This window comes from Metopolophium dirhodum, chromosome 1 (genome assembly GCF_019925205.1).
Source record: "Metopolophium dirhodum isolate CAU chromosome 1, ASM1992520v1, whole genome shotgun sequence".
NCBI classification, from domain to species: Eukaryota; Metazoa; Arthropoda; class Insecta; order Hemiptera; family Aphididae; genus Metopolophium; species Metopolophium dirhodum.
The window spans coordinates 123204806-123265753 of record NC_083560.1 but is presented as its reverse complement, the minus strand read 5'-3'; the positions used below and the strand labels follow the sequence as shown (position 1 = coordinate 123265753).

The 60948-nt window shown below is 29.7% G+C and overlaps 1 protein-coding gene across 5 annotated transcripts; it reads right to left on the bottom strand.

Annotated features, from left to right (window-relative positions):
- Positions 1-2384: 2384 nt before the first annotated feature.
- Positions 2385-47675, bottom strand: LOC132934336 (chromodomain-helicase-DNA-binding protein 7). 5 transcript variants are annotated; one of them, XM_061000641.1, is made up of 41 exons: positions 45807-46199; positions 35284-36867; positions 34763-35175; positions 33912-34043; positions 32725-33848; positions 32506-32652; positions 31961-32299; positions 31645-31735; positions 31287-31490; positions 30619-31116; positions 30331-30558; positions 29912-30039; positions 29646-29834; positions 29265-29496; positions 28932-29174; positions 28722-28878; positions 28433-28640; positions 28183-28378; positions 27877-28090; positions 27571-27812; positions 27356-27503; positions 26923-27061; positions 26773-26860; positions 25524-25632; positions 18299-18461; positions 18148-18237; positions 15459-15629; positions 15074-15350; positions 12672-12791; positions 10051-10193; positions 9832-9974; positions 9546-9753; positions 8405-9473; positions 8029-8323; positions 7844-7952; positions 7604-7783; positions 7252-7462; positions 6850-7176; positions 6641-6787; positions 6396-6569; positions 2385-6285 (listed from the first exon to the last, which is right to left on the bottom strand). In XM_061000641.1, the coding sequence occupies exons 2-41, from the start codon at positions 36761-36763 to the stop codon at positions 4585-4587; spliced, it is 12477 nt and encodes a 4158-aa protein (XP_060856624.1). In that variant the 5' UTR covers positions 36764-36867; positions 45807-46199; the 3' UTR covers positions 2385-4584. The 5 variants fall into 5 exon arrangements, with proteins under 5 accessions (XP_060856624.1, XP_060856622.1, XP_060856623.1 ...); XM_061000639.1 differs by lacking the exon at positions 45807-46199 and adding an exon at positions 46858-47675 and having other exon boundaries at positions 34763-36867; XM_061000640.1 differs by lacking the exon at positions 12672-12791 and adding an exon at positions 14688-14765 and having other exon boundaries at positions 34763-36867.
- Positions 47676-60948: the final 13273 nt, after the last annotated feature.

Below are 60948 nucleotides of genomic sequence, written 5' to 3'. Positions count from 1 at the left end.
GGAAAATTGATATGCAAGAACAAAGATTTTAAAAATGAATTCATTCTGGTAAGACGTATATGACATCTTGCTTACTATAGTAAATGTTGACAGTTGAAACTTGATAAATATTTATTTTTTTAAAGTAATAATAATACAGGCAAGGGGGGGTCAGCCCTTTAGCCCCCCCCCTGCGTACGCCATTGAGTACACATACATACATAATACCTATGTGTGTGTGAGGGGGAGGGAGGTTCTCCTTTCTCTTCTCGTCAATATAATATATTATAATTATTTTTATAATTTTATAAAGTAATATGAGGTGACACGTACATGCGTGTAAGTAAAATTACAGACGGACATATCCCGATATCCGGTCACTATGATGCCCCTATACAACTTAATCGGTACTACGAATTACACTCACTAATGTTCATTTACTTTCAATACATTCACAAGACCCAAATAACTTGAAATATAAAATGCCTAGTTTTAACTCCTTAGAATGGATTACGCTCCAGCCCCTTTAAGAGGATATCAGCGAACTATTTGTTTTCTCCGACAAAACGCATTTGCGCAGAATAGTTTTTTCTATGTTTATAAGTAATTTCAGAGTAAAATCACCCATTATAAAAAAGATAGAGAATAATATTTTTGAGGGAATGACATATCGATTTTATATTTTATTGTCATTCGACTTTGTATTCAACTTTCAAAATAAACAAAAACATTTTGTAGATTTAAATTTTGTTTAAATTGTTTTGAAACAATATTTAGAGAAATCGATATGTCATTCCCTCAAAAATATTATTCTCTATCTTTTTTTTTAAATTTAGGCATTAACTAGTTACTTTTGGCTTTCCATTAACTTAACTGTTAACTTACTAAATTTCTTTCTTAATTAACGTGAAATTAACGAGTTAATTTTTCATTTTAAGAAGTAAGTTAAGTTAATTTATTTTGTTTTTAATTTTATAATATTTCACTATTTCAGTCTATTTCATTTTCATGTCTAAAAATATGTATCGTAAATTGTTTAAAGTTAAAAATGTTTATCATTCAAATCTAACTTATATGGAAATACTGTATGAAATATTAACACTATATCCTATAATTTAGTTTTGGGTTGGAAAAAAATCAAGTACGCTAGCGTTGTATAAACAAATTAACTTTTTTTTAACTTAACAAAAAGTGTGTATTAACTTTAACTTAACTGAGTTAACCTATAGTTAAATTAACTTTTAACTTTTTGTTATTGGTGCATATTAACTTAACTTAACTGAGTTAAAAAAAATCATTAACTTGTACAGCCTTGGTTTGTAGTGTTCAAAACATCATCAAACAGTGCTAATTTTCTAATACATAAACAATTAAGGTTGTGGGCTAAAATTATAAGTTTTCCACATACATATAACGTGTTTAACTACTAACATATTGTAGCAATTGGTAAATTCAGTTTATTATAATTCACCGGACTTAAATCAGATCGAGAATACTGAATACTAGACAGACTAAGATTTTTTGTTCATTTGGACTCTTAATAATTTTGAACAAAGACAACATACATAATTTAGTACAGCTTAAATGATGACAAATTCATTCAAAAGAACCATTTTTAATTTGCAAGACAAAATTAATTTGAAATGCTGTAGAATTCAACTTTATTATTCAACCAATCTTAGGTCATTACTTACTGTATTAAATTGAATACCTCAACTGAGTTTAGTATAAGTGCATGCATTTCTTAATTATGAAGCATAACTTATATGATTATATTTTCCGTTCCTGTAACTGATAATTAATAAATCAATCAAACTACCTTTTGGAAATCAAGAATCTTCTTTTTACCTTTCTATATAGAACTCTCATTAGTCTCTCAAAAGTTACTTTAGTCTATACTAATATGATACATTTTAATAAATAAATATTAGATCATTGTACACCACACACCCCTCTCTTAGGGCCATCCAGCATAACCAAATATATTATATAAATTGAAACAAATTTCAAGTTAAATGGACAATTATAGATAACATAACTTCAAAATATCATAAAAAATAGAATCATTATTTTGATTTGAAATTATTCGATAGTATTTATTTGTGAACAATTATGTATACCAAGATTTTGGAAGGGATAAATCTCTAAATGTTTTAGATATTAAGAAGATACTTAAGAAGCCGCCTTCTTTTTATTTATACCAGTGTGCAATGCATTTAGTACAGCATAATTGTACAAGTATATTATCTTCTATGTTCACTTTGAAAAAAATACATTCAATTTTATAACAATAAACTTGCTTTTCATATATAAATAACTTGCTAATTTTTATGTTTGTATCATGGAAAATAAAACCAAAATCAATTATTCTGTCTTTAAACACATTTAAATAAATAGAAATAAAATAGAAAAACAATTTTTATTTTGTACAAGTAAAAAAAATGTTACAGAAACATCGACTGTAAACAGTGCACAATATATAGGTACTTATATCAGCCTTCATATGGGCAAATTATTAATATCCAGTACAATTTAAACAGTAAAAGGTTACCATCAACATGTGTTTCTAAATGACATTGACAATTTTAGGTTCCTAGTAGGAACAATTATTTTAATTTTATCGAAGGTTGGCGTTTTTTAAAAGTCTATATAAATATATCAATAAATAAATAAATAAATAAATAAATAAAAAATGACGTGGAAATATGAATACAGTTATACAATTTTCCTAATAATTTCCATCAGTAGTTTAACTAACTTAAAAAAAAAAGATCGATTTACTTATTATTAAACCATTACATTTTAGTTCTGTAACTCACATTTAAAGTTGTTATAATTGAGAGCAGATATGTGTATTTAATTTTAAAAAAAATAATTGAAATTAATAGTAATTTGTATTAGAATTATATTAGCGTTAAAATCGTAGGATAGACAACTAGGAATGTTTTTAATAATTGTTTGTTTCGATGAAAACTAACAATTAATAATAAAGTACTAGTTATCTACCCACAGTGATTGTAACACTTTTCAAGACAGTTAAACATAAACAACGTCTAACATATAAAAACTATCTCAACCTATATCATTTGATTAAAAATGATAAAGCGTTTTAGGTTCGAGTAAGTTAGAATATGGTACATATTTTTTTAATTTTTTTTTTTTTTTTTTAAGGCCACCACATGATGAAAACACTGTCAAACAAACAAAATAAAAGAACCCCATTAATTTATATATAATAAAATATTATAAATATAAGTACCTCTGCGGTCAATTTAAAAATGTTGTAAAACGTTTGTGATGTTTTTTATTTTCCACGTTACCTTTTATTACATAATCATACAACATACATAATTCAAGGTATATTATGTATATAAATATAAGTGTAAATATGCATCTAAATAAATACACATATACTTATACACACATAACATTATATTATAATGTAGATAAGAACCTTAAGAACCTGTCATTAAACCTACAAAGTAATATTACTGAAGTACATATTCGTTCACCTAATTTGTATTTTATATAAACTGATTTTGTTCAGGTCATGTATGTAATACTCATCACACTCATCCTAAAAAGGATCTTCGATCCAGAATATGGTTAATGTACATTAAAAAAATTGTTATTTTAATTTTAATAATAATAAAAAAAAAACAATAGTACTAAAAACTAGATAAGTTTTTTTACCTATAATATTATTTGTTTATGTATACACATATTTATATAGAATTATATAACATATATACAAAAATAGGTTACACATAAAATACATCGGACATGTCTGGGGGTTATACATAAACAATGGTGACTGAGGAAATGTGGTCACATGACTAAAAAAATGTTATTAACAAATAAATACCAGTATAATTATATAAACATTTATAAATTGTGTGTGCGTAAGTGACACATTAGCTGCTTGAGAAAAGGGTAAAAATTACCTAGCAACAGAATACTGGTTAAATAATAAAATTAATAACTGTCGGAAAAAAAAATACGTATTAATATGAATGTTTATTTGCCAGGAAGAAAACATATAATTTATACTTGTAGTAAAAGTATAAGTTTTCTTTACAAATGCACAAATACATCTACTAAGTGTAAGTTCTCCAAAATGAAAATACACTATCACAGTTGTATAAAAAAATCACTAAACAAATTTTAAAAAAAAAAAACCAATAAAAATCAGGGAATCGACATTTTTAAAAATAGATTTGTTTACTTATTCTTTTTATATTTTAGAGAGCAATAAAATATATTTACATCACGGACACCTCAAAATGATCTATTATAATAAAACGGCACTTATCATATTTTAGATAATAAATTCAATTGAACAAAAATAATAAAAATCAAATATCAAATTTGAGCTTTAGGTTTGAAGTAATCAAGAATTAAACAAATATATTTTTAAAAAACTTAAACGTCAAACCAAATAAGAAAAAATGATCTTAAAAATACTATTTAAAAAAAAAAAAAAAATAATACTTTTAAGAAAAAAAATATTGTAGTAAAACAATCAGAAATGCTTATCTGAGCCTCAAATACTAGGAATGGTTTTATACCTCATCAAGTTGTAGCAGGAAAAATACAATATACTCATTATTCTGGCGATGGAGATGGTGAATGGGACTTCGTTCTTGCAGCTGCAGCTGCAGCAGCTCTACCAGCATTACTTCGTAAGTTCTTACGCTCGACATTCTCATCAACAGAAGTTTTTTTTGTTCGACATCTTTTACGGTTTTTGCCACCATTTTTCTCATCATTTTCATCAACCATGTCAGATTTTTGTTTTGTCATATCAATGCTTTCTGTGTCACATTTATCCAATAATTGTGAATCACATTCCACGTCTACGTTAGTGGGTTGAGGAATATCCATTTTTTTTAGTTTTTCTCTTTGTTTTTCAGGAGATTTAGCTTTGACAGTACCGGATAAATCAATACCAGATTCTGATAAATTTTCCCTATTAGTAGTAGATGGTAATTTAGTCATAGTTGGAGGTATAGGTATTGTAATTGGTGATATCATGTCTTTAGCTCGCTTGTTTGGTCTTTCGTTTGATGTATTTTGCTCCGCTGGTCTCTTTAAAGTTTTCTCAATCATTTCCATAGATGGGAAACTAAATTTTTTGTCATCAGGCAATGATCGAGCAAATAGTTCAGGTGAAGCTTTACTTAAATTCTCTAGGGCTTCTCTCATCTCTTGCTCTCTAGTTTTCTTTGAGTCATTACCACTTGCTAGGGCTCCTGCTGCCAATACGTTAAATGATGGAATACTTGACATAAGGGAACGTAGATTGTCAACATCTCTTGAACTACGGTTTTTTGATAAATCTGGAGGAGGTAAATTACGCCCAGCTCGTGTTAAATTCTCAAGAAGATCTGTTGAACTTTGAGTTGGTGATGGAAGATGATGTGTACTAGTTCTTGGTTGTCTTTGGCTAGACGATGTAACAGTGCTAACATTAGAATTTTGACCTCGGCTACTTGAAGTTTTATGACGTGAAAGCGAGTTTTGGGATGTGTTTGGCGATGACACATTTAAACTACCATTCAACAATGAAAGGCTATCATACGCAGATGATATAGCTCCTGGTTGTAATGAAAATGGATTTAATCCACCCAAACCCAAAGGCGTATATAACAAGCTAGGATTTGGGAAGAAAAATGGCAATGAACCAGGCATACTCGAAGGTACATTAGCTGATGAGGATGGAATATTTTTGGTATTAGATTCAGATTTCCTCGATTTGGAAGACTTAGGGTTCGACTGTGGACTTTGTGTTGAATGAGAACTGTCATTCATACTCGATGGATCCATACCAGCCAGGCCAGGAAGGCCTAGACCAGCAAGGTTGGCAAATAAGGAATTAGTTAAATTCATATTACTCAATCCTCCCATACCTCCTAAGGCACCAATATTTGGCAATCCACTAAATGGCATAAGCAAAGGATTATTTTTAGGGTCAAAATTTCCCATCGATAAACTTGATAACAAAGTAGACGGATTTAATCCACCAAGCCCTGCTGATGCCAATGACGGGAATGAAAGATTTGGTGCCATTGACGTCGAAGGTTGATTAGCTGATAAAGATTGACTAGACGAGCTTTCTCCAGATTGCATTGGTGGTCGACCAGGGCCTTTCTTGCGTTCTGTTTGAGGTAAACGTTTTTGTAAATCATGAGTGAGGTTCCCACGTTCTTTAACTAAGTCTGCCCATTTAGGATCTACATCATAGGCTGGATTTTCAAGCAGCCATTGTCCAATTCTTTTCAACTGTGGAGCTTTTGTACCAGTTAACTGTAAAAATAATATTAAATATTATTTATTTAATTAGTATTTAAAGACACAATTTAATTTTAATGGAAAAACATAAAAAAAAAAAATATATTAACTTCATTAAACTATACCTTTTTTCCTGTTGTTCTATTTATGACAGATACATTTTCTTCACCAGTCAATTTTTTCCAATCCAATAATGTTGGATCTACCCTTGGCCGTCTTCTTCTTGGAGCTGACAAGAAGTCTGCAGACATTTGTTGGTCAGTCATCAGTGCGTTTTGTTCAGCTAACCATTTATTAACCTATAATATTAATTAATTAAAGATAAAATATTTTTTTAAATAAATTAATTGTTAAATGAAATAACTAATACTTTAGATTCTTGAGAAAACGATGAAGCATTTAGTTTCCCCGAGTACTCGGCAGTACTCTTTGCCATACTATCCATCATTGCTTCATACATTTTACGTTGTGTTTGAGATACAGATGACACACTTGAAGCTTGAGACATTTTTAATACCTGGGAGTGAAAAATAAAAATTAAGCATTAAGATTTAGAAGAAATGTATTAAATTGTATCACTTGTTGCTGTTGAGCAAGTTGTTGTTGTAAAGTTGTATGTTGTTTGAGTAAATTGGATTGCTGTTCGTGAACTTGAGAAGATAAATACGCTGCAAGTGGATCTATTTTAGTAGATTGTCTATGAGCTGCTCCTATTTGTTGTGTCATATTTTGTTGTGATTTATTTGAAGGCGTTGGGTAATTGTGACCAGTTGAAGTTGATGCCAAGTGTTTTTTCTGCTCCGATGAAGGTAACGATTGTTGTTCTTTGGCAGCAGAGAGGCCAAAAACAATTTCATCTAGTTTACGTCGTTTCATTTCCTTTCCGACTACAGGTTCATCAGCAGGCTAAAAAGAAAAATTAAATAATATTGTTTATAATTATAAATTAAAATTTATTATTTCATTATTTAGTAAACTCACGCGTGGTGTGCGCACACAATTTTTTTTTTGCATAAGTTTGTTCAACATGTCATCTAATTTGCTTTTTGGAGGTGTAGATGAAGGTGTTTGAGTTATATTTTGAACTGGTTTATTTTTGAATGGCATTGAAAAATCTTGAGCCTCATTAATAGACACAGATGATGTTCTTGGTCCTGAACTTAAATCCATGCATCCAGCTTGCGTGCCACCACTAATTTTAAAAGAAAATGTTAAAAATGAACTTAGTATTTTTTGTTACCATCAAATTATCTTAGTTATATTGATTAAATAAGGATATTTTTTTTAACAGTATAAAAAATGGAAGTATATCCATTTTATATATAGTACTAACCCAGAAGATAAATCCATAGGTCCAGTAGATTGTGTTGTAGCAACAACAGTAGTAGGAGGTTTTGGATTGTTTAAGACTTTAAGATCATACCCCATGTTCATTAATCGTGAAGGTGTATTATGGGATTGTTGGTGAGCTGGTGGCGGCTGAATGAGTTGTGGTGTGACTGGAGTTGAACGCCTATATATAAATGTTTAATTTATTAAATTTGCGAATATACTGTAAAAACTAAGATCTAACCTTGAATCTTCGGAAAGTGATTCATCCGTTTGTTCCCACATAGGAGCTGGAGAATGTTTGATTGGATGAGCTGGGATAGAATTAGTATTTAATAGTGCATGCAGTTTAGCTGTAAAAATTTAAATATGTATATGTATAAACTAAAAAGGTATAATTATGAAAGATAAATAAACAAATGTAGGTACCTCTTTCTGTCTCAACATCAATAGCAATGTGACGTTTACGTTTCAAATTAGGGTTTGAATGAGCCATAACATTATTGGCTTTCAGACTTGAATGTTCATTATGGATATCGGATAAATTTAAATGATCATGAGATACTCCAACATCTCTTTTAGAAACAGTTATATCAGTTTCTTCTATTCCCATTCCACACATACTTGGATTTTGAGCATAAGCAGAAAATTTCTTGCTAACAGGCCATTCTCCTGTTTCAACACACTCTACTATATGCTGCAAACGGACAACTAGTGCATGTTCCTATTAATTCGAAAAAAACAAGCAAATTAAACATCAACAAATTTAAATCAGATCATCATTTAAAATCATTAGTAAACTTACTTTAGGCCATTTAATTGGGTTTTGATAGCTTGTAGCTAAGAGATGAGCAATGGTTTGGTCGATCTGTTGCAGAGGCTTATGCATTGGTAATTTATCAATGGTTGGACTAGATACATCTTTGTGCACTACTTCCAGTTCTGGAAACATGGCTTTTAATCTATCTACACTCTCTACAGATGATGAACATTCCTTAGATTTAACAGTGGGTTCAGTAACTTTAGTATCAGTTTTACTTATTGTGTCTAAAGGAACCTCATCAATGACATTTTTAATAGATTCAATTTTAGATTCGACGTCATCACTTTTTACAGTATTTTCTACTTCATTATTTTGTGATTCATCTGTCTCTTTTACATCAGTCTGTTTGTTCTCTACACTTGTAGTGTTTTCTGATTTTTCATCTTCATTTTGTTGGTCAACTATTTCATCAGAAGATTTATCATTGAATTGCTCTGTAGGAGTATCAGATACTTCTTCTTCTACTTTACAACTATCATCAGAAATGTTTGGTTTTTTACTGTCGTCGCTGTCTACATCCATCTGTTCTTTAGGTTCTTCATTTGATGGTATTTCTACTTTTTCATTAGTATTTTCAACATCTCCATTTATATTAGCGACAATAGCTTCAGTTCTTGTTGACTCAGTTTTATCAGGAGTTGAATCATCATTGATTTCAATTTTTTCTACTTCCATTTCTTGTGGTTCCACTGATTCTATTTTTATTTCCGAATCAGCTTTTTCAGTTTTAGCAGTTTCAGATTTCGGTACTTCAGAGTTAATAGTTTCAGAATTGGTTGATTCTATTTTGATGGCTTCTGTTTTAACAATGTCTAGTTTAATTATATCTGTTTTAGCAGTTTCCGTTTTGGCAGTATCCAATTTAACTGCTTCCATTTTGGTTGCATCTAATTTAGCCGCTTCCGTTTTGGTTGTTTCCAATTTAGCGGCTTCGAGCATTTCTGTGGTAAATGATCCCGATACAGCTGATAACAGATTTTTTTGAACAATTTCTCGGAATGATAATTCTGGGTCATTAAGAATATAAAAATCTGTTCTTCCTAAACCATGCCTAAAATAATAAGAATATATTATAGAAATATAATATACAAAAAGGCTTTTTAGTTATGCGTGAAAAAATTACTTTGAAACTCCGATAAGTAAATCTTTATCGTGTTTTCCCGGTTGCCACCAATCAGGCACATCAGCAGATACTTGACAACCTTTTAAACGTTCATCTAGACGTGGATGATTCAATGTTTCTTCTCGTATTTTAACAATTAAATTAATACGATCAAGTGCTCGCCGAGCTCTTTCTTCATTTATCATTTCCATTGGGAAATCACATAGTTCTAAAGATATTTGTTATGATAAGGAACAATAAATATTTAACACAAAAAGACAACATTTTACATAAATATTCTTATTACCTTCTTCTTCTGTTAAAGTTTGACCACATAAACGTTTACACATTGCATAAAATGATCGGAAATATTCTGTTAATGTATCGTCATATTTCTTTTCTAATCTAGCAACACTCTTAAATTTAGTCCAATTATAAGTCTTCGAAACCCTGAAATACATAAATTGTTAACATTTTACATATAAAAAAATTTTCTAATTAATTTGTAAACCAGTATTATAAATACCTGTCATAATCAACACCATAAGCAGTTACAGCTCTATAAAACTCTTGCTCTTCTTTACGCGTCCATTTTTTCTGACTTATTTCGAGTCTTTGACGTTCGCGTTCTCTAACAAATTGTTCATATTTCTCTCGTCTTTCCACCTTCTATGTAAAACAAAATAATAATAAAAATCATAAGATTAGTTAATATTCAGATAAATATTTTACAATAGAAATACCAAAAAATGTAAGTTGAATATTATATTTTGTGAATAAATTCAAGTATATTTAATATTCATTTAATCATGATTATTAATTTATTGATATTAAAAATTATAATACTAAACAATGTTCATGCTCTGTTGACCAAGCGCTCAAATTAATTAATATAGCCAAGAAAAGCAAACTAAGATAATACACACACACAGGCATCAAGCGTTAAAGTCCAGCTGAAATTTGATAAATAAATATAATATATATATAATAACATAAAAAAAAAATGTGTGAAAATACACTTAAGATTTATTAAGATTTTCCATTCATCAATATGCATGAAATTTATAGTTTATAAACTTATGAGTCATGACCAATTTAAAAAATATTTAAATAAAACTAAACATAGAATGTTTGTATGTATAATATAATTACACAAATTTTTTTTCCACATGCATTGTTATCCCAAACACTACATTTAGTACTCACTTCATTTATTTTTAAATAGTAACATACAATTAGTAAATAAATGTAATAAATAGAATATCATAAATACGACTTAAGCACCCGGGGTTTCACAAAAGTAACTAATATTAGATTTAGTTCAACATTTTGAATGTATATTTATTTTAATTAAATTGTGCTAGATACTAACTAAAAAAATTATATGTATAAATATAAAAATGTATTTTGTGATTGGTATTTTTCAGTGTTATTAAAACTTATATTTTGTACAAATAACAAAACATATTAATCAAGAACTCGTATAATTATTAAATTATAATAAAAATTAAATATTAATAATAAATGATTGCTTCATTATTATAAGACTGTGACTATCAAATTAATTTATGTTGAACTGTACAGTGTACATACACACGATAAGTTAATACATTGTATCACTTAGTTCATGATTACAGCTCTATTTATTCTCAGCTTACAAAAATTAAAAATTTTAACAACATACAATGTCTAAAATATTTAGTAATTATACTTAAAATTAAAATTATAAAATATCACCTATCAAATGTATTGTATATTATACATTTCATAAATAGTATATAGATTTAAAAATCAAAAAATTAAAAATTAAAAATGTTTTACAAGCATTAATTAATGCTGAGAAGTATTCATTCAATAATAGACGAATCAACCATATTTTTTATAATAAAATATGATCTAAAATATGATTGAGGTATAATAAAATTTTTATGATATATGATGATATATATCTACCCTAATTGTTATTCTTGCCAATAAAATTGCATTATTAACTAACTATACACTGATTATATTTTTAATATATTTTTTATTGTTGAGCCTTAATATTAGACAGTTATAGAATGTGGGTTTTGAATTTTGACTGCAGAGGATATCAAATTAATAGATAATATTATATTTATGCGAAATACAATAGAATATTTTTTTTACTCTTATCATTTATTTTTTAACACAATCATTATCCAACATGTAATATATAGACTTAATGTAAAATTAGTTTTCTCTTATTAATTCTTTTCACACTAACTATGGAATTAAGGACTCCTGGTTTTATTTCATCTTACAAATTTTTTTGTAAACTGCTATTATTATGTAATAAAATGTAAATTTTTTGCTCATAATGTAATTGTATTCTTTATGCATTAAGAGGATTTCACTTCTAAATCTGTTGTCTCCATCTTACAAATGCATAATATGACAAACTTATGTTTAGCTGCTCAATTTGTGTTAGTATTAATATAATCAACTATCAGACTTTATCTACAACATTATCTGGGTTCTGCGATAAATATTTTTTACACTCATAACTCGCTTATAATTAAAATATATCAGGAAAAGATTTCCACTAGACAATAATACTTTTAAATTTTAGAATTGGGCAATTCATTATAGTATTTAAATTAACAATCTAATATGTAAAGTTAATATAAATTTGCTATTTTAAGAGTTTATAAAATGGAAACAACCAATTTGGATGTGAAGTATTCTATTTCATCTGGTCAGTTTAAAATAACTATATAATATGTATATTACATAATAATCATAGATATGACTATAACAAACAAATATATACATAAGTTTTGTTCGGAAATTTAACAATATACTATTAAAAAGGTGAATATAATATTAAATACATTGGTTTGATAGAAAAAATCAATAATTTGTATTGATATATTTGTTTTGAGTAAAATATTACAATTTATTCACCAACAAAATTGTAAGGAATAGTTAAATTTGAAATTAGTTTTCCTTTTTATTATGTAAATCATGTTAAAAGTAAATTATTTTTAAAAGTAAATCCCATGATCAAATTTACCGCTTTTTAATATTAATTATTAAAAAGCAAGTCCATTCCATAACTATTAGTATTAGTGCAAATCCATTTTATTTGTTGACCAGCAAGTAAATTTGATGAACTCAGATACGAACCCAAAGATACATGGCCAGTTGTTGCCAGTCCCATCCGGGCTGTCCCGTACCAAGGAGGCTGGCAACGTCTCCTGATAATTGGGCTGTACCTGACGTCGCTGCGCACGTTGATTCTCCTAGCTACGAACACACAAACATCCATGCAACTAGACATAATCTACGTCAACAGGTCTACTTTACTATAATATTATATTTAACGAAATTTCACATAAAAACCATAACATTATATTATTTTAGCTTATGAAATCAAATCATCTACAGAAATCTACCAAACAACTAGATATATCTAGTTATATAATCGTTCAATAAATATTAAATAAAAAAATTTAAAAAAGGTGTTAGCCGCCCAACTACACGTGTAAAGTAAAAGCTTTCTAAATACATTAAATGTCTATGTAAATAAAAAAAAATTAAAATAAAACAAAAATCCATCAAGTAGGAAGGTAGTAATTAATCTCATTATAAAAATTTAAAAAATATATTGAGTTGTGTAGATTATATTTATTGAATTTTTAAAAGTTTAATTATATTTAAGACAAGCTACATGTAGTATTAAAGTGAATACAAAATATTATGTTGAATCATTCAAGTTATTTGTATTTAGCAATTAATAAATGTTATGATGCAAATATATAAACTGCTGTGTACCTACATATTTAGTTTTCAAAAACATATGTAATAAAACAAATTTTTTTTAACATAAAAATAAAAAGAATAAATTTCATCAGTCAAGTCAACTACCAATAACACACAACTTTTGTGGTAGATAAATATGATATAATTTTAATTAACAAATAAAGAAAAAGTATTCAATAGGTATTTATTGGATGTAGAAAAAATAAATGTCTACCTAACAAAGTAATAACTAGTATTTCATTTTAAAACAATAAGGAGGAACAAATTTAATTCATGAAATATTCCAAGGAGTAAAATTAAACATATCTATATTTCTCAAAAAATGATTTTTCTTTTTCAATACTAAAATACAATAATAATAAATGTTTTTTTTTTTAATTTTAAATTTATTAGTTTATTACTTATGTAGTTTATTTTAATATCATAATATTTTAACTAAAATTGTTAAAATTCATTATAAAAATGCTTGAATTTTATAATTATTAACATGAAATTTCAAGTTTACTATATTGTATATAAAATAGTCAAAATATATTGTGTGTGGGTATGTGTGTGAGTGCGCGCGTGTATATATACAAAAAATAAAAATGTAATTCAACGACACACAAGGCCATATCAATAATACTACCACATCATTCACACACACGAAACCAACGCAAAGAAAACATAATATTTATACAGACATTTATGCCTTTATATAACCCAAATCATACATATTTTCAGATTTAAAATTACGTGTTATTTTAAGTAAATTAATTCAAAGTTAATTTTGGTTCCTTGGAATATGGGAATATAATTAACATTTTTTATATGAATAAATAAAAATGTATAAAATATAGCGTGACCACATACTAGTATAATAAAACATATTTTAAGGTGTGTCCTGAACAATTATTTTTCAATTTTTGTATTACATTTTGAACAATATATACTTTAAATAGATATACCACAAATGTGCATGACAGTTGACCAACAAATTTGTACTGATGAAGATAAAGTATGATAAATTCAAAGATTAATTTTCCATCTTCTTACTTCATGAAAAAATAACCTGCACCAAAACCACCAATTACCATAAAGATTCTATTAAATAAATAGTAAATTAAATACGTCCAAGGACCAAACTATGATGTAATATTTTAATCATATTTTAAAATTGTCCTCCCTATTTAAATGTACTTACAAAAATAATAGTTTTATAAATTAAACTTATTAATTGGTGACTGATCAATAAATCATAATGAAACACAAAACAAATATTTCAAAATATTTTAATCTATGTGTCATGCTGAATGAAAGGTTCAAATGAAAATCAAATAAAAACGAAAACAAAAAAAAAATAATACAGAATATTCACAAGACACACACAAAAAGATTTACCGGCAATGCCTGTGATGAACTGATGGAATCCATCAAAGATCTCGGCGATCCGAGATCATATTTATACATGGTCACATCCTGCATAGAAACAAATACCAATTTTGGAGTTCCAGAATTCACAGTAGTAATAAAAACAGTATACCTATTCTAACCTATCAATTTTGAATATTTACTTAATATAAATATAAATGAATTGAAAACTTTCTTAGCCAGCATATCTAGGGTTATTAGCTAAATATTTAAGGCATAAATGCTTGATTAACACTTAAGACAATTTTTTAAATTTAAAATAGGATAGAATAGTTCCCTATATAGAATATTTTTTTAATTGGTAAGTCTTGACTATGTTGTCTAAATACTATTCCATACTTAAAAATATTACTAACCTTAGCTTTTTGCACCAGCTTTTGTTCTTCTTTTTTGAAGTTTCTTTGACAGGTACTTATTAGTCGTCTCACCCTGTTGTTAAGATCACCAATTGATGGCCATATGAATTCATCTGTAGTAGATGTTGGTGTTGGTGGTGCTATAGCAATACTTATAGCATTCTCTTCAGTTGCTAAAGGAGTTGGTGGCTCTGATGATACTTCCTCAGAGTTTAAAGGTATTTCAGCACCTTCTTCAACATCATTGAATTTTGTTATCGATGTTTCTTTTTCCTCACTGATAAATAAATTTAAATTATTTTAACACAAGTTAAATAAAGAAATATTTTACTTCATTATTTATTTAAATATATTATACTAGATAAAAGAATAAATAAATACATACAGTGTTGGTGGACCACATTTGGCAAGGAAAGACAAAGCCGGATCACTTCTCATTTGATTGTAAGACTCAAAACCATGTTTATACGTGCCAACCAAAAGTGAACGATCCGCGTCTCTGTCCCACCAAGGTGCAGGAGTTAAATCACAAATTGGCGTATTAATCGGTAAAGCACTAAAAAGAGGTAATTAAAATAATATGTATACTGAGAAATCATCACATATATATATAAAGTAATATTTTTAAAAATAAATAATAATAATTGTTCAATTAATTTTATGTTTTTCTCAGCTTTTGTTTGAATAAAATAATTTGTCCGTTATATAAAGTATCATTAGAATGTTATTATATGATTAAATAAATGTATATGAGACTATATTCTGTTCGCCGAGAGAACATGCCCCGGTACAACGAAAATCGGTTTGTTCTGCGCATACCCATGCTTCACCCACCCATAGCTGCCGGCAGCAGGACATGACTGCCGACTGACATAGCTAGCATCGGCGTCAATGACCTATTGTTGTTGTGAAACTTACAAATAGAGCCTCGGGGAGCGAGCAGCCGTCTGTCTGCATGCACAGAACCGGCGTGTTCTCTTGGCAAACAGAGTATAAACATAACATTTCAAAATTAAACTTATTATTTGACTAAAATTAAAATAAGACCCTTATGTTGACAAATTGAACTGTTTGTACATGATAAACATCAATATATATGACGCATTATTTATTTTGTATTATATTTAGTAAATAAATTGAGTAAAACATTTGAATGTGCCACAGTATAATAAAATAAACATTACTTAACATAATATACCTCCCGTTCACACACTTATATAGTCAATAACTAAAAAAAATTATTTAGCAAATAATATAGAGTAGTTATAAAAACAATAACTACTAATCTATTTTCTATTTCATGTTTTTATTTTTATATTTAAAATTTTAACTATGCATAAAATAATAATTCATATAGCACGGTTAATTTTTGTTTAACAAAATTTTATCTATTGACATTATAAGTTTTTGTGATGAAAAATTATGTAGTTCATAAAGAAATTTAGTAAAAACGTGATTTCCAAATTTAATTGAAACTTGAGATACAAGTGATCTATGCCATTTACAACTAATCGATTATAATTTCTTATTATAACTTTTAGATTCTGAGCGAAGCGATGAATTTATTGATTCTACAATGATGTGTTTATTTTTTTTTTTTATTTTTTTATTTTTTTTTTTATTTTTGTGTCTGTCATCACCTTTTAGGACAGTAAAAGTGCTTGGATTTTCTTCAATAGTAACTTTTCTGATAGGAAAGTGAATCTAGTTGGTACTTTGGGGCACACACAAGCGACGTGAAAAACAAAAGAAAAATTAAGGAAAAACGGGAATTTTTACGCAAAATCTGTTTTCGAGAAAATCGATTTTGGTTTTTGGTGTAACTCTAAAACGAATGACCGTAGGAACATGAAATTTTGACTGAATGTTTATATTAGCATTTTCTATGCACCATAAAATTTACAAAATATTTTGACTCTTTTTGAGCTGTTTACGGCCATTGTCAGTTTTCAATTTTTTTAGTTTTTTTTTCTATAAATATCAATAAAATTTTATCTGTTGAGTAAAAAAGCTTGAAAATTTAATAGAAGGCTCCCAGGTTATTGTTTCAAAGGCAGATGAAAAAAATTAAAAATCCTTAGTCACAGTTTTTAATTATAAGCATTTAAAGTTCAAATTTTGACAAAATACGGAAAAATCACGAAAAATAGCAAATTATTTTGATGAGAATTCATAAAAATTTTTCTATTTAAATCTAAGATTTGAAAATGTAATATAAGATTACTCATAAGTTTGTCTACCTTTATCAAAAAAAAAATGTGTACAAGAAACTTAAATTAATATTTTATGAGCGTCTGAAATTTATATTTTTACAACATTTGATATTCACTCGATTTCTCATGTAATAATTTTCTTATTTTGTTGTAATTAAAAAACGAACGACTGTAGATACTTGAAAATTTCACTGAATGTTTATATTATCATTTTCTATACACCATAAAATTTTGAAAATATTTTGACTCTTTTTGAGCGGTTTACGGACATTGTCAGTTTTCAAATTTTTTAGTTTTTTTTTCTATAAATATCAATAAAAAAATTTTTGTTGGGTAAAAAAGCGTGAAAATTTAATATAAGGCTCCTGATATATCGTTCTAATAGCAGTTGAAAAATATTAAAAATACATAGGCACAATTTTTTTTTATAAGCATTTAAAGTTCAAATGTTGACAACATTTATTAATTATTTTGTAGTTAAAAATGTATAAAATGTTTAACTTTTATGGCTAAGGATTGAAAATTTAAAACAAGGCTCCACGTAAATAGGTTATATATAAATTACTTTATTCACAATAATATCATCAAATATACTTGGTAATATCATAGGCTGACTGACTGTTTTAGCTCAGAATCGTTTTTCTTATACACTGATATTATATCATTGAATTCAAATTTAACACCATCCATTACAGTGACCCACTTGTAACCTACCGTACAGCAGAGCGACATCCACTTATCCACCTTTTTTTTTTATTTAAGACATTTTATTTTTTCAATCAGAAAATGTTCAATTAAAATGATAAAATTTCATTAATTTTTATAATAATTTCTAATTAAATATAATTATAATTAACTGACCTGACATGAACACCTTCTGCGACTTGTAAGGCAAACTCACCAACTATATCACTTTTAATGTAATACAACATACGGATTCGCAATAAAACTCTGTGATATAAAATACAATTAATATATGAGAATTAAAAAATATATATTAACAAAAACTTACTTGTTTGCATGTCGGCTTAAATGTTTACGGTAATTGCTTTCTAAAAACAAATCTCCATCATATTTATTGTTTCTACTCCAATGCTCTTCATCAATTAATTGAGTAGAGTTAAAATCTTTTTGTTTAGGCTTTCGATATTTTTTGGATCCACGTGAACTTTGGCCTTTAAAAATAATGTTATAATATTATACTTCACCATAATCTTAATTCTTAATTTTTTTTTTTAATTTAAAATATTTTCAGTTAAATTTTTTTTTTTTGTTAATAATGTACTTATTTTATTTTTCATTGTAATAGGTATATTTGTTTTGGAAAAAAAATGGGTAAATAATGAGTAAAACAAATCATAATAGGCAATACACAGTTTATGCTCATTTTGCTGAATACTAATTTACCGACAAATACTGGTTTTGAAAAAGGGTAAGTATTGATTGTAATAATCAAGTCAAAATATTATAGATACCTACTACTAAGATTACGACTAAGAACAATAGAGGAATGCAGTGGTGACAAACCTTAAATTCAAATAAGACAGCTGCCAAAAATAATTTTTTTCACACGGGTGGTACTAATTATTACTGAACAAAAATAGTAAATAATCAGGGCTTGGTAGTTGTAGGAGTTGTATACTATTCTATATGTTTTTGATTTATAGCAGACTAAACTAGAAATCGTAACTTTACAATGGTATTTAAAAAATCAAACATTTTAAATGTATATTTTGCATATTTTTTCAATTTAAAGGAAAAACTGCATATTTCGTGATTTTCCTACATCAAATAAATAAATTATCCATATTTTAAAATTTTTTTTGTGCAAATTAGTAACAATATATTATGGTTTTTTTTTAAATTTTAAGTTTTGAATTTTTATGAATATTAATAAAAACATTTTTTTATATTTGACATTTTTTCATGCATATTTACATGTATACTTTACCTTTTAAACTCCTATAACTTCAGAGCCCTATTAATAATTAACTGGTTAGAAATTAGGTATATTCATTTATGTGTCTTATTTATATAACCTAAAGCAAACAACCCTGATAATTATAGTCTATAGATCTCAGTGTTATATTTAATATAACGATTTGTAAATTGTATAATATAATGATGTTTTTGTTAATGGTAATTTATTAATAAAAATCTGTGTGTTATTTTAAAGGTAAATCATGAATATTATACGATATTATATACATCTGTACTGCAACGACCATTGTTAACCGTAAAGTATTAAACATTTCTTACCTTATAGCCAATGTGAATTGTTAACACTGAATATTAATTCAATTTAATAAATGGCATTTTAAGTTTTATTTTTTTTTTTGTCATAGAAATATGTTTGTGGTAAAAAAAATAATCTGAATTCAACGAATTGGGCAAGGCAAAGCATGATATATATAGCCATAAGATATTTTTGATTATTATTTATTTTTAATTTATACTATTAAGTTTAATGCTATTTTTACTAGTATACTAGGATAAGATAACTCCGCTCTGAATCGTTTTTGTAAGCAATGATTTATCAGAGTTCAAATATAAAACTATTACAACAACATGCTCGACAACTACTGTACAGAAGAGCAATACCTACCTACTTGACCCGTATTTTTAAATTTATTTAAATTCATATGATATTCAATTTCTTATGAGTTCAATGTCAGATTACCAAGATAACAACCGAATTATTTATAAATATACAAAAGAATCACTTTATAAAATAATGTAAAATAATTTGATCATAGATTTGATAATATAATAATACATAATATTACATTTAATAATGAATGATATCTAGAACACGGAAAAACAGTGACAATTAGGAATATTTACTATTAGTCACGGACTAATACTCTGTGCCTTTGATGATATGTGTATCATTAATGATCATAATAATTATTGGTAGCCCGTGATGATATACGGCTTATCATGTACCGTCCCAGTTTTATTTTATCCAGTTATACAGTTATCATTTTAGTTTATTGTTTATAACAGAGCTACCTACAGATATCATACTTTTACGTGGTGAAATTTCAACTTTATTGTATATCATCCCAAAATCGACTTTTTGCAACAGCTTTTGCCACAATCTTACAGAATTATTTTGATTATTTAAATTATTTTACATATAAGTTAGGGAACTCTGCCATGTACAAACACCCTTGGGCTTGACCTCTAAGGATTGCTCTCACCTCTTACTCTGCATTTTACATTTAATATTATAATATAAAATCTGTGGAAGATAAGCTATACAAAACTTTTAACATAGATAATAAACAGATATTTTATCACTAAGTTATTATATTGATAACCTTTAAGAGACTTAGTATTTAGTACAGTAGTATATAATATTATTTTGATAATTATAATTTTATTAGTATATAATATAATACATAATATTTAATTTTTAGTGGTACCATAGGCAATATTCATAATATCTAGATTAATAATATAATATAAGAGTCTGCTGCACAAAATAGTATGGGTTGGACTTTTTCTCACAACAATTTGACTGATAATGTTTTTTCATTTTAACACTAAGTGCGTGTGCACGAGTCAGCAGTGCAGCCAATTGTGTTTTTAATTATTAACATTTTATCTCCTAAAGGAAGATCGGGCTGCTAAAATAAGAACAATATTCATATATGTGCATCATTCGTAGATACATAACATGAAGTACGTTTCTATATAGAAGTTAAAAAAAATTAATCTTTGGCACGGGCAACACCGGAAGGGACAGCTAGTAAATATATAAATAATATAATAAATATATAAAAATTTTTAATTCCAGCTTCCAATTAATTTTTTAAACATAATTGCTTAGTGATTTATTTTACTTTGGATTTTTCTCAATGAATTGTAAATTTATATTTCCTAGTCCTCTAACTATAACCAGGGCTCAGAACTTTATGCATTTGCATATTTCTCAGAAAGCTGCTTATTAAAAATCTAATTTGATACAAATTAATTTCATAGTAAATACAATCTTAATTCAAAAATGTGAGTTGGATATTTTTGCATATTTGACTAACTTAACATGATTTTACATATTTAAAGATTTTTAGTATATTAATGCATATTATGTTAATAAATCATTGATTTAAAAAATTAAAAATAAAGCCGCCATTGCAAATATTTTGAATTATACTATACCAAGAATCGATTTCAATTTATCAACCAGGTAAAAACAGTCTAATCATTCAATGTAATTCAGGTAAATAACATGATTTAATATTTGTTGTATTTGATCCATTTAGTCTGTTATATTTAGGAACATGAATAATCAAAAAACGTTTCAAGTTCTATAAACCAAAAATGAAAAATTATACCTAAATTTGTACCTAATAAAAAAAATAATTCTTTGTTTTTTAAGCTTAATAAAATGTATATGGGTTTTTTTTAAACTACAGATTTTTTTTTTTTTTTATTGGGTAACCCGCGGCAACTAAGGCCATTGGGTGTGGAGGAGGGCACTGTAGGTTTTTAAATTTGGTAGGTTGGTACACGTGTGTGTTGTGTTAGGCAGAATTTCTTATGGGGCACCCGTAGGTTTCTGCCGTGCCCCGGGTGGGGGAATGGCGGCACTTGTTCTCCGGATACCGTGACTTGAAACTACAGATTATACTGCATAATATTGCATATTTAAGCTTTTTTTTAGTGCATATGCACAATACTTCATTATTTTTTAGCGCATAAAGTTCAGAGCCCTGTTTATAACTATATAATAACTGAGAATTAAAAATAAAATTGTGCTCAGATGAACTATATAAATAAAAGGTTTCAAATAATATTGTAAATAATAAAATATCATTATTTATACTCTTTTATCAAAAAATAATTCTCTACTTTTTAGTTTAAGTTTTTATGAAATATATTGACCTATGTTAGTCATATATATTATTCTATATGACACCGTGTTTTTAAATAAAGTTTGAGAATTTTCAACTAATAAAATTCAGTTATTTATACAACTTCCTATAAGTCTTATGCTATGAATGTTCCAAAAATATATAATATTATTTAATACTACAATTTTTAAAACATATTCATTTACAAACATTTTTTTTAAACTCAATATTGAAGCTGTTGGAAAAAATATTATTCTGATTTTAAATGATATAATTTTTATTAAGTTTCATCGATTATTCAAAATGTAGTCTTTTTTATTTGTCAGAATATATTGAATATGTGCATTTTACATTTATTTACTTTAATTACATTTTGTTATTATTTGGAGTGGCTTTGGTAATGGCCCTACACAAGGAAGTTTGATGAAAGAAAAACATTCATGAAGACAATAGTACTATGCAAACTTATAAAAATTGCAAAAATTCAATACGAAGAAATGGAAGACAAGAGTATTGTGCTGGCCATACGGAAGGAACCAAAGAAACCACAGAAATGGACAAAAACCCCAAAAAGACAATATTACAGTAAGACATCTAAACGTGATTCGAATAATGGTTATGTCAATGAAAAAGATAAAAGTAATTTAAATACAATTTATAAGTGTAAAAAATTTAATAAAGAGCATGGCTCTAGGGATTGTCCAGCATTTAGAAAAACTTGTAAGCTTTGTATAGGTCTAAATCATTATGCTATAGGGTGTAAAAATAATAAGAATATACAAAAAATAACGTAACAAAATATTGATAATAACGAAGATTTTAGTGGAGGATTTAAAATAGAGACTTTAGTTCACAGTATGAATAAATTATGGGGGTAAAAAACTAAAATTAACTATTAACTTGTTAAAATTAAGTTAGATACTGGAGCAGAGGTAAATTTGATACCAGAGGTCATACTTAATAAAATTAAAAGTGGAAGAGATTCAATTATAGAATTAAAATCTATAATTGAGATGTATGGAAGATTTAGAATTGAACCCGAGGCATCTGCAAAACTCTTATTTGAATATAATAGTAATTTATTGTTTTATGCCAACATTTTTAGTGGTAAATAATAGTTCAAGTCCGATAGTCGGACTAGATGATTGTATAAAACTTAATCTGATAAAAAAATTGTTAGTAAATAACATAGCACAAAAAAGCATAGCCTCCAAAGATGAATTTATTAGAACCAATAAGAATTTGTTTAATAGTATTGGCAAATTTGATAAAAAAAAATTAAAGAGAACTCGGTCCCAGTTATTAAGACAGGAAGAAGAATACCAATGACAAATAAAGACAAGTTAAAAAATAAATTAATTGATTTAGAAAACAAAGGCATAGTTTCAAAGGTAGATTACCAAACTATAGACTGGGTCCATAATATCACAATATTTAAAAAATGTGGTGACCTACAAATCTTTCTTGGCCCACTTGAATTAAATAAAGTAATAAAAAGGAAGCATTATCCATTACCAACTTCAGAAAAAATAATACCTAACTTCATTGATACAAAATGGTTCTCTATTCTTGATCTCAAATATGGGTTTTGGTATATGGAATTAGACATTGAATCAAGTAATATTTGTACATTCCAAACACCATTTAGGAGGTGAAAATTAAACGGATATCCATTTAGATTTAATTCCTCCACAAACATTTTCAAAAACACAATAAAGAAACACAATAAAGAGACATTTAGTGGTATATTAAACCAACAAATTTACTTTGATGACTTAATAATATATAACTAAGTCGAAGACAGGACACAATGAAATATAAAATTTAGTAGTTAAAAAAGCAACAGAAAAAAATTTAAAACGTTATATTAAAAACCTTCAATTTAAAATTTCTTGTGTAGTTCTCAGAAAAAGGAATGAGTTTAGATCCAGATCATGTCAGATCTATTTTAGAGCTTGCTAACCCACCCAACAAACAAAAAAGAGGTAAAGAAAATCTTAGGTATGCCAAACTACCTAAATAAATGGATCCCTGATTACTCACAGCTAGCAGAACCGTTGAGAAAAATCTAATTAAAAATAAAACGGAATGGCATCGGTCTAAGGTGCATAGTGAAGCCCTTGCAATAATAAAAGAAAAATTATCTCAAGCCCATGTCTTAAAGGTGTTTTGACAGTAAATTAGATATAGTTATACAGTGTGATGAATCTCAAGTCATGACTTAGGTGCTTGGTCAATTGCAAAAAAACCAACCAGTATCATTCAATTCAAGAACATTACCAGAATGTGAAAGGAGGTGTACACCCAAATAGAAAAAGAGCTACTATGCATTGTCTTTGGTTGTGAAAAATTATATAATTTAATTTATGGAAGAATGATTACAGTCCATACAATCATAAACTGTTAAAAAAGACTTATTTAGTTTCGGTAAAGTTATAGTGGAAGTTGTTAAGACTTTTAAAATATATTACACTAGAATATATCCCTGGCCCTAAAATGTTTATTGCAGATTTACTCTCAAGATATCATCATCCTGACAAATCGGTTCATGTTTTTTCTAATGGAACATTTAAAAATTCTATTTAAAGGGATCATGACGTTTCATTAGTAGTAAATAACTAATTCATGTTGATATAATACAAGATTAAACAGAACAAAAAAATATATAATACTAATGTTGATAGTTTTTACAAATAGCTGACTGACATCATTTTTTAATTGTATTATAATCACTGTAAAAATAATAAGTGGGTGCTGGACAATAATATCAGCATAAAAGAGGTAAACAATTTTAATTTAGATAACATTTTTTTTACTATTAGAAGTAAAACTTCTTTTCACAGGTACCTAGGAAAACAAATAATTGAATGTTTGGGTGTTATAATTTATATTCAGCTGTTGCAACGTGCGTAAAAGCTTTACCAATCACATGATAATAAATAATAGTAATATTATGTTATTCTAAAAACTAAGATTTCCATTTTTTCTTGATATAATTGAGTTTAAAATTTCATTTCCCGCTTGATTGTCTTACGACACACACATACAAACCACAAATAATTTATTTGTAATATTACTACTTTTAAGGATTATTGATATTATTTATTATTATATGTTTACATATAAGCTTCATTAAGTTCATTTTTCTTCAATATCATTGGACATGCTTAAATTAAGCAAAAAAGTATGAAAGCTAATAAATTTTTCTTTATTTATCAATCTAATGTATATTAATAAATTTACAATAATATGCATTTAGAAAAATTAGGGTCAGCAGAATGGGGAGATATAATAAAAAAATGATTGATGTGTGGTCGTGGATAAACCATTATTTTAAATTTCTAATAACTAGGTACTAGATATTGATAAAACACTTACCACCATGAGAAGGAGAATCGTCGGTTGAAATATTATCCGGTGTTATGAGATCCCAAATAAAGGACCGTATTTTTTCATCCCCACGATAGAAACGCAAACAATATAAAATCTATAAAACCAAATGCAATTTTTTAATAATATATATTTCATAATTAGTTACACAATATGAATTTTTAAAAAAAGGTTTGGATTCCTCATCTTGTTTTCTTTAGATCCTAAGCACACCTTACAAACAAATTTAGACATACAAATTGTGGGGTGGAAATCCAAAACGTACTATAGCCAAAATTGACAAAAAACAAGTTAGGTATCGTGCCTTATGGAAAAAATATCGTTATATCGATTAGCATCGTCCGAATAGATCAAAACATACTATTTCCTGTTCGAATCTGTGATTCAAAATGACTGGTTTATCCAAAACAAACCTTTGTCATACATAAAATGATATTTAGAAAATCTAAACGTACTTGTTCCAGTTTTATGCCAAAACGTACTATTGCCCATGTTAAAAGAATAGGAACAAATCATTAACTATATCAAAACAAACTATTTTTTATGTTATGCCAAAATGTACTTTTACTCGTGTTGTACAAACACCTATACTATACTTATATATAGGGAAGTAAAAATGTTATTTCGAAACATACTAAAATGTAATTTTAAAAATTGTAATTAAGTTTTGAATTAAATTAAAAATATAACTTTAGAATATTAAATAACACATTGGAATCGTTTAAAATATAAATATATTATTAAATAATTTTAAAAAAAACCTTTTTTTCAAAATGGTTTGTTTTTATTGGAAATGTTAACATACAGAAAATTGCTTCTCCTGAATCAGTATTTTGGCAATAGTACATTTTGCATATTTAATAGTGAATTATTAATATGCTTCTTTGGATAAATAAAAAGTTGTAGTGTGATAAAAATAAAAACATATTAACTCGATTAATTGCCAATGTTAAAATCATATAATTTGATCGAACACCATGATGAAATGAAAACTGATCCATTTACCAGTGATATAATATATGATTACAAGCAACATATTATATTGTTAACATGTGCATACAAATGCATAGAAATGTGAAAATATGTCTTGTCTACAACCAGATCTCCATACACACAAATAATAATTTACTACAAACACACTACCACGACTAGCCCTATGGAAATCTTAAAACCTATGTTAAACTTCATATAAACAATATTTTAAATCTATATAATCATAATTTCATAAATTACTAACAACAATCCGAGCAAGATCCTCCACATCACTTTCTTTCCATCCTTCACGAAAGTCGTTATGTTGAATGATTTCTGGCCAACGGCTCCAACTATAATACGTAAATACATAAAATTAATTAAGATACAAATTAATAAAAAATAATAAACAAACCCAAAAGTTAGAATTCCCCTTTCAACTTTAAAACATTCACTTCTGGTCCAACAGCCATAAGCGACTTCTCCATCTTTTGGTACATAATCATCAGGTATAAATTTAGTGCGTAATTTTTTGCTTTTTCTAGTCCGGCGTCCTAATGCAAATAATATATATATATATAATGTTTTTTTAATCAAAAAAAATATAAAAATAAATACTTTGCATTTAAATTAAAAAAATTGTTTAGAGGCTATAATTTAAACGTTTCTCTTAACAATTGTAATGCAAATTTATTATAAGTTTTAAGTTTTAAATTATACACCGTTGAGTTCAAGTTGTACTAATTTAAATGTTATAATTTTTCAAGTAGTCTATTGAAACCAATTTCCAATATATTAAAAAATAATTTACTTTATTATTAGATAATAAATAAAAGTATTAAATTAACCTCTTCCACGCCCAACTCCTAGGCTATTGTCCACATCACTATCAGCAGAACCTGATGATTCCAGTTCTGACATGTCCATAACAGCTTCATCATGGCCATAACGTTTAATTTGTGTACGTCGGCGTGGTTCTGAAATTACTAAATCATTCTGTGAACAAAATAATGGTAAATCAATTACAGAGAATATCATTAGGATTAATAGTTGTATGACATACTTGATCTCCTCCTTCAGATGTGTCAATGTCAGCTTTTCTGGCCCATTTTTTCCAAAAATCAGGATCGTCAATATCAATATCTTGTCGAATGCCACTAGACGCAAAACTTGCTTTTGAAAAGGTCGATCCTTTTTCACTTTCCAATGTGATAACTTGAGTTCTACGTCTAAGAATTTGATCTATATCTTCTTCACAAAATTTATCACCTGCATTATCTTCTTCCATAACAGCACCATAAGCTCCTACAATTATTATAAATTTTTTTGTTTAAAAATAAAATAATAAATAATAAATATGATTCTGAACCTTTCTTTAATAAGTCTTCAATTTCTTTTTTAGTAAGTTGTTTGTTGTTTAAATCCTTTCCTTGTGCCGTGTTCATACTTTGAAGAATTGCTTTATCCAATCCAAGTTTTAAAGACGCTTTATTGAACATTTCTCTTTCATATGTATTCCGACATAAAAGTCTATACACTTTAACCATTTTCTGTTGACCAATTCTATGACAACGTGCTTGAGCCTAATAATTAAATATATTTTACAATTAAAATAGTATTTATTTCTATTCAACATTATTAAGACATACGCTAATCTAACTTAATAGTAATTTACCTGAAGATCGTTTTGTGGATTCCAATCACTATCATAAATAATAACAGTGTCAGCAGCAGTCAAATTAATACCCAATCCTCCAGCTTTAGTACACAATAAAAATACAAATCTATCAGAGTCAGGTTTGCAGAATCTATCAATAGCAGCTTGACGTAAATTTCCTCGAATCCTTCCATCTAATCGTTCAAAGGGATATCTAGGGAACAAAATAAGTTACTAAAAATATTTTAATTTAAAATGATAAACTTACTTTCTGTACACTAAATAATCTTCAATAATATCTAAGCACCGTACCATCTGACTAAAAATCAAAACTCTGTGACCGTTGTCTTTGAGTTTTGGTAACAATTTGTCAATTAATACCATTTTACCAGATGAATGAATTAAAGCTTTATAATAAACATCTGGATCGTCACCGTTTAAATTACGATAATCATATTGAATTTGATCTTCAGCACCTACAAAATAAAAACCATACTTTTAAAAAAATGAGTTTATAGATTACAAAATTAAAAATAATTAACACCACAAAAAAATACCATTCAATAGATAAGGATGAATACAACATTTCCTTAATTCCATCATTGTATTCATAAGATTTGGTACATTGGCTGAAGTTGTTCCTTTTGATAAAAATGAAAAATTTTTCTCTAAAATTCCTCTGTAGTACTTTTTCTGTATGTTAGTCAATTCCACCTGTAAATTATATATTTAATATAAAGTTAATTATCATACAATTTAAAGCTTACCTCAACAACAGTTTCTTCTTTAGGAGCAATTGATTTTTCAACATCTTCTTTTAATCTTCTTAACATCATAGGCTTTAACAACAATTGAAGTTTTTGTACTTCAGTTTCAGATTTTAAAGCACCAAACTCTTGTAAGAAATCTTCACAGCTTGAAAATTGTGTTGGTTCAAGGAAATTAAGTAAAGAAAATAGCTCATTTACATTATTTTGTAGTGGTGTTCCAGACAATAAAACCCTGTGTTCCTAAGATTAAATTAAAATAAATATTTAGGAACACAAGTAGTAGTTAAAAAGTTGTTTGCCAATAAAAAGTAATTGAAAAAAAAAACTTACAAGATTTAATGCACGCAACCCTTCTAACAATTTACAGTTTCTATTTTTAAGACGATGAGCTTCATCAATAACACATAATCGCCAACCGATATCTCGAAGTTCCATACAATCAGATATGATGGTTTCAAATGTTGTAATAAGAACATCAAATTTTGATATATCTTTAATTATAGCCCCTTTTTCATTTCGATAATACATTTCATATTGTTGTACCATATTTCTACTATGAGATCTACAAACCAAATTTTAATTAATTTTTTTCCCGAAAAATAATAAACAATATTTTACATTTAATTATTTAATACTTAAAATTTGATTAATGACAAATCAATATTATTTGAGGCCAGTATATATATATAATACAACTTTAAATATACTTACGATCCATGGTAAACAATAACATTTAAGTCAGTCCATGCTTCAAACTCTCTTTGCCAATTTGGAATAGTTGACAATGGTGCTATAACTAAAAATGGTCCTCGCACCCCATATTCATGAACAGCATGAATAAATGTTAATGATTGTATTGTTTTACCAAGACCCATTTCGTCAGCCAAGATACAATTGCGCCTAAAGTGGTTAATCATTATTTGATGTAAGTTAAGATACCGTTTCATAAACAATAAATAAATGAAAGTTGAACTCACCCATTATACCAAGAAAAAAGTAACCAGTTAAGGCCTTCTAATTGGTATTCTCTAAGGGTGTTGTTGCTTTTATAAGCGGGAGATTTATCTAATTTCACCCAATCATTAGGAGATGGTTTTTTCTTAGGCTAAAACAGAAAAAAACTTTATTTTGGTAATTATTGAACCAAAAACTAAAAAACTGAAAATCTATAAATATTTTATACTATGTAAGGTTATATAATTATTTTTAATACTAGCATGTTGTAACTTTTATTAATTATTTCAGGAGTTCTGTATAAAAGTAACATTCAGACGTAATATATTATCAATATGTTAAATATTTATACGGTTACAATATAAACATTCATATTAGCATGGCTACAGTCATCATATTAAATAACTCAATTATATCATAGTTATAATATTTCTATGTTTACCTTCCACTGATCTTTTGGTGGTGTATATCTTATCCTTTCAAATACTTCAATTTTTGCTGGATCAACATCTTGTTCTAATTCCCATGTACTGTCTTCATATTGAAGTGATCGCCACTTTACCAAATAGTATTTAGTTGGTTTTTCAGCATTTGGTTCTTCTAATTGTTCCGATACATCAAGAACACGATCTACTTCAATGTAATCTGGATTGAAAGGTTCTTCTTCGAGCTAAAATGAATATACAATATTATAAATAACACATTTTTGCATTACTTTAATGTGACTTACATTTTCAAAAATATTAGTATTATTTGCCATTTTTTGTTTAAATCGCTTAAGTTTAGCAGCAATTCTCTTGTCCCCTTTCAATAATTCTTCCTCTGTTTTCCACTCGCAGTGAAGGTATGAAAAATTTCTATATTTTACATAATATTCATCCATTTCAATAGTTTTCTTGGAACTATCTTCATTTTCATCTAAACTTTGTTCAGTTTCGTCATTTTTCTCAGATTCATCTTGTTCTATTTTTATAGTTTTATCTGATATTTCATCAGGTTTGACAATCAATTTTTCTTCGGGTAGGTCTTCTGACTTCTTTTCAGATTTTTCATCAAGGTTTTCATCTGACTTTTCTTCGTTTTGAACTTCTTCAATTTCTTTTTTAATTTCACCTTCACTATCACTAGGTGAATTTTTATCATCTTTATTTAAATTAGTGGCTTCCCTTGTACCTTTTCGTACAGCTAATATGTGTTGAACAACCATTGAATCCTCATCAGTTACATTCTGAAATATATACATTTTTAAAATTGACTGCTTATAAAATCAAATAATTAATTTTGGTGGTATGCACATGATGACACTATATTGTATACATAATTCTTTTTATGCAATCTAAATTCAAACAGCTATATTTTTTATATAATATTTACTATTTTAAAATTTTTATTACTTACTATATATACCATATTGGGTTTAATGGAATTACTTCCATTACCATTTTTATCTTGACTTGTTTGCTTATTTTCATTTACATTACCAGACACTGCTGACTTAGAACGTTGAGGAGAAGAAGATTTTCGTGAATCCTCATCAGACATAGCTAACATAATGTCATCAACATACTTCTTTCTCTGTGTATGTCTACCCGATCTTCGTTTCTAATAATTAATATAAATAATTATTCAATTGTAAGACCAATTTTAAGAATCATATACATAAATATATTTCAATTTTTTTTCAGTATATAAAATATAATATTACAGAAGAGGAGATAAACTATTAAATTAAAGAAAAACAATTTCAGATACTCACATTATCATCGCCTTCAGGCGACGGTGGTGGTGTAACATTAGGCTCATCATTTTCAGATTCATTTGTTACCAGCGGTTTAGGTTTCTTCCGTCTAATATAAGAATATATAAAACAAATTAGTTTTTATTTAAGTAACTGTAAATTTAACATTATCCCTCCCCAGTTTTTAAATCATACTTTAGTTTAAGATATCAATTATTAAGGTCTGTGTTGGTGATACAATTTTAGCCCCCTCCCCCTCCAGAAAAATTTCCCTACTTGTCCCTATGATTGTAAAATATACATACACATAATATACATATTTATTCAAACATACTTGGAAGCACGACTGCTACGACTTTTTGATTTTCGATCAGTACTACGTTTAGATGATTTTGAAGATTTTGTTGGCTGCTCTGGTTGACTTTCAGGCAATGATTCTACGTCTGCCAATGATTCATCAGCTATAACTTCTTTATCATTCTTTTCGAGATTTGTATCGACTTCAGTATCATCTAACTCCTTTTCAACTGTTTCATCGACTTTAGTTTCCAGTTCATCAGGTGTACTTTCATCAATTGTTCCCTCTTGCTTAATTTCCATTGTATTTTTACTATGATCTATTTCTTCAGATACTTTACTTTCAGGTGTAGAGTTTTTCTTTTTTTTTGATTGTCTATACAGGAAATATACCATACTATTTTTAATAACTAATTAAAATCAATTACGTTCAAAACATTTTTTTTATAATAAACAGATAACGATAAAAACACTGGACAATGTAAATTGAATAAATTACTAAATAAAAAATGATTAGTTTTCATCAATGATGAAATATCATAAAATATTTAGTAAAATTTTAAGTTTAAAAATTAAATTTACCTTTTAGGCTTTGGGGGTGGAAGAGGAGTTTCTTCAACTGTTTCAGCTTCTAGAATAATTTCTTTTTTCTTACGATCTTTTGCTTTAGATTTAGGAACTTTAGTTGCTTTAGGCTTTTTTGTTTTTGGAGATTGTAATTTCTTCGTTCTAAAATGTATATAAATAATTATTAACAACAATCCAAATAACAATTACATGATTATAAATCAAATTAATTACCTTGGAAGTCCTTTTAATTTCCTAGGAGATCCATCAGATAGTGAATGAAGTGGTGGGGGAGGTTCTTCATCTTCAGTGAAATTAAAAATACTTGATTCGGCTATTTCATTTTCAGCTTTTGGAGAAGCTGGAGGCGAAACTTCTGCGGTCAATGTTGGTGGAGGAGGATCATGTTCACTACCAGACCAACAATCTCGTTCAAGAGATTGTGGTTCATTTAATTCCGCCGGTGATAGTGATCTAGACTGATGTGAAACAATTGAAGTGTCATCATTATCTACTACTGATTTTTCCACAATAGGACTTCCAATTGGTGATTGAATATCAGGATCAGAATCTTTTTTTACTTCTGTTGGAGGTTGTGGTGACAGTACTTCAGATTCAGGTGGCGGAGATTGGTTTATTTGTGCCATCAAAGGAGATTCAGCACGGGATAGTGATTCTGATTCAACTGGAGACTGAGGCATTATTGGTGGTTCTTGTATTTGTTGTTGTTGCAATTCCTCTAGTTGTGGCTGTTGTGATGGTAGATGTTGCTGCTGCTGTTGCTGTGGTTGTGGCTGTGGTTGTGGCTGTGGTTGTTGTTCAGGAGACATTTGTATAGGTTGTTCAAGGTGAACCGGAGGCATTATAGGCTCTGGATAAGGAACAGCATTAGATACTATTTGTGACTCAGAAGTACATGGTATTATGGGTTGCTGTACAGGCAATTGTGGCAACTGTTGAGGAGGTGGTTGTTGAGGCACATGTTGTTGTGGTGGTGGACATCCTAAGGATTGCATATGGTGATGGTATGCAGAATCTGAATTATTATACATAGACGATTGTGGTATATGTTCATGATGCATGGGGTTAGGTGGCATTCCCATATGTGGCATTCCAGGAGCCATCATATGATGAGGTTGAGCCATACCAGGACTCATATTCATGTGCATTGGCATCATATCTTGTGGCACCATAGGATGTGTTGGCATTTCTGGTTGTAATAAGGGAGGAGAAAATGGAATTTGCTCAGGCTCTTGAGCTTTTTTCCTGCTTTTTCTTGGTCTAGGTGTCCCTCGGCCTTCACCTGAAGTACTACCTCTACCTCTTCCTCGCCCTCTTCCTCTTCCACGACCTGACACCTATATAAGTTATTTTTATAAGTAATTTCATAAATAGAAATTTTAAGTATTACAAATGCATACCACCGGTACAGCCGGTTCCATGATGGCAGGTTGATACATAGGGTTAACAACTGGACAGTGTACACCTCCCATGCATTGATCATTTGCTTCATGTTGCTGCAGAATAGATATCCTATCTTGAATATGATTTATCTAGAAAAACACACATACAATTTTGGTTCAAATAAAAATACTTAGTGCTATTTTTTTTTTTTTTTACTTTACTTTACTTTTACTTTTTAATACTTTAACAAACATTAAGAATTGAAAAGTTTAAAGCTATTTAAATATTTAATTATCATAACAGACTACTGACCAACGCTATATAACTCAATACATCTACCTAACCCTGACTGTACCCTGTCATACATACTATAGTCGCGGCAACGAAAAATGAGCGCTGACCGTCATGCGCCAAGCGGCAGTTTATTAGTAGTGGTTATCAATCTTTGAAATACAGTAGGTACAGCGCGTAGCAGCACGACAGCTGCACTATGTTGAGAATCATTGGCCGTAAGAGTGGGTAAAAACAACGGGTCGCGGTACCAACGCTCATTTTTCGTTGCCGCGACTATAGTACACTTCATAACACCATAGGCGCAACTAGACCTCTAAAACGTGGGGTGCTATAATATAATGCTATAGTTTATATTTTAAAAACATAAAATGTTTGGTATTTCAATATAATAATGATAGTTAGACGTAAAAAACAAGGGGTACTAAAGACCGTTCTGCACCCCCTTATAGTTGCGCCAATGCATAACATACACATATCTCAAAATATCCTACAAATAATAATGTAATATTAGTCGGCTTTTAACTTTTTTCACATTTAAATTCAATCAATTATTAAATATAAAAGTCATAAGTACCCTTAATTGATGATCAGGCCCAGAAGGTGGCATACAATATAATTCTTGAAGTTGCTGTTGTAATGCAGCCATTTCTTGTTGATGACTAATTGGTGAAGAATGGTACATTCCTGGAGGTGGAGGGCCTCTCGGATCGTACATTGAAGTTTGGGAATGCTGCATCTGTTGAGGTGCATCGGGTGGTTGATTGCCGATCATTTCTTCCATTTTATTACCATTTTGATATTGTGACATTGAGTCATTATACCCAATACCAGTAGAAGTCATACTGTTAGACCCCATGTGTTCCATAGAACTTGGGTTCTGGCTTGTTGGCTGTAACTGTTGCTGCTGTTGCGCTGGTGGTATATTTGTTTGTGGTTCTAGAGTTGGAGGCATATCTGCAGAATGTGAAACAGGAATGTGTTGCGGTTCTAAAATGGTATATTTATTTTGTGCGTTAGGAGGATAATCGAGATTATTTTGACTTGGAATAGAATTTGATTCACCCATATTAGGTATATTATTCATATTCAAATTACCACTAGAATTAGAATTTGATTGGGATTTGGAAGAATCCAGATTTTGGTCTTCAGATGGCATGGCTGAATATACTGGTAATCCTTGGTCGTTAATATTTTGAGAAACCATTCCTCCGTTATGAGGCGGTCTTGGTGCTGACTGCCAATGTGGAGAAGTATTAGCTTGTAAGCCACTTCGATATCCTGGATAATCGGTGGTTGTATTAGTATTTACTGTAGGCATCACCATTTGTTCAAGTTGTTGAAGAGTACTCTGTTGAGCATAAGGAGATGGGCTGGAAGTAGCCACTGCTTTTGGGGTTAATGCTGTAGCAGGCCTTGGAGACATGTTAGATTGAGCGGAATGAGGGTGTGGTGAATGTGTTGTTGGTTTTGCTGGTGACATTACAGGCCTTGGAGACATTTGTGGCCTAGGTGACATTTGAGGTCGTGGAGACATTTGTGGTGACAGTTGGGGAAACTGTGCACGGTATTGCGGTTGAGGGCTTCCTCCTTGAGAAGTATGAGGTTTACTTTGGTTACCACCACTAGGTGGACCGTAAGAAGGATTACTAGGTACATCAATTCCTAATGATCTTTGTGGCATTTGTTGTTGTGGTTGTTGTGGTTGAGATTGCTGTTGTTGAGGTGGTTGAGGTTGCTGCGAAAATGCTGGATGAGAAGTCATTTGCGTTTGTAAATGATTGTAGTTTGATGGAGCTTGAGGATTAGGAATTTCAGGCATTTGCATTTGTTGTTGTGGATATTGTTGCATGTGATGTGGTGGTATTCGTGAAGAAACAGTAGTAGTGTTCTGTTGATGACCATACGCAGAATACCCTGGTGAAGTGTTTGAATACATCATATTTTGATAAGGTGCCATTGATTGTTGTTGACTTCGTGAATAAACACTAGATGGAGTTTGATGTGAAGTCATCATAGATACATACTGGCCCGGTTTCTGTTGATTTTCTTGACTGGGTTGTTGTTGATAACTCATGTGTTGTCTGTAAGATGGTTGAGCTATATGTGGATAATGCCTACTAATACCTGGAGCAGGATAATTAGACCAAGCTTGTAAAGCAGCTTGATCAGTGGCACCATACATGCCTGCTGCAGCATCTGAATAAGGTGAATACTGTGGCGGTCCAGATTGTCCTAAATTAGGTCTTAGGCCTGAAGAAACCCTACTTGATCCATAAGCTGATCCAGAGTGATTAGAATGAAAGTGATCCATGTGATTACCAGGGTTATAATCTGGTGCACTTGGCCCTGCACCACCTGGGGGTCCAAATGATGCAAGTTTTTGTAGTGGTGACTCCCCTTGGTGTCCATGCATTTCTCCAGGTAACTGATATGGTTGCGATTGGGTATAACCTGTATTTGCAGGGGGTTGACTACCACGACCTGCCACATCTGTGAAATTATCTCCTCCCAATTCAGATAAACCTTCCAACATGTTTCCACCCACATCCTCTCCAAACAACTCATATGAATCCATAGTCTTCTGAACCAACTAAATACTGCTATTTAGCAGATCTTCATTGGTGTCGCCGTCTGACATTGTTTGATGTAATCGTAATTAATCAGTTTTGGATTTATTTCCTAGAACAGATAAAGTTTTAATTAATTTGGCTCAGTCTAAAAGAATATTATAAAAATTAACATTTTATTAATACAAATTTAAATATAGTCTAAAGATACAGTTGATGCATAAAAATGACATGTTTCTTATTAAAAAAAAAATGTTGAATGTTGATTGTTGATATGAATACACTAAAAGGGGAAAAGCTATACGCTTACGACTGTTATTATGAACATAACCGTTATAACTTTTCCTCTTTCAGCATACTCAAATTACGAAGAACTAGTTTATTTTAAGCTTAATGTTAAAAATGTTCACAATCCTATTTTTGTGAATTAGTATTCATACAAACATATTATCATATATAGGTATTACAAAATAAAAATGCGTGTAGAATAGGTACTTAAGTATATTTTATCAATCAAATATTAATAATTACTAAAATATATATTTTTAAAATTACTTAGGTACTTAATAGTTTCTAGTATGAAATAAATTATAATGAATAATTTATAAAAAAAATAAGTAGGTATTAAAACAGTGTAGAATAGGGTTAACAAAACAATAAAAATACATATTTTGAAAATAATTCTATAATTATGGTTTTTGAGGTTGTTATACGTAAAAATATTAAGTCATTATATATAATCTATTAATTCAAGAGAACCTACTACCTAAAAATATATATGCTTCGTCAACAAATACCTAAATGATTTACCTAATACTTTTTTTTTTTTACTAAAACTGGAGTAGTAAATATAAAGATCTATAATATATCTCTTGTATTATTACTGTTCAATTTAATATGAATACAACCAACCATTTATTGGAACCAAAAAATAAAACCTCAACCAAATCATATGATTGTAATGTTAAATTAACATTTTATTAAAATTACGATATACCAAATAATTAAAATCACTTATATGGCTTAATAAATGGTCAAATAACATAACAAAATTATATCATTTTAGACTATAGAAAATAAAATAAATTATCCCCAAATGCAATCACTATTGATAATTATTCAACAATAGAGCGTGGACTTATATGCATTCATATATTTATTCTTATTGATCGTATGATATGCCAACTGAACACAGAACTTGTTTCATAACACAACAATTTAAACTATGAAACTTTATGGTGCATATCATTAATTGAAATATACCCATTTTTTTATTTTTAAGGCTTATTTTACAATTTTAATTGTATAATATTTCATCTTTTAGTGCATATTTTGGTGTTTTCTTAGAAATTTTTGAAATAATTACTATTATACCCCTAATATAATAAAAAAATATTAGATTTTTATAGTTTCAATTAATATTGAAATAAAGTAAAAGGTATAGATATAAACGGTTTTCCCCAAATATATTTTGAAAGTAATTTTTTTCTTATAGATTAAAACTACAAAAAAAGCACAAATGATTAAGGTACCTAAATAAATTAATTTTAGTATACATTTTTGATATTAATTGATTCCTCTTTTTTTCTTATAGATTAAAACTAGTAACAAAACATTGATATTTTAAAAAAAAAGTACTTAGGTACCTATAGAAGTTTCATAATTTCAAATTTATTATTTTCATGCATATTTGAACATTTTAGTGCATATATTTATGCATATTTCAGATGTTTAGTGCATAATTGGTTGGTTTTGTAATTCAATCAAATCTGCGCTCTATTCATCAATCAATGATGTATTTAATGAGTATACGACATATTATACACTTTAATCAAAATACTAATTTGGTATATACATAAACTACAAAATATAATTAAATACATTTTATTTTTTTTTATATATATTTTTATTTGACATAGACAATCTATACTATTTGTAGCACAATAAGTTTATATGATAAGAGAAAAAATAGAAACATGAATTTTTTTGAATAAGCAGCCACCCATTAGTGGCTCTTGGCTAAATTTAAAAAATAAAAAAATATTGAAAACCAATTTCAATCGGCAACAGGTAAACAAAAAACTACATCAGTGGATTTTAAACAATTAAAAGTTAACTATAAATTTGAGTAACCTGTTGACAAACAGTAACAATTTACTATAATATCAAAATAAAAGGATAAACAATTACAGGGTATCTAAAATTTTTGATAACAGTCTTAAGCCCTGTGGCTACACCAGCTAATTTTACTAGGTACCTAGTAGAATCAAAATGATCTTCCCCAATAAGATCATATTAGGTGAAATTGATTTACACCTGTTTAGATTAAATGACATGTATTTTTTATAGAGTTGTTAAAAAAATCTTAGAAAATATTAGCTGATATTTAGTTATAGGGAAAATGGTTATAATAGTAGATAAAATAATAAATTATCAAATAGTAAAAGGAACCTACAATATTTATCAAGAATATAATAATTGTACCCTATGTAACATTACACAGTACATATTTATTGAATCTGTTTTTAAATCATTTTGAATGGCTACTAACGCATGTAAGTATAAATCTCGGTATAAATAGTGTACACACTGATCATCTGAATCATATACTGTTTATTTGTAAGCCTTTTTAATTTAAATATTTCAATGTTTCATCACTTTTCCATTATTATCATTATTTAAATACAGTTATAGAAATATTACTTAAATAAGCTGGTAGTTAGGAATATTTAAACTTCAAAATCTATATTGTTTAATTTTTGTTATTTTTAAATATATTTACTAGACAGTCAAACAATTTAAATAGAATACCTACTTTGTATAACACATTTTGAACAATTTTCTCAATATATACTGAAATTAAACACAACACATCAAAACCATTTGTTCACATGAAAATATGGTTTACATATACAAGGTGTTCAAAAAAATTGGAAACTCCTTAATTAGTGTTTGTATATTATTATACATACATATAGTAATAACAGATATCTAACACTGCCACACATTTATTAGATAAAATATTTAATTATCTTATTAACTATATCAGATTATCATTTATCAGTCCTGATTAATCTAATAATTGTTTCCAACATTTTTGAACAGCATGTAGGTATCTAACTACTTATATACTCTAAAACTTAATATAAATGTAATTCTAAAGAATTTTTTCTTATTATGCAGAAAAATAAATAATAAATTCAATTGACTTATCTTCATAGGCGGATATTTGGTCACATCCGTGGGGAGACTTAACATTTTAGTCTTATCCATTAGCGTAAACATACATTTTTAAACGCTTCAACCTACTAACTAGTGGCTACTCAGTACTCCTACTTTATTCTAGCAGAGGCACCAAGTAAATATAGGTATATTAAAATACACAATTTATTTTGACATCTAGTGTGGTTTGTTACATTCAGGGGGGGCTTAAGCCCCCCCCCCCAATATCCGCCTATGCTTATCTTTAAATATCTTACATCATATTGAAATACTTATATAAAAATTAAAATATTATTTTTTAGTAAACAAATAAGCAACAGCTGTAAAAGTTAAAATAATACACACACCAAAATTAATTAATAATATAGGTAGGTTGAAAAACCTAATTGAAAATAAAACGTATAAAATATTTGTAAATTACTTCTTGTGAATAAGTAGGAAGTAATTGTTAATTTCTCAATTGTATGTAGGTACTTGGTAGAACTGATTAGTTATTTAATTAAGATAGGATCATTTAAAATTAGGTAGAAAAAGTGTAGTTAACTTTTCTACTTAAAACTTCTAAATATCTTTTATTAGTCAAGCTAAATATTATAATTTCATAATGGCTTGTATGTATGCAGTTAAAATAAGTAATTTAATTTGTTCATACATATAAGGTACACAAATAATATAGTACTCATTTTTATATTAAATAAATATTGATTTGATTATTTTTAATTGGAATTTATGACTTATTAGCATTTTTTTTATATTACAATGTTCATAATAAGAATGTCCGGGCTGAAAGATGAAAATGTGTTGAAACTATGCTTCTATCCCCATTACTGATACAGCTACCTCTACTCAACCTCCATTCATTTGCCACCAAGTGTAGTTATACTTGGTGGCTAAGCTGCTGAGCAGCGACATTGCAGATTTTGGCATTAGGGGAGGTCGACCAACGTATGAGCTCATTCAATATGCTAGTAACTGGCTTTTTTTATTCTGGACAGATTATAAACATACATACATAATGATGTTAGAATCATGTGCAGACCTAATTTTAAATATTATTTCTTTAAGTGTGATAGTTTATAGAACAATATAAATTAAAACAATTTTAAGATATCATGTTATAGGTACCCAGTGGCGTATCCAGAATTGTTTTTTGGGGGGGGGGGGGGGGTTAATAAAAGTGTAACATATAACATTTTATTGAATTGTGTGTTTTTATTATAACAAATCATCATACATTAAATATTTTATATGTGTATAACGCTGACTATAAAATGTTGAAATATGTAAATATTTTTTTTTTCAAACTATAAATTTATATTCAATTTTCATTTCGATTTTTTAGCAAGTTCATCTAACACATCATTAATATCCACGTTAATATCACGATGAATATTAAGTAAGGCTAAACCATTTAAACGTATTTGTCCAGAAGAATTTCTCAAATAAGTTTTCAAACGACGGAGTGTTGAAAACGATCGTTCTCCTGTGGCAGTAGATACTGGAAGTGTAATAAATATTTGAAGAAGCTTAGATATTATTGGATAAACATCTGGACAGGTTTGGAAGTATACTTCAATAGCATTTTTGTTCTTGAGTTCAGCAGATGTTAAAGTTGAATATTTAGTGTACCACAAATCTAATTCTCCGTTTAATAAAATTATCATTTAGATTTGAATCGGTACATTCATCAACTATATCTTGATATGTTTCTACTAATTGTTTGAATTTACCTTTAATCTCTTCAGATATTTTCATTTCTATCTTAGGTAAAATACAATCAAAATTATTCAAGACAATCCTGTGTGATATAAATCTATCGTTCAATTGGTCTAGAAAATTATCTATAAAAGGTATGAATACTGAGACTCTCAAAAAATAGTCTGGATTATCTGATTTACATTGATGTGGCAAACTAACAGTAATATCAAATTTTTCACACAATGTTATCACAGATAAAAATAACTGTTGAAACTCTACATCACAATTTTCTCTAATTTCCTGAATAGTATTTTGAACATTAGATGCAGCTTCTAGTGCAGTTTTTAGATCAAGATTTACTGTTTGAAGATATCGGCTGAGAGGAAAACTTATGGAAAGTATTTTCACTAAAATAGCTAAAGCTGTTTGAAATTTTAACTGTCTTATCGCAGTAAGTAGATGACTTGCAGAACTAGAAGTGTCAGAATCTGGCCAAAGTGTTATTTTATCTAGTGCATGTAAAATGGCTGGTTGAAGTTCTTCAAATAATATAACTGCATCATGGCGATCGACCCATCGAATTGCACATAAATTTTTAGTTTAAAACGATTAGTCTGTAGAAATATTTCTACTATTGATAATTGCAAAATATACTTTGCCTTTTTGGATAACCGAAAAAAGTACTTACACTTTGTATAGTACCCATACAATTTCTTACTTCTGGGACTTTACAGCTAAAAGTTATTGCTAAATTTAAACAATGGGCACTGCAATGTAAATAAAAGTATCATAATGTCATGTAATTCGGGTTTTGCTAATTATTAGTCAGTTTTATACGTGCGTCGTACACTATACGAAAAGTTATCTTGAAAGTTACAAGAATCTAAAGGTTATAATATTTTGACGTGTAATGGTGACCGCTGGGTGCCGCGTGCTGTGTCGGTCGATCATTAAATTAATTAAATATTGAACAATTTTCGGGGGGGGGGGGGGGGGGGGGGTTACAACCCCCTAACCCCCCCCCCCCCTGGATACGCCACTGTAGGTACCTACTTTCAATTTAATTCATGCTCGGCTTAACCTAATTTGGCACTAGGCACAACAAAATCAATAGGTATGCATATGTCACTTGATTTTTAAGTAAAACCATAACCCGAATAACTACAACCCATATTTTACTTTTGAAGACCCAAAACCAAAAGTAGAATATATAAACATTGTCTGAAGTAATATAAAATAACAATTTGAGGTTCACGTATCACTTTGTTTCATTAAGTTTAACATACCTTATTCGCGGTTTACTACGAGGTTTATTATAGTAATGAAAAATTATATTTATATTTGGTCGTCTTGGATAGCAAACATAAATTAGTAAGATTTTAAGTCGGGTTTGAAGCCAATAATAGGTTAACCTTTAATTCTAATTTCTGAAACAAGTAAGTAGGTACCTACTCTCAATATAAAATGTTTGTATGCGCATGCTAACCAACGAACAATATTCAGTGTAGGTACTATTTGGTTTCAATTCAGATTTTGTCAACAGTTTATTTAATTCTTAGGTTTTAGATTATATTTGTGTAAACTATTGATTTTGGTTGCAGTTTAAGAAAATCAAAAAAAATTTAACTGGTATTCCAAAAACTTTGGATTTCAAGACACAATTTAAAATATAAGTGATAAATATATGACAACTTTAAATAGGTATTGTGAAATCAAATAAAAATGTTAAGGTTTGTTAGCTTTTAAATTAATTTAAACTTAGAAGTTAGCAAAGTAAGTACTTAGGTACGTATAATATACATTAAAATATAGTATCTATGGGGTTAGATACTTGAATTATTATGAAAATATATAATTTAAGAATAGAAAGCATAAGTAAATTCATTAAGAGGATGAGCTGCCTGCATGTGTTGTCTCCATCTTACTAATGTACAAAATAGCCTAAATCTGTTTTGTGTGTAACAACTTTACTCGCTCTACTATTTATAATAGAATTACCAAAATTCCTCAACACATAGGGAAGAACTTTGTTTGTGACAGCATTTTTATTTTTTGGAATAACATAAATACAGTTAAAGTTATCAGTTTGAAAACATTAAGTTTATTTTGTTATTTTTAAATTTATTTATTAAAAATGATTGTTAAGTGTTATCAAAAAAAATTAAGGCACTACATCATAAATAAAGTTCTTCTCTATGCGTTGTGGTATTTTGGAAATTCTACTATAAATACAGAGCGAGTAAAGTTGTTACACACAAAACAGTTTTAGGATAATATGTTGTACATTTGTAAGACGGAGACAATGCATGCGGGTAGTATGTTCTCTTAAGGTTGAAGTTTTTTTTAAATAGGTACTTTATGATGAGTTCATATATGTTTACAATAGATCTGAATGCATGAACCTACTCTACCTATATGACGACTGAAATCAAAACAGAAAAATTCAAATTAAAAGTAAGTGATAAATAGGTACTAGTTTATAGATAGACGGTTTTATAACTTTTTTTTTATATTATCTTGAATAAAATTAATATAAATAGGTACCTACAATATTATACTGAAATTCTCAAGATGTTTTGATTTTAATTTAAGATTTTAAGAACTATGAAGAGATAAGAGTATATTATATGAAATTACAACAATATAAACTGCAGAGTTACTTAAAAAATTGATTAATTATTTACCTAGGCAATGGTTAACTTAAATTTAGTTGACCACTGAATGACGTTTAACGAACCATTAGTCAATTTATATTCTTATTATGTCTCATATTCTGTATTTATTATACCTAAACTCTATTCAGGATAAAAGTGAACATCTCGGCTAACAATAACTGGTAGTATCCTCGCATCACTACTAATAAGTAACTCAAACAGCAAAAATTAGAATAACATTGGCACAACAGCTGTATACAATAATTAACAAAAATTGTGACCAATCACTAAGAGCTTAAACGTCATATATGACTGTATTCGGTGGTTAAGTCTTCACGTGTGAGAGTAATCGCACCCTAGTCTTGAATAAAGTATAAGTCACAAACTTTCCATGCTAGGTACTAATATAGGTAATAACGATAGATTTTATCTAACTTGTTAAACTTGTTAAGTATGCATCTGACAGTATAGGTATCTAATAAGATAATTCCTCATACTTAATGCTATTAATACCAGTATACTTAAGAATAATATTCTAATTATAACACAGTTTAAGTATATCTATACAGATACATATTTTAATTGTGTACCAATATGTATTTTAATGTATAAGTATACTATACATGTATAATTTATTATACATTTTCAAATGTATTGATCATTTAATCGTGAAAGTGGGTATTAGTAGATTGCTCACTCAAACATTGCTTTAAACAATGGTAGATCAAAAAAAGAGTGCTAATAAAATATCTTGGGTATTACATTATTTCATGCATACAGTATTTTATAATTTTAATTAACTATTTATACCTAGGTATATTACATACATAGATTAAACATAAAAAACAAATTCATCGGAGTAGTACCTATTTATATTAATCAAAATAGATAGGTAGGTACCGAGAAAAAAACGAAATATTCCTGAAGGTTTAATTTACTTTTATATTTTATACTTTCACCACTATGGCTGCCAATATCATTTAGTGAAACATCAAAAATAGTAAGGTAGTCATAAAATGAGTGGGTCATATTGAAACGTTTTAAGGACAAGCCTAGTGACTACTTGACTAAGTAAAGGATGTATTTCGTATTTTTGTAAAAGCCTTAAGTAAGGTAATAAACATAACCTAACTTAACCTACATAAAGATATGTCACATTAAAGAGAATCGTTAACAACATTTTTGATTTGTAAAAACACAAAAAGGTAATCCAAGCACCTGACAAATGAATAAATCGCTCTGCAGCAGTCGATGGAATAATAAATCTCCATTACGGTAGACTGTAGAGTGAAGACGACGCAGGCAACCAAAAATAAAAAGAACAATAGACATATCCACAACATGAAAGAGACTCGATCAAAAACTCAAGATCGCCTTATCCAGTACGTAAAATAGTGCAAAAATAACAACAATAATGCAAATCACAACCATAATAGTAATAGTAATAGTAAGCGAACACGTATAATCGGGGCCTTACCAAAACACGGGTGTTATCCCGTCGGCGTGTTCTCGACCGCGTCCGCGCGAACGATATTATACGCACGCACGCAAACGGCGGATCCGGCGAATAGAAGAAAACCAAATTACGGCCGAAGTTCGTGCGGCGCGACGGGACGACGACGGCGGCGGCGGCGGCGACGTGCACGGCGCGGCGGGACGCGTACCGGACGACCAAATGTCATGAAAAACTGTAACGAGCCCGATCGGACGGCGATCCCGGCGTTTTATTTGTTTCCCTTCCGTGTCGTTTGCGTCATTTACGGTTGCGGTCCGTGTTGTACACTGTCTATCCCTGTGCGTTGTGCATCACCATCGTGTAAACAACAAACAAAACGACGACAGCGGCGGCGACGGCGACGGCGACGACGACTACGACTACTACTACTACTACTACGGCAGCGGCGGCGGCGGCGGTGACGGTGGCGGTGTTGGTGGCGGCGGCGGCAGCGGTACTCTCACACACGCGCATACACACGCACACACAAGCGTATTTACCCGTGCGCGTGTGTGTGCGTATGTATACATATACAGATAACTATTGTATGTATACATGGGATATTGGAATACATATACAAACGTATTTAATGTATTGTGTATATGTGTAAATGTATGTCTGTATAAATATATATATATATAATTTAATATAAACAGACGCGTACAGATTTACGCGTTCGCACGCACGCTGATCGCTGACGCGGCTCTTTCTTTTTTACCGAAAACACGGTTCATCCGTACTTGAAAACGAACAGAATTGATGCCGAAAGCGAAAATCATTATAAAAACAGGATAAGCGAAACGTCTACGAGCAAGCCCCCGATAAACCGTGTACACGCACAACGCGCACAACGATAACAATAATAATAACGATAATAGCAGTAATAACTAATAAGCAATAATAATAAATAATAATAAATAATAATAATAATCATAATAATAATAACAACAACATAGATAAACAATCGCGGGACGATTATTAAATTATCAATAATCGTTGTTTGGGGGGAAAATACGGAAGAAAATAAACTTACCGGACAGTCTCTCGACACAATCACATCATATTATATTCGGCATGTGATGATATCGCTGCATTGTAGCTAAGCGGCAACAACGTGAACGACGACCATTCATGTAAGCGCCGTGACACTTTTAACGTCAGAACAACTACGGCGGCGGCCAAAATGCATGTTACGCGGCGGCGGCGGCAACGACTCGCGTTTCAATTCCAGTCCCGTGCGTGTTGATGCACTCGCGAACTACAACGACGGCGACGTGAAAATCGTACGATGTCTATTGCGAACGAGACAAACGAGAGATTCGTGTCCGGATAAGAAACGAAAATTTTAACAACAAACGATAATAATATAATAATAATAAAAATAGTATATATGTATATAATATGTAGTAGTATAATATTATTATAGTGGTAGTGGTAGTATTACTCCGTGTGGTAGTAGTAGTATAGTAGTAGTAGTAGTAGTAGTAGTAGTAGTAGTAGTAATAGTACTGCACACCGTGTGTCGTGTAAAGCGACGTTCCCGGACTCGGTTCAATGTATTTTGATTTTCGTAATCCGTTCAAATTTCTAAATTTTATGTTATTAAATACACTACTACCGTCACTATTACTATATGTGGGTTACATTTACGGTATACTATTATACTACCTATCCAGCTATTTACATTATTGCCAATAACATTAATTTGTGTTTTATTTGTGTAATTTTTGTTTTATTTTTATTATATTATTATTATGTGTTCCCGTTTAACAGTCAAAAGCAAATCCTCCGGCAGTTCACACACGCACACGCACGCACATATCCGCGTACACGCCAATACACAAACACCGCACACACTCTCTGACGGTACGCCGCGGCGTTCACGAACTCGCGCCCGCACGCACAGGATCGGCGCTATGGTGTACACACGAACCATGACGGCGAGCGGCGCCGTCGACGATTTGCCGGTTCCGACGGGTGGGGTTGGCCGGGTACGAAGTAGGGTACGAGCGCTGGCGCACATACACACACACACGCGCGCGCGCGCCGCGATCGCGCCCGCGCGCGGCATCGACATTGTATCTTGGGTAGCGCTTACGAGTTTACGGGCAGCGCGTAACGCAGCACACGATTGGTCGGGCCCGCCGCGTTCCGTCCAGCGGGTCTCGGAAGCGTCGGCCAATCGCAGGACGCGTTACGTGCGGCACTGGCAGGATGATAATTTGACCAATAACGCATAATACGGTATATCGTCGCGGCGTCCTCCGCCGCCGTCGTTTATACTCTCTTCTTTGACCACAATGTTTTTACACGTCCGTCTGTATGACATATTACGCACACGCACACATACACACATACGCGCGTGCGCGCGTTGGTATGCATACGCGTGTATACGGGCGGGCGATGCCGCTCACTCCCCTCTCCCGCGCCAGTCCACTGTCTACCCCTCGTTCGCTACCCGTCCATTTGGCCCACCCGATTTCGGACGATCCGCAGCCGCCGGAGGGTCGAGCCGCGGTGTATGAAACGACATGCGACACGCGTACATTTCGATGGCATGTAATAACGATTTGATTTGACGGTAACGATAATAATTATCGCTGTCGTCGTCGTCGTCGCCCGGCTGTACAGTGTACGGTCGTCTTTTTTGAAAAAATAATTTTCCAAGACGGATTGCGTTCGACGGACAGCGGGATTCCTGTTGGAATTATATTTATATAATTATCGTCATTACTGATAATATAATTACTACCGCTGTGGTCTGTGACCATTGCGTACGCATCGCATGGGGATTATAATGTATTAATGTATATATCGTGTCTTAACGTCGGCGGTTTCCCTAGACCACGAGATTTCCACCAATGCATTGCTACCAAATCTGCGAGTCTGTGACGGCCGTGTTTCGACCACCGGTTGAAACGCCGGCGGACGAATCGCGCCAAAAACCCGGCGGGTCTCGTCTCCAGACGCACGCTTTATATCTTTTAGTGCCGACGAAATTGTATTTTTAAAACATCGGCGGCGAAACATCAATAACATGACCAGTGAGAGAGCGAGTACCGAGAGAGCGGGAGAGAAGAGCGAATGAGTGAGAGAGAGTGACGGGACAGTGGCGAGGGCGTGCTATAGAGTGGCGGGTACCGTCCCGCTCTGCCCGTGTACAACATTCGGGATGAATAAGTTTTTTTTTTTATACATTTAATTGATCTGTACGCCAGTGCTGTCAATTGTGCGGAATTGCAAGTCCAGCGTCCGAGAATCGTTTTTTTTACTATTATTATTTTTTTATTTCTCGATGCACTTTTATTTTATGTTCCCCTGCCGCTCGCGGGCACCGGTATGACTACAGTCAACTACTACACCGTCGATGGCCGCCGGTGATAACACTCGCGCCGGCCGCAGCTGCTACGTAGCCTGTTCTCTCGACGGCGACACCGCCGTCGCGTCAACCGATCCAACCGATTTATGAATCGCGCGGACCTACGTCGTTGTCGTGTATGCGCTATCGTCGTTACGCCCTCACAATTCACATCCGCATGCATTAACAGTTTTAATGTTTTATTAACATTATTTTGCGGTCGTCGTTGTGACGACATTATGATAGGTGTGGCAAACCGTTTGCATTCGTATAAACGAATAACGATATCGAATTTTCGTGCGGTCGACCCGACGACCCATGATGAAGTGGTGGACGGCGGTGGGGGGTTGGTCGTCGGTGGGGGTAGCGGAGTACCGGAGTTATCTTGCCCGGATGTGGGGTGGGGTTGGGGGGCAACGTCCGACAGTTGTAACATTTTCAGTGGCGACGCGCGTTAAGCGTGTGCGAAAATCCCGGTACGTCCGAGAGTATATATGGTATCCGCCCGCCCGCCCGCCTGCGTGTGAAATGTGAATGCCTATTGCCTGTAATGCCTGCTTACGTGGCGCGGCGGCGTGCCGCGAGAGAACAATCGAAAAATAAATAATTCCACTTTTTCTTCGTCCGGTGTTAGTTTATGGCGGGGCAATAGGTAGCGCTCGTGTGCCGCAAGAGTGCAAGACACGTCGCCGCGCGTAGGTATACGCACAACAATAATACCTATATAATAATACACGATATACCGCTGTGATGTGTGTATTTGCCATTTCGACCGTTCGTAGATTTCACGATCGCGGCTAAAACGTATGAAAATAATAACGATCGTTTTGTCGGACGGCGAACAGGGGACGGCAGGCGGCTGCTGTTGTTGTAGAGTAGTTGTTGTTGTTATGTTGTTGTATTGTGCCCACCGCGCGTTATTGACCGGAGTTTATTCTCCGTCGATTTCCAATACCTCTGTAACCGACAACCGTATGGCCAATATTGCCCCATGCAGTACGCGCGCTCCACCCTCCCTTTCTGCCTACATCCGCATAATATACGTATTATTGTGTTTTATATGCTCGACTACCTGGCTGTATGCCTACTTTGCGCTCTACAAATGTCGTCCGCATTTGGCGGTTATTATTTTCATTTTTTTCCACGTGTTCTATCGAATTCGCTGTACGTTGTTCATTAAATTCATTATGTAGGTACCTGCAGGTACATGACAATGTGAGAATATATTTCTGGCGCCGAAATAAAAAAAAACATTGTACACCTATCTGCAATGACAAAAAAAGTTATTCGATCGCCGTCTAAACTGTCTAATTTTTAAATCGTGAATATTTTTATAATATTATAGCGTCATGATGTATAATATGATAATAGGTAGTTTCATTGAATTTATTTAAATATTTTAGATATGCACTAAAAGTGTGATATTATTTTATTATTATCAAATTGCTAATTTGATTTAACACTTGAATTAAATGTTGTAATACATCTTTATTGTTTGGCGTTGTACACTTATACATATCTATTTGGTTTTCAAAATCAGATTAAAATTAGAAAATATGGAAACCAATTATTAGCATACTTTACGTACTTATCTGCGTATTATTATTATTTATCGCTGAGCATTTTGATTTATAAAAATTAGAACTTGGAAGCTACTTACTAGGTTAATTTAGTTATAATTTAGTTTCACGAGCATTTAAATTTCAGTTGTGTGGAAGAAGGACACCAAAATGTTGATACAGTGTACACTAATACACTATCAATCTAGATAATAGCCACTAGTTACGTGTTAATATTAATACATTTTATAAATGTATTTATATAGAATATGTGTATAGTAGGTTAGGTACTAACATGTAATTTAAATAGTGCTACAATCACCTCAGTAAATATTGTAGTACCTATCGACGATTGATTATACATTAATTATACATTATAGTTTAGGTTGTATAGGTTAGGTACCAATATAATCTTTAATACATATAGTTGTAAAATTAAAAATTTTAATAAAAAAAAAATTTTAAATCTAGGTACTTGACTAGGACTATGATTGTGACAATAGTACATTGTGATATATTAATATAAAATAAGAGATAAATGTTTAATTAAGATACATCCTTACATATTAGATATATATTATATTTATTATATTCATACCATTTATTTTGGTACATAATATTACAAATGTAGGTAATTTCGTGTTTTATCAGAATTTATATGTAACTAGGTACTAACTATAATGTAGGTAGGTATATAGGTAGTTTTAAGTACTTGAGTGGTTAGTGTATCAGAAGCATATTTATTTAAAAGGGTGAGGTGATCGAGTGGCTATAGACTGAACATACATGCATGCATGTGAATTAGAAAAAAAAAAAGAACCGATTATTGTTACTATAGATAGTATACCTAATAGATACCAGATACGCGTATGAGACCAGTGCAATTTAACGATTACACATAGGTATATGATATATTACGTAGGTATATATAATACATACATATTATAAATATTTTTAATATAGGTTTGCTAAAATAAGTGACGGACCTTAGAATCATTTTTTTTAAACATATTTTAATCGTATGTGTTATTACTTACCTAAGGCTCAAAATGTACATTACCTAATATAACACCGGAACTGAGCATCCAACACTCAATAGTCAATAATATATATATAGTATATGCAGTATTTGACTATATATGTAGCATACGTGGTCAAAGTATAGGTACAGGTAATTACTAGCAAAAGTTAAATAATGCGTACCAAGCACGCAAATGAAAAACAAATTAATAATTAACTTAATAATTTTTATTTGATGTAGATTGATACAAATTTACTCAATGATTAAAATATAACATTTTTATATTAATGTTGATTATCAATTATCATAATACAGCAGTCTAAACTCTAAAGGATACAACTAGAATAGATCTAACGATTATTAATAGACTGAATGAAACTTTTTGATTTAAACATTTAAATACCTACTAATAAAATGTATAATAATTAACTATAAGTTATAACTCGTTGATTGTAATTGATTTAAGAGGACATCTGGACATCATGCCCGTATGTGTTGTATCCGTCTTACAAATAGACAACACAGCAAAGTTGTACCTGCAGTTCTAAATAAATTTCTAACAAGTAATAATTATTGTGTCTTTAACTACAATATTAGACTGGATTTATCTGACCTATTATCAAACTTATAGGTAATAACATTATTATCTGTGTTCTCTCATCGGGTTTTTACAACTAATTTTTAAGCAAGTTATGAGCATTTTTAATATTTATTTAACTCATAACTTGATTAAAAATTAAAATATCGCAAAAAACCAACAAGAGATCATATTATTACATTTAGGCTTTAAGATTATTAATAATAGGTAAATTTACTTTAATATTTAAGCTATAACAACACAACATTTGAATGCAAATGTTGGTACCTACAGTGTACCTACCTATGTTCGAATGTAAGACGAATATAATAGATGTACGACATGTTACGTCTTTATGAGGTCACGACGACCTTTTTTTTTTGGTTAAATATATAAAGATACAAGATAAATAATAATGATATACGTAGTACATCAGTATTTAGTATATTACATTACTTTGTTAAGTATCGATTCTTGGATAGAAGTATTATAAATCGTAACTTTTAATAAGTAGGTAAAACTATAATCAAATAGTAAATACAAATGTTTAATCATGAAATATGAATTATTCAATTGTGTTACAACAAATAACAAATGTTTGCACAGAACAATCGTACCAGCATTGTATTTGTATATTATGTATATGTAAACAATTTTCTTTAAATTATAGTAGTCTATATAACTCTATAGTTTACATTAATTATTATAATAATTTTTTTTTTTAATTGATTGTAAAGTTCGGCAACTATGGCTATTAGCTGTTTTTGTTTTTGTTTTGTAGGGGAGGAAATTGTAGGTTTAGAAAACGTATGTTTTTTTGGTTTGGCAAATTTGTTTTTTTTATTGAGCATCCGTAGGTATCTGCCATGCTGGTGGGGGGGGGGGGGGATGGCGGCACTTCTCTTCGGACACCGTGACTTGCCCGAAGAAAAATGCCGCTTGCGGCCAACGTTTTGAACCGGCGTCTATTATAATACAGTAGAAACCGTTTATAATGACGTTCAAGGGACCAAAGAAAATAGGTCATAATAACCGGTTGTCATTATAACCAAAATGACGAAAAAAAAATTGTAACTTCAATACATATTATTATTATTATTATTATTTATTTATGCAATGTATAATATAGAAAAAAGTAAAGATAAAAACATTTAATTATGTACATACATAATATGTATTTAAAATAATTAGTTCAATTATTATTTAAAGAAATCTGTTATTTTAGATTGAACTTTGTTAGTATAAAAATCACGCTCTATTTTTTTTTCTAGTTCTTCAAAATTTATCTTTGGACTTACGTTATTCAGAGCCATATAATTTTCTAACATCTTTGCTGCATTGAACACTGCATTAATAGATAAATCTCCATCTCCCGATGTATCAGCTTCTTCACTATTATCGTCTTCCTCAGGTTCTTCGGGTTGGTTAATCAATGAAGAAATAAGTTCTTGATCACTTAATGGTTCTGAAGTTAGCACATCATTATCAAAGTTAACATATTCATTTATGTTTGGGAAACTTATGTCTTCTTCTTGTTCTCCTTGGACAGTTTGTTGTGGTATTGCATTACTGAAACCAGCGTGACAAAAACAATTTCGAATTGTAATCTCTGATACTTTTTCCCAAGCTTTAAAAATCATTAATATAATATCTAATACGCTGATATTCGCTTCAATTTTGTTTTCAATATTATTGATCATATTTAGCACCAAACTTTTTCGAAAATAAGTTTTCATACATTTGATTACGCCTTGATCCATCGGTTGAAGAACAGACGTATAATTACTGGGTAAAAATACAAGTTTAATATTGCGTAATGCTACAGTGCAATGTGCTGGACAGTTGTCAACTAAGAGTAAAATTATTTCTTTTTTTTCTTCCTAACTCTAAATCCCAATTTAATAAAATTTTAGACCACAATTCTGCAGTCATCCAAGCTTTGGAGTTGGATTCATATGTTACCGGTAGACAGTCACTTTTGATGTTTTTGAAACATCGCGGATACGGGATTTTCAAATTATGATCAGTTTCATTTTTTTACCAGTCATACTTGCTGAAACTAAGACAGTCAAACGTTCTTTGGACATTTTACCTGAACATTTTTCTCCTTTAAATTTGAATGTTCTGTTAGGAAGCATTCTGTAAAAAAGTCCAGTCTCATCTGCATTATAAATTTGGTCATCTGTGTATCCTTCTCGTAATTTAAGCCATACTTTTTCGAGCCAATTTTGTGTTATTTCAGTATTGACCGAATTTGATTCTCCGCTTATTGTTGAAAACACAATATTATGCCTCGCTCTAAATCTTTGAATCCAACTAGTGGAACAATTAAAATTATGCTTACCAAGGTCTTCAGCTAATTCATTGGCTTTCTGTTGAAGGATTGGTCCATTAATTGGAATGCATAGACTTCTTTGATTTTTAAACCATCGTAATAAAACATTATCTAAATCTGTATGTGTACAATTTCTAAGTTTCTTAACTGATAATTTTTCATTTTGAAACTCTTGTTCGATTTTGTCTCGAGCTTTCCATATGTTGGAAATTGTAGAGTGACCTACGCCTAATTCATTAGCTATCTCTGAATTTTTTTCACCTTTTTTTAAACGAAAAATGACATTTGCCTTTTCTTCGATGGTGAATTGCTTTCGTTTGCTCATTTTACAACACAATTTAACACACGAACACAAAACACATTTAACCGCACGACTATTACGGGTGTACACTGACGATAAAATAAAATAAAATAAAACTGACGACTAAACAACGATGCAATTTTCGGTATTATCGGTATTGTAATAGTACCTTCGATAAAGTAAAGTCATTATAGATAAAATATTTTTCCAATATAACCAAAAATAACCTTCATAACATCCGTATAGTCATTATATAGACGTCATAATAACCGATACAAATTAGTACATACAATATAGGAGTTTTGCCGGGACATTTAATCTTAGGTCATTACACCCAATATGTCACTACAACCGGTGTCATTAAAAACGGTTTCTACTAATTTAATGTTATTATTAAGTAGGTATTTTTAATTTCGTAAAATATAAAATATCATCAGTAATAATACAACTATCAAATGTTAGTACCTATCTACAATAAGCCTATAGCCTATAATTTTCTTTAATTTGTATATATTATGAAACAATAAAATGGTATATTATATACAAAATATATCAAATTATCTTACATTTTTTTGAATAAAAAAATATATTACGATAGTTACCTGCAGCAGCTGACATCATAATTAAAAAGTACCTAATACACATGCATATGTTGGTATACAAATATGACACATTATTAGAATTTATTATTTCAATAATTTAAATAAAAAATGTAGGTAGGTACTTAGTATTGTCAGATTTGTTGCTGACGTTTTCAAAATTTAAAATTCAAATATTTAGGTACCTATAGTTATACAAAATAATAAATAGATGATGTGTAGAATATGTTATACAATTATACAATTGTTGTTTATTTTATTAATATCGTTATGATTTATGAATAAAGGCATCTGGTATGAAAACTGTAAAATATAGGTAGATTATCACGAATATTCATAACTCATAAGGCAATGAGTGTTAATTCAAATTAGTTTACTGTGATTAATACAACATTACAACAGCAAAGGAAAAATCATCACTTATTCGTAGTCGGAAGTGACTGATTTCACTTCGTTTAAGGGTACCGAGATTATTATTAATATATTTAATGAAAACAGTTTAGGATTCTATTCGTACTATTTAATATAATATATAATGGCTGTAATATAACAGTTGTGTTTTCCGTTATTTATATAATGGCATTGCAATCGGTATTTTGACTATGCATATACAGCTAAACTAAACGCATAACATACAGCGAGACAAACAAACAAAACAACTAAATAAAAATAAAAAAATTCCACCAGTAAAAAAGCAGTGTGATAATTATTTTTGATCTACGCATGGTGCATCGGTGCATGCCTGCAGTGCATAAATATAGGCAACACAATTATCTTTTTTCTCTCCGTGAACAAGTAACAAAGGGAAAATAAAATCGCCAATTAGGTACTTATATTGTACATAATATTATTATATACTTCAATGACCTACATAATATGTGAAACTATAAATAATTATAAATCAATTATATTAATTATTTATACAATTCTATATATATCATTTTTACTATTACGCCTGCATAATTTATTATAGTGTTTTTAAATCGTTTTATTGATTGACGTTTTACTATATAAAATGTAAAATATAGGTAGACGTATAAACATAATATAATAGGTAGCCGGTAGGTATCCAAATGGAGATAAAACTATCTATTATTGTATATAGTACCTTGTAGGTACCTACCTTACAATAATGATATGCTAACGTAAATTAGTTGGAAATATGTTTAAATTATACTTCACTAGATACTTATGTTGATCTAATAATTATTTATGCGTCGTTATAATCATATCTATTATAGTTTATAATTTATCTAAAACATGAATGCAATAATAACGCCTAAAAAGCTTACGGCTATTAATTGTTTGGCAAGTGCGCATAATTCAGTGGAATCTCTTCTACTGATTAATTTATCCGCCACCAAAAATCCAACTTAAATATTCGTACATATAAATTATAAATAGACAAGTTCTAATTCAGCTTCAATTATTTACGAATCAATTTTATTAGTACCATACTACATTACTACATAATTAGATAGGTAGATGCACATATCTCGCAAGAAAATATATAAATATTTGTACAAAATATGAAACAAAGTATAATTTTGACAATTATTTACTAGGTATATTATCAGTAGAACTGAGCTACAAGTAGTAAGTGCCTACCTAGTAAGTATTAAAATTAATATGATATTGGATATATTTGTAGGTACCTTCCTACCTATAGGACTACAGGTATAATAACTAATAGTTCAATATAGGTATTTAGGAAGGTATGAATGGCTAAATATATTGTATTATCAAATATATTGTATATAATATCAACATGATAACTTACATTAATATATTATATTTACAATTTACATTATGTTTATTATCTTTATTTTAAAAATGTATTTATTTATTTATCGGTGTATAAATGGATTGAAGCAATATTACAAGCAAACTATAATTGGAGTTGATTACAATAAAAAAAAGGTAACTGGTAAATATTACAATAAAATAATTTGAATAATAGTATCAATTAACAACAGTAGTTATAATATATAATTAATCAAATAAGGAATGTTAGGTCTTCATATTGGCTAAATTCGTTGTTATACACAATTTGAAAAGTTTCTACTGGACACACGTTCAAGCTGATATTTACCAGTTGACAGTTGTAATAGTGATATAGGATCTCAGAAAAATATACAATATACAGTAAAATAATACTCCAAGATTGTAGAACAAACAATAGAAATATAGAATAATACCCAGCTAGGTATAGATATTTAATAGAATAATCAAGAAGATAACTTAATAAGAGGACGCTACACGGACATTTGTTGTCTCCGTCTTACAATTGCGTAACATAACAAATTATACACTCAGCAGAATATGTTTAGCTTCGTTAGTTTAACATTAGAGTTAAATGACCTCTTATAAAATATAAAAGTAAGATTATTATCTAGAGAATCTCATAGGCATTTTGTTATATTTTAATTTTAAAGCGAGTAATGAGTATTTTAAGATGTACAAACCATTTACAATTTTAAAACACTCATAATTCGTTCTAAAATTAAAATATAATAAAAAGCCTATGAGATGCCCTAGATAATGATATTACCTTTAAACATTATTAGAGGTGAATATACTCTAATTTTTAAACTAGCGGAGCGAAACGTGATCTGCTGAGCGTAAAATTTGGTAAGACGGAGACAACCAATATCTGTGACAACGTTCTCTTAAGACTTAAATCAACGCAAACAGTCCATGGGCGCAAATAATGGGGGGCTTTAGGGACCAAGCCCCCCAAAAATGTCCATAGCCCCCCAAAAATTTCTTACATTTTGTTTTAAGCTTATTCAATATTATCAAAGTAAGTCTTTAGCCCCCTCCCCCCCCTAAATCCCAAACGCTATTTGCGCCTATGGGCCAAACACGCTTATCGCTTAACAATTTAAAAGCTCTACAGAACATATTTTTTGTATATTAATGGGCATGTTTTTATAAACAAAAACCAAAAAAAAATTATAGTTAAAACAATTGAAATAAAAGCAGTATCTACCTGACTACCTATATAAAATAATAAATAGGTATACAAGTACCTAACATAACATTTCCTAAAGACTAAAAATAAAATTGATTTGTTTATTTTTGGTAAATGTTTGTATATAATATGACGTTAGGTATGGTATATAATTGTTTATTAACGCAGATGCCGTAAATGATTATACAACTTTAAGTTGTTTGTTCACAGGGTGCCACCATTGGGTAACTTCCCCCTCCCGTCAATCAAACCACATCCCATTTACTTATTGTATAACTTGTAAATACAGATTGAAAATATAAATTTTTGTTCAATAAAAAAAAAAGTTGTTGATTAAACTCGTTGTATAATAATTACTTTGTTGATTATTTCGTTATCTCTAAATTATTAATTTTACAAGACGTTTTATTACAGGGCTTGCAAACGTTATAGTATGTAATAACGTTAAAATTATAACGTTATATTTTATAAAAAACGATTGAAATTTGTAAACGTAATTGTAACGGAAAGCGATAATAATAAATAATTAAATACCGCAAAACAAAACATATCGATTAACAAAATATATTATATAGGTATCAGAACATAACGCAAAGTCGCAAAACGTAATTTATAGAATGTCATTGAACAAAAAATAACGCAAAACGAAATTATTTAAAATCCATTTATTTAAAAGTTATATTGGTTTCGTAGAAATATTTATTTCATGCATACGGATATTCAGTGATGTAAAAAATACTTTTAAAAAGTATTTAAGTTATTACTCAAATACTTTTAAAATTAAGTATTTAAGTTATTACTCAAATACTTTTAAAATTAAGTATTTAAAATACCTCCCAAATACTATAACCTTTAAATACAAAAAAAAATAATTCTATTTAGTTCTGATATAATTTGTTATAATCAAAAATCTAATCTAATCAGTCATATTAGTTCCTTTTTAGTGATAGTTCCACCACAACAATGAACTTTTCTCTACAGAGGTATAATATATTAGATTAAAACTATATAGGTATGTATTTGGATAATTGGATATCCCATACCGTCATCAATCCTCGTCGACGATAAACAATAATGATATTATTGATAACCATTTTCTTGGTAAATAGGTAGTACTAATAAATAATAATTAGTAATAATATTTTCGTATAGTTAAATAAATTATAAGGTATAATAGCTGTTAAGCAAAAGCTTGTTGCATAATATATATTTTGTTATTGACTTAATTAGCTTATTCTGGTATCATAGTCGTCGACTACTGGAGAAAAAAAACATTTAATGAAGCTATTAATCGGCGTAAACCGATATCGAATTGTCCATAAATGATAAATATATAATGTAATATTATTATTATGTTGTATTATGTTGAAGGATAAACATAACAGCACGTTTTTTTTATTTAACAAGGATGATAAATAGAAACAAATTAAGAATTAAAATAATAAAAAAAAAGTATTCAATAAAATAGTATTCAATAGTAAAAAAAAGTATTTCAAATACCATTCAAATATACTTCAAAATAAAAAGTATTCAATAAGGAAAAAAGTATTTGAATACTTTTACTCAAATCCATTAACTCAAATACTTTACAACACTGCGGATATTATAACTGAGTATGTTATATTCCGTATCTGGGCCAATACCCTGCCCCATAGAGTAAATACATAGATATAATAAATACATAAATACCTGCCCGCATTAGTTATTAATGATTAGTTAATATGCTATCTTAAATCGTGGTTATTATTATTTATTAATACATTAAATAGATATTAACATTATTCTAAATAACGATAAACGAAAAACTAGTACAGTACTCCCTCGTTAACACGAACACGACGGGACCACAAAATAACCTGTTCGTGTTAAAAAAATTTGTGTAAACCGATAGGTTTAACACGAATTTGTTCGTGTTATCAGAGAAGGTTAAATCTAATACGTTATTTTACACTCAAATACATTTTTTTTATTAAGTAATCTTCAAAATAAAAATTTACATTTCTTTGGTACATACTACATATAAACAAATATTTGAAATATTTTTAATTAATTAATTACTACGCTACATTACATATATAAAGAAATATTTTTAATACATTTTTTCAAAAAAAAATTAATTTAAAACTCACGTCGGTTTAAAAAAGTCAGTGATAGGTTTCTGGGTGAATGTAACTTCATAGTTTTCTAAGCACTGTTTTCTGATGCTGTTCAACTGGTCATCAAATTTGCAATCTAACATCTGCACTGGTTTGGGAAAATTTTACGAGGGTATCAAAGGCTGCCAACACATCAGCCCGAGAGGGTTTATCTACTGGAGGTTCAGTAGGTTCAATTTCTTGATCTGAGATTTCGGGGTTTTCATCTTCTCCATCTTCTCCAGCATTTTCATCGCAGATATCG

What these genes read in the sequence shown, in the direction of transcription:
- LOC132934336 (XM_061000639.1), bottom strand. Translation starts at nt 36,763, where the DNA reads ATGGATTCATATGAGTTGTTTGGAGAGGATGTGGGTGGAAACATGTTG. An exon ending in GTTATTGTTTACCATGGATC is followed by an intron (nt 29,497 to 29,645) that starts GTAAGTATATTT and finishes TTTGGTTTGTAG; the next exon opens with ATCTCATAGTAGAAATATGG. An exon ending in ATAGAACAACAGGAAAAAAG is followed by an intron (nt 6,286 to 6,395) that starts GTATAGTTTAAT and finishes TTATTTTTACAG; the next exon opens with TTAACTGGTACAAAAGCTCC.